General features: G+C 43.0%; 2 pseudogenes; both read right to left on the bottom strand.

Annotated features, from left to right (window-relative positions):
• Positions 1-24,659: 24,659 nt before the first annotated feature.
• Positions 24,660-51,035, bottom strand: LOC147197812 (uncharacterized; annotated as a pseudogene).
• A 15,270-nt stretch (positions 51,036-66,305) lies between these two features.
• Positions 66,306-72,089, bottom strand: part of LOC147197811 (uncharacterized) — a 6,509-nt pseudogene continuing 725 nt past the window's right edge.

The following is a 72,089-nucleotide window of genomic DNA, read 5'->3' as shown; positions in this document are numbered from 1 at the left end:
AGATGGTAATGGCGAACCAACCAGATATCGTGATCATAGATAAAGGGCAGAGGAAAGCCGTTGTAGTGGATGGAGCGGTCCCAAGTGATGGAAACATCAGAAAGAAGGAAAACGAGAACCTCGAGAAATACCAAGGGCTCAGAGAGGAGCTGGAGACAGCCTGGAAGGTAAAGGTGACAGTCGTGCCTGTGGTGGTCGGAGCACTCGGGGCAGTGACCCCCAAACTGGATGAGTGGTTGCAACAGATGCCCGAGACAACATCAGACATCTCAGTCCAGAAAAGTGCAGTGCTGGGAACACCATGGATACTGCCCAGAACCCTCAAGCATCCTGGCCTCTGGTAGAGGACCCAAGCTGAATGTGGGACAGAGTTACAATGTCTCTCACACACACCCACATTACGTGAAGAATGTGGCATGCAATAATCATCATGGTCCGTGGGCAGCCTTGGAGAATGGTAAGTTAGTGTATCCGGTGAGTGTATTGATTTTGTTTTTTACAGCCGTTTAACTGTGAAACACGATAGTATTCAGCCGTTTTAACACAACCACAGGCCACCTTATTGACAAGTGATGTTCATTTTTTTTTCTGTCAGAGGAGGAAGAGGTTTCACCACTGTTCTTCGTGTAGAAGAGCAATTCACAGTTGTTCCCACACAAACAAACTAAACAATATTTCATGTTCAGTCTGAACTTTGGATTGCATCTTCTCTGATTATTTCTTTCACTGTTTCTTTATTATCCTTTGCTCAGGAATGGGAGAGCAGTATGCCAGTATCCAAATTCTCGATACGCATTAGAGTGTACGATGTGTGTACTCTTGAGGACAGAGGCCCCATAATTTGTCACCCATCAAAGGCATGAGTAAGGGCACAGAGGAAGAGAAGAGCAATGAGGGATGGATAGTCATTAAACTAAGTCTTCATTTGTTATGAATGAGTTATAAGGCCCCCCTGAAGTAATTTTTTCAGTCTCTTTTTGAAATACAGGAAAGGTTAGACAATGACACAGAGAACCCAGAGAGTCGATTAAGAATTGTGGTGTCAAGATGAGGAAAACATGTCGAACATTGAATCCCCCTTAATTGCGGGAGACACATTCCAGATGTACCCGTTATATGTGAAAATAAGCAGTCTAGAAACACCATTATTAACTCATTCACTCCCAAAGACGTTTTTTCGACGTCTTTTCAGACTTGGTCTAGAATTGGCTGGTACTGAATGAGTTAAAATAAATAAATAAAGATCCTGCTTTACCCCAGCGGCATGGTGGATGACAGGTTAGCACAGTGGTCCTCAACTAGAAATGCTGTAGGTCCACTTTTTTTTTTTTTTTTTTTTTAATAAGACCAAGGTCCGATCCCATGCACGGCGGTCATGGGGAGCAGGGCTATATGCCCATTTAGTGTGGCAAAGCCAAGCTTATACAAATCAACACTCCTCACAACCAACCAATAATATGGGGTGCAGGAAAATAACAATTATTCACTTTGCCAGTACACAGCAAATAATGAGAGGTATTGTGTTGAAGCACATGAACTCTTTTATTTTGTTAAGTTGTGCCTGCTTAATAATAGAAATAGCCCTATTAGGGAAATAAGACCTTTTTACTTTAACTTTGTTAAGCAGTAGTTGTCTTTTTTTCCCTTAAATTAACAAAAACAAAACAAAATACTAATTTTACCAAAATAAATACTAAACATGAAAACAAAAATATCCTTTTCATTTGTACAATTCCTCTTTTCACATCCCCTCTGAAATCACTGAAAAATATATCAGAAGAGGAGTTAAGAACCATTTTAAATACTGACACAAGGGAGCACAGGAATGTGCAGTGCTGTTCTTCCACTAAAGGTGAATGCAATGTCTGAGGCATGCAAATATTATTTGAGGACACCATTTACCATGTTGTTCTGCTGTTAAACAGCTGCAAAGATCCCTGGGTCGGCGGGAGCAGAACTGCACACAATCGAAACCTCCCGCGATTCGTTTTGTCTAATTGTCTGTGTGCGGCTCTCCTGGGTTGAAGCTGTGAGCACACTGTGGCGTCGCGCATGCGTCTGTTTCCTGACACAATCATCCATTTTGAATGCGTGTGTATTGGGATAGACGCGTGCTGACGCTTATGTATGGGCGCACCTTAAGTTCAGAGGAGCCAATCAGCACATCGTATATGCTGACGCTTACAGTATGTATGGGCACACCTTCAGTTCAGAGGAGCCAATCAGCGTATCGTTATCGCCGACATGCCCTGCTCAGCCAGGGTCTCCAGTTCGTCAAACATTATACACACAAAGTCACGCTGCTGCGGTCCTCTGCATTACATCTGTTAGTGCACGCAAAGAATACAACGGATAATTTTAACAAGCGATCGCGGTAATGCGAAGATTATAGCCCAAAAATATAAAATGTATAACGTAAAAATCACTTTATAATTTATTATTTTATACAATTTGCCGAGGGTCCGGACAGAGGAGGTCGGCGGTCCGGTTGTGGATCGCGGTCCGCCAGTTGAGGAAGACTGGGTTAGCACATCCGGCCACTCAGTTCAGAGTTTGTGGGTTGAAATTGTACTGTACAGCGCATGATTGAGCTGTGTGAATTTTTAAATAAACCATTCAGCAACATCACAGGCGGGTTGGGCCATAATATCAGTTTTAATTGATTTATTCTTTATAGTCGTCATCTTACCTGATGATACAAAAGGTTCATTTAAAACCATGTTTGCATGTTTCAACTGCTGTGAGGCATGGCCGCCTAACATCTGTTGATTTAATCTCAACGTTGATTGGTCTACATTTATTTTTTTTTCCCCTCCTCCCATTGGATCAGGGCATTTCAAGTTAAGCTTAAAAATGTGGGCCTGCTCATTTCCCTCACTGACAACACGCAGCGATGGCGAGGCATTTTTCAACAGCGGACGCACGGCCACCTATTTTGGAGTCGGACTACCATGATTCCACAGACTATTCCTTTTTAACACCTCACTGTAAACCCAAATGCTCAAGTTAATTAAAAAAATTGACAACACAATAATCAAATTTTCACAAAAAGTAGTATTGACATAACTGTCAAGTTGGTTGAACTTGTTCCGTTTTATGAGTAATTTGCATTTATACTTTTTGACTGAATTGAACTGTACTAGTTTTGAGCTATGCTTTTCTGAATTAATTTTAACTTCATAAATTTGAGTTAACAATCCATCCATCCATTTTCCGATCTGCTTATCCATACAAGGGTCGTGGGGGGTGCTGGAGCCTATCCCAGCTGTCTTCAGGCAGTAGGCAGGGGACACCCTGAACCGGTTGCCAGCCAATCGCAGGGCACACAGAGACAAACAACCATCCACACTCACACCTAGGAACAATTTTGAGTGTTCAATCAGCCTGCCATGCATGTTTTTGAAATGTGGGAGGAAACCGGAGGCCCCGGAGAAAACCCACGCAAGTACGGGGAGAACATTCAAACTCCACACAGGAAGGCCGGAGCTGGAACCTCTGCACTGTGAAGTCAACGTGCTAACCACTTGACTACCGGCCACCCTGCTCAATCATCAATCCTAAAAATGATATTGCAATTTTTTTTCAATTCATTTTTTGTTTCGGTCAATGGAGATTTGAACAATGATCTGCTCGCATTTAACAAAAAACAAACAAACAAACAAAAACCTCAACAATGAATCCGATTTTGCACCCCCTCAATGCCAATGTGATGGGAATGATTGTTATTTTTATTGGAAAGGGAGAATTTGTTTGGTCATTTGTGATTGAATCATTTTATATTTTTTAGGTTTTATTTGACTTCATTTATACTGGCTTTTATTTTTGCCTTGTTTACTGTCTCAAGCCAGTTGACATTGTAAACTATAAAAGGTTCTCAATTTTCTTATGTGGTTAAATAAGGATTAGATAAGCTAATACAAATTACTTTCCTTTATGAAATAGCAGCTGCAAGGTGTTTTCCTAATGAAAAAGTAATCTCTGGGTCAGCCTCCAAAGCAAAAGGTGGTGGTGATGTGCATATCAGTTAGCGGATACTGCAATTTAAAGAAAAGAAATAACAGGAGAAATTTGACCTGCGGAGGTGGATGTTGAACTGACTGGAGACTTTTCAACGTTTCCTCGAAATGCGGCAGCTGTCAACCCTGACTTAATGTAAGTTGTCACGCCAATATTTGTTCACTTATACTGATTTCTGCTTTTGTTGACACATTTGTCTCAAGTGAGTGTAGGCCTTGGCTTTAGCTGCTAAAGGGTTTGCTTTGCGAGACAATAGAGCAGTGGTGGCCAACCCGCGGCTTGCAAGACACATGCGGCTCTTTGGCTGGTTCCATGCGGCTCCCGGACTTTCGCATGACAAGCATCGAGTGCAGCGCCACCGTTGAGGCGCTGCATTCAAACGGCGCTAAGTACAGCGGAACTTCCAATGTCAGCCTATCATCAATCCCGTTACTTGACTGACATAGAGGGCAACCACTCAGATGACTGCATCACCGCTCATGCGCAAACAACGGCGCTAAGCTAGTCAGTGAATTATCTCTGATTTTAAGGCAGGCGTGCCCAGTACGTCGATCGCGATCGACCGGGAGCCAGCAGACTGGCGACCGCGAGGGGTGGGAGGAGGAGATGGAGTGGAATTTATGTGTCTGTGTGTTTCGGTTTCGTTCCGGCTGTTGCTCATCGTGGCGTGCGTACATATGCGCGCGTGTGCATTGTTGGGCACCGCGCGGAAGAGTAGGTGTGGTCTCACCAGGCTACAGGGAGGCAGCTTCTCAGCACACCTTTTTGATTGACGTCAATTGCGCATGTGCCTTAGACATTTCATTGAGAAGTAAACAAATGTGTCTAACAAAAGCCTCAATTAGCAATATTTGCACGGTCTGTGTCAAATGATTGTGTGATCAAAGAAGAACTGCTTGATATTGTGCGATTAAAAGACAGAACCCGTGGCATAGATGTGAAAGAAGCCATGATGGCCAGATTTGTGAAAGCAAATCTGCCCATTCCGAAACTAACTGCAATAGCCACGGATGCAGCGCCAGCCATAATCGGATCTGTGAATGGGCTTGTGGGGCTGTGCAAAGCTGACCAAACATCTCCAGAGTTTTGGAATTTCCACTGCATCATACACAGGTCATGTCTAAATCGCTAAATTTAGACCTCATGAAGCCTGTGATGGAAATCGTCAACTACATCCGCACACATGCATTTAACCACAGGCAATTCAGGAATATCATCACTGAGCTGGAGCAAGACCTTCCAGATGACCTCCCGTTGCACTGCACTGTGAGGTGGCTGTCATAAGGCAAGGTACTCTCTCGCTTGTTTGAGCTTTTGGATGCCGTGAAACTGTTCATGGAAGAGCAGGACAAGGACTATCCCCAGCTCTCGGATCTCGAGTGGATTATGGATCTGGCCTTTTCAGTCGACATTCTGTGTCACTTGGACAGACTGAACCTGACCCTGCAGGGTAAATTAAAAATGCTGCCTGACCTGGTGCAAAGTGTTTTTGCATTTGTCAACAAACTGAAGCTTTTCAAGGCACATATTTCCCCAGTGTGGGACAAATAAAGGATATCTTATCTTATGTTATCTTATATTCAAAAGGGAACTTTAACGCGCTTTCCCACTTTGCTAAAAGCCATTTTGCTAAAAGCGAGCAAGTCACCAACGCCGCCCGGAATAAGAAAAGAGCAAGATATGAAACACTGGTTGAAAACCTGCACGGAAGTGACCCGGTTCCCTGATCTACAACTGAAAAGGCAACAGGTTACGTTCCTCGTTGACCCATTTAATGCGGAGACCGACTGTTTGAAAGCCCCGCGAGTCACAGATGAGGCTACAGCTAAGTTGGAAATGATTGATCTTTGTGAGGAGGACCGACTGAAATCTGCTCTAAGGGAAGGGACCATTGAGTTCTGGAAGAGTGCGCCAATGGAAAAATATCCCAATGTCAAAAAGGCTGTGCTTAAAATACTGTCATGTTTGGGTCAACATACATCTGGGAGTCCGTGTTTTCTACACTGAAACATGTGAAATCAAAGCATCGATCTGTTCTGACTGACACCCACAGGAAAGAATTGTTTCGAATGGCAACAACAGAATACAAGCCAGATTTGAAGAGGATTGTTAAAGAGAAGGAATGCTAGAAGTCCCACTAAGGCGCAAAGCAACATGCACAGTAAGTGAAAAACGTTCTTATAGTTTTGTTTGTGGACTTGGTTGAACTGGGAGTTTGTGTGGGTCAGTGCGCACAATATTCACTGTTGAAAATGACGGGCCTGTGGTCTTATCTGTGCCCATGTGCATGCTGTGGCTCTTTGCGGTGACGCAGTAAAAAAATTGGCTCTTCGTTTCTGACGGGTTGGCCACCCCTGCAATAGAGCAACGAGAAGGTGACATATCATGCCAGCAGAGAACGAACGTGTTTAATATGACCCCTTTTATTAAGAGGTTGGTGGGTGCTTTTGTTTTGTTTTTTGTTTTCGTTCACTTTTACGTATTTCTGCTTTTGTTGACGTGTTTGTCTCAAGTGAGTGTAGTCCCAATTAGCTTTAGCTGTTAATGCATTTATTTGCTTTGCGCTCTCTTGGCGCCCTTTCCCGCCTTTGCATAGAAATCGAAATAACGTCGAGCAAATGTGGAGCTAAAACTGCCTTCGACCATGCAGGTCTTCTGTTCCCTTCCGACGTTCATGACGTTGTCAGGGGTCCTCAAAACATGAACTGGGTATGTATCCTAAATGGTAATTTCTGATAACAGTTATATTTGGAGGGGAAAGCCTATCCTTCCGTTGGCTTGAGTGTGCACAATAGCGTTGATTATTTTAGTAGCTTGACACTTAAGGCATTGAATAAAAATAGAATTAAAAGGGAAAAATCATGATTGTGTTTTCAATTTGACGTCGAGTGTTTTTAATTGTTAATTTTCAGATCAGTCTCTGCGTTTGCCTCTGACGCAGTTAAAACAGGGAAAGAAACTGAAGCTGTGTTAGAGGAATCTATGAGCAAAATTGTATCATGTTTAAAGTTTCATTTAATTTGGGCACATCGAAGCGTTTGGGTGCGTATCCAGCACCCCCAAATGCCTGCACACAAAGGCGTCAGCCATCTGGCCGGGGGACTGTTGAAGTCCACAATTAGCACGTCAATACAGGTGGACAACCACAGGGGAGAAGGCGACACTCGGTCACAAAAGGGGAATGAATAATTCGGGAACAGCGGTTGAGCAACAAAAGACGAGTTGAGAACACCCGTCGCGCCCAGACGACATTGACCATCCGCAAAGTCTACAACATGCTAATTCGATGTAGACCAGCCAGAAAAGGCGCCAATGTACTGGTGGTTCAAGTTGGAAAAACAGGTAACCAATCACTACCGAGGAGCCGGACCGGGGTGCGGCATGCAAACATCGGGGGCAGTGTTTTTCTTGTATTTTGCATATGTTACAATAAAATGTCGAACTCGCGGTGGCGGGACTGAGAGTGTGATCGCGGAGCAACTAACCGTCGTTCGCTCTCAGAGATCCGCTCCCGCCGATATTGAAGACAATTTTCCTGTGTGCCGAGTCATTTCTTTAACTTTGTCCGAGAAAATCTCTGACAAGCTGCTACAAAAACCAGGTAATCTAATTACCGTATTTTCACGACCATTCGGCGCACTGGATTGTTGGGCGCAGTCTCAGTAACGAGTGCTATTTCTGTGTTTGACACATACACAAAACGCACTGTATTATTGGGCGCAGCCAGGCATGGTTAAACATACGACATGCATGCACGCACGCTAAAAACACGTTTTTAAAAAGGCAACGGAAGCAAAACTGAGTTCGGTTGTACTTTACTTAGCCATTTTACAATGTACTCACGTTTTTCTCTTCACCTCTTATACGCCCACCCTTCACTCATTGGCGACTGGTACCTGCTAGGGGCGTGCCTTTAGCGTCCTCTTACACGCCCACCCTTCACTCATTGGCGACTGGTACCTGCTAGGGATGTGCCTTTAGCGTCCTCTGACACGCCCACGCTTCACTCATTGGCGGACTTCCGCATGCCTGTCGTCACTCACTCTGCCTTTTCTCTATATAAACAGCGTGTCGGCCAGAAGCGCTCTCAGTCGTGCTTTGGAACTCGGCTCATACACTAGACGCTCCGCATTATAAGGCGTTCTGTCCATTTTGGAGAAAATGTAAGACTTTTATTGGCGCCTTATAGTCGTGAAAATACGGTCATGTGAATTCTGATAAACTATCTTTCTTTATATATATATGTGGATGAATCTCTCTCTCTCTCTCTCTCTCTCTCTCTCGCAATTGATATTTAACCCTTGTATTGGCCCAGATCATATTTTACTTATCTTTGTGTTTACTTCCAATAATGACGATGATTGGCCTTAAAATGATCAAAAAGTTAATTTGAAATTTGTCTTACATTTGTTAAAAAAAACACAACAACAAAAAAACATTTTACTCTTGTATGCTATTTTCCCACTAGAAATGTCCCAGAAAACATAGTTTTGAGGAATATAAAGATCATATTTTCGGTAAGCTAAAAGTGAATAATTTGTTTGTTGTCTTATATATACAAGCATTAGCATTTACAGTTTATGAAAATTTCAATAGAGGATTAAACTTGACTTTTTTTCCCAAACTTTCAGTTTGCTGGTTCCAGAATGACCTGGAATTTTAAGTTGTGTGCCGCTTGTTTCACGCCCAGAAGACACTTAAGAAAATGATGCTGCAAGTCTTGAGCAGTTAAGGGAGACAATTGTCGATGAAGTCAAGAAGACATGGACAAACTTGCCCTTCATTAGAAAGATGATGGAGGACACGTTCCCCACCGGTTAAAAATCTCAGGGACCTCTGGCCTGCTCTCAAAATAGATTCAGAGGTAATAGGAGTACCTCTCACTTAAGAACTTATCAAAATTGTGAATCTTGCTCATTTGGTGCTTTTGTAGTTCTCCTGCTATTATTTTAATGCAGTTGTATGCAGAGTTCGAGCGGATTACTAATGTTCACCTGCCCAACAAATTTTATGCTCATCTTGGCAGCCGTAGTACGCATTTGATGACCTTATTCAGATGGAAGGCATCAAGAACTGGAAAGATGGCCAATGCACTGGCAGCAGTTTTCAAAACTCACGATGAACAGGTGAAGAGATATGGCTTTGGGAAAACACGTTTTGCTGAGTTCAGTCTGGCGGCTGCTTATAACAAATTTTTCGGTGCGGAATCCAAATAGTTTTTCTCTGTGTCCAATTTTTAAGCAAGAGGATCCCTGTTATTTTTTTTTAACTCATTCAAACCCTTTGATGGCTAAAAGTGTCAATTAATGCATAGTCCCCGCCTCCCCATGACGTCTAAAGCCGTCAATCACGCTTTTTCATGGGGTAGGGTGCAAGAGAGTCTGCTGCAACGTCTCACTGAAGGAGCAGGCTTGACTGCGATGTTAAATAGTTAAAAAAAAAAAGGCCAGCAGGGGACAGTGGTGCAAAAGTCCACCAGGATCATGCCGCAGGAGTAGTAGAGGGGGCATGATCGTGGAGTAGTGGTGGATGTGAATAGTGGATTGGAATATTAGCAACTAGCAAGTTAGCAACGATGGAGAAAAGAAAACAACTAACACTTGAGGATTGTTTTTTCGGTACAAAAGCGCCCTGGAAACAAAACAACAAAGGAGATGGTGTTTGTGGGGAAGAGAAGATGACGCTTCGGTCACATAATCTAAAGCAGCAGCCGTCAAACGACAGTCCGCCTGCGACCTTGTACCAGCCAAACAAAGATATCTGCATAGATGAGGGTATGATGAAGTGGGGGGGGGCGACTTTTCATTCGGGTTTATGACCCACAAAAGCCAGTAAAATATGGCATAAAATCATACATATTGTGTGATTCTGAAACAGGATACAGTTTCAATTTGCAGCCGTACAAAGGGGAAGCTTGTACAGTGAACAATATTGTCTTCAGCCTTCTGGACCGCCTCGTTGGACAAGAGTATACCCTCTACATGGACAATTTTTAAAATTCTGTAACCTTGTGCACCCAGCTGCTCGAAGCAAAAACTCGTATGTGGAACACTCAGAAAGCACAGAGGAGAACCTCAAATGATACAGGAGGCCACAAAGAGCAGCTTGGAGGCAGGGGGAACACTTGCATGCCATAAGGGCAAGGTGATGGTGCTTGCATGGTAGGATAAAAGAACATTGAAAGTGGTGACCACCTGCCACAAGCACGCCATGCAGATGGTGGAAGTGTGGAAGAAAGGGGAGAGGAAAAAAATCAGCGTGATGAAGCCGGAGTGTGTTGTGGTCTACAATTCACACATGAATTGGGTGGACCGTTTAGATCAAAACACTGCCTATTACTCCTTCATGCGGAGGTCCCTGAACTGGCCCAGAAAGTTTACTGCTTATTTATTTCAGTTGAGTTTGTTCAATGCTTTTGTTATATTCGAAGCCAGACACCCAGGTAAGGCGATCTCTCTTTTGGACTTTTTGATGGCAGCTGCAGACACTTGGACCTCTCAGCCACCAGTTGATGAAGGCCAAGATTTTGATGTTGAGGCTGTGAGAAAAGGTCATCAAGCCCCCTACAAGATGGACCCACTGATTCGGCTTGGAAAATTACGAAAGCACAAGCTTGAATATTTGCCACCCACCGCCACAAAATTGAAGCCTCAGAGAAGGTGTTGGGTTTGCGTGCGCCAAGCAAAGCGCAGCGGGACAAACATATGTTGTGAGACTTGTGTGCCTTTGCATCAAGGAAAATGTTTCATTGTGTATCACACACACAAAAAATACATGTAATTTGTAGGGTGGAGGACACGCACGCACATACACATACTAACTGAACACTTACACTTTTGTTCATTGTTCATTTTGCACTTTTATTCATTCTTCAAATTGCACTTTCGTTCATAGTTCAATAGTTTTGTTATGTGCAAATAAATTATTTTCCTATAAAAACATTTTTTGTAATGTTTTGTAGGAGGAACACATTATTGAGGTATTTGAGCTGTCACAAAAGCAAAAAATTGTGTCAAACTTGAAATGAATGCTTTTACAAAAAGCTATTTTTTTTCTGGATTTCTGAAGAAAATCGGCCTTTTCCATGAAACAGCAATGTTCTAATGCTGATTGCCAACGAACAGAGAAAGATAGAAACAAACTTTTTTTTTCTGCTGAAAGAAGAGAGTCTCACCTTTCTTCTGACAGGTCACATGTTTGTATAGCCGTAGAACAGAAAATTCTGTTGGCCTTGCAAATCAGTCAAAATTCAGTAAAATGTGAGTGATTGAGGGGGTTGCTCCAGTGAAAAAGGGTGGTATTCAATGAGTTAAAGAAAAAAAAAACACAAACTAGAGGTTTCAAATTATTGCATTAATTATAGTCATATTTAGTGCATTTTTTTTAATCGCGTTAATCTAAATTGTAAATGCTAATTTTATTGTTACTGTAGGTGGGTTCCCTTTTTTACAATATCGCTTATTGTATGTTGGCTTCCTGTGTTCGAGTTGTTGAGGGCGTGGAACCAACTGTCAGTCACAGCCTGAAGCGGACATTGATTGGCTGTCATTATGTTTGAGCTTGTTTAGCAGAATATTCCACTACCAAACCTACAGTATGCCTCTGGTCTTCAAATGAAGAAGCTGCAGAAGCCCTGCTAAAGAAGTACCCCTGCCAAAGGGAGCCCAATACATCATTTTCTGTCAAGTCTGGGTGAACACAGCGACTCAAATACAAGATGGCCAACTACTGTTCCAAAATCAGAAGGTCTAATGCGCCTTGCCCAGAGCTGGAGATAAACTCTACAACAGGGGTCTCCAATGTGCTGCCCACGGGCACCAGGTAGCCCGTGAGGACCACACCAATAGCCCGCCGGTGCTAGGATTGTGATTTGCTAGTAGAAATTATGATTTAAAAATGCAAACACTGGCATTATTGTGAGACATCTTTAAGATGATCAAAGCCTGAAAATTAAAATCATTATGAAAAATAACACATTCTAATATTATTAAATGTAATTTGTACAAATGTTATTGCAGATGTGTATCAATTCGGTAGCCCTTCACACAATCAGTACACATGAAGTAGCTCTCACTCTCAACAAGGTTGGTGACCCCTGCTCTTCAAAGAGGAAATCACTGGGAGAGAAGTGTCCTGCGAAGAACTACGAGAAGCCAGAGAGCTCAGGTGAACTTCCTGCCTCCACATCCAAGTGGAGAAACTGCCGACAGTCCAGAGCAGACCTGGGGATTTTACGGCCCGCAGGCTGCATCGGCCCTTTGGTTCTATCTCACTGTCCCACCTAAAGTTAATTAGAAATTGCAAAATAAACATATTTTCAAATTTTACCGCATGCATGGACTGCTTGTGCACGGCTTTTTTTTTAAGTGTGTTTGAAGTGAACAAAAATGCACCACGCATGACAGAATCAATATTGCAAGCAGGTTACAATAAGACTTAAGCCCCCAAAATGTCCACAAAAAGAAGAAAGGTGTATGCCGAAACCAGGACTTCTAACAAAACATGGGCTGCTAAATATTCCCTCAAATCAAATATAAAGCCGTGTGTTTAGTTTGTGGAGAGCACATTGCCGTATTAAAAGACAAGAATTTGAGTCAGCAATACCAGATGATACACGCTGAGAAATAGCGAAATTTAAGGGATGCTGAAAGGGCACGGATATCGGAGGCTTTGCAAGCTAAGATGGAAAAGCAGCTAGCCTTTTTTATTTTTATTTTTTTAACCAAGATTCACACATCCAGCAACCAAGACCAGCTTTGTGCTCTCCCACAAAATCGCTAAAAACGGTAAGCCATTCTTGGAGGGGGATTTTGTGAAAGAGTGATTAGTGTAGTCTGCAGCGCCGATATGTCCAGATATGTTACACATACAGTACATTTGATAATAAAGTTCATCCAATCCAATGAAGCAGGATAACCGCAGTAATGCAGCTGACAAAACCCTCAAGGTCCCGGGGGTCCATGGGGCTGAGGGACAGGATCTTGTCGATGTCTCCATCCTCCTAAAAGGACAGGAGATACGACCTGTATGCTGCTGATGGGTGGGGCTGATCTGCGCCCTCAACCTGGCCTACTCCACTGCGCTACACTTTTGAGGCGTTTTAGAAACTTTTACTTGAACTGAATGCAGTCAAGCGCTCGTCAAAATTTCTGTCTGAAGGTGAAGTTGGTGTCATGAAGCCACCTGACACACAGGCACACACACTCAGACAGTGAGCCAACCCTTCGCCTATTTCTTTTTTTAACCTGTTGGCTGATGTTCCTTCATGTTTTCTAACTGTAGTTATCTTCCCAAGTCTTAACATAAGGTCCTTTGTACGGTTTCTGTCCAAAATATGACCATTTTGGACTGTTGGACAGGTCTACACCATGCCCAAACAGTGAAAAATAACCCCACGAAGCTGAGATTTCACATTGGATCTCAAAATGTTTCAAAGTTCAAAATGTCCCATGCTGGACATTTTTGAACATTACGGTTGGTAGATCTGACATCATTATTGGTTTTGTGGTTTCGTTTGAAAAAGTCCAAAATTTGTCACATTGACGCCCATTATAAATGCCAAATTTCAATAGACTGTAAACAATGTGTTTTATCGTGCATTTCTCGCAATTTCCGCAAAAATCACATCAATGATGACTCACAAAAATGATCAAAGAGAGAATTGTGGAACTCGAGGTTTTAACTCCCTTTTCCACCAGATGGCGCTATAGAGCCTAACATGATTCTCGTGCCAGCCATCGCGTCACTGGCAAAACATCCGGTCCGTCATTTTCAATCAAATAAACAGTCTAGTTTGTTGAGAGAGGACTATTTGCATCTGTGTGTATGGACGTGATCTAGAACAGTACCGGTCAAAGACATCAAAGCAGTACTTTTCTGCCATTTTGTGCACATTTGAATGTATGGTCGTACGTGTCTCTCCATAATTGTGAGCCAGACGGACTGAGCTTGTTGGTGTCACCACATTAGAAGTCCCACCTGCGTATATTGCACATAAACGCGACTGTGGCACGTGCACGCGCGCGCATGTGCAAACCAATGTAATGCAGTTTATAGAGCATTGCTGGCTGGGCAGTTTTTTGAAAATCGAGTTTTGAATTGGTCAAGCACTTATGCAATGAACGTGATGCACATGACTCGTGTGCATCCGCGATTTCACGTGACCGCGCTGAGCACAGGTAAAACAGTCACGTTTTACCAGTCTCCGTATGGCCATTTGAATGGATGGGCTCGTCAGTCTTTTCGAACCTGCGCGTAAGTGCAACGTGCACGCGCAATGTGCATTTGTACACACGCGTGTGCAACATGTTTCAGGATGCAGCACGTGCAGACGAATATAATGCATTGCAAAGAGCATTACTGGCTGAGCGTTTTTTGAAAATCAAGTGTTATTGTTTAAAAATCGAATTATAAATTGGTCGAAAGATCATCCCCTGCCTGAATGGGCACGCGATTCCGGTCAAGCAACAAACCTTGTGCGTTCACGTACAGAGCACATCAAATGTCACTTTCGGGGCAGGGCTGCTAATGCAAAAAGAGTCCTTTCTTGTTCACGCTGATTGGGCTGTCTGTGATTTTTTTCCCCTACCACTGGAGCTTCCACCCCGCTGATGAGCACCACTGAAATGGAGCAGCAGAAGCTGCCGTAAAACTGATAAAAACAGCCCTAACGAGTTTGAAAGGAGCAACAGACTATCTCACCTGGGGTGAGTTCCAAACTCTACTGTTTCAGGCTGCCAACCTGACGAACGAGCGCCTGATCGACGCTCAAACCCAGGAGCAAGAGGAGTCCATCGACTACATTACTCCCAATTCTCTCATCCTCGGACGATCCTCAGTGGGAGGAGACGGATGGACTTGATCTTGTCACTCACCCTTGGCGCAGGCTGAGGAACATTCACAATTTAGTGGACAGATGCAACTCCGTGACCCGGACTCCAGCTCCAGTCAAGACCCTTTTAAGTTATTATTTGGCTGGTTGATGCAGGCGGATCGCTGCCACCATGCCCACACAAAATGCACACAGTACATTCACGAAGATGAGCATCCACACCTCATAAAGCCACTGACCCGCCTGAGGGCCATGATTGACTCTGGGACTATGCGCTTCATCTATAAACAGAAGGCAACATTGGACAAAAGTTCGCCAAGGAAAAGTGTAAAGAAAAAAGGGAAAAAAAACTATTGTAATGTTTGTGAACTGTTCACAATTGTCACTGAATGGGGCCTTTTGATTATGTGTTGGTGTAAGTTCCCTGGATGGGTCGTCGGGAACTTAAGTGGGAGGTGTTGGATTCACCTGGTGCTTTAAGAGGGGCGGGGCTGACACTGACAGGTGACCCTTCGCGCGACGTATAAAAAAGCGGCATTTCAGTTAGTTTCGTTAATGAAAACACTCACTTCGTTATCAGCATGGCCCAATGGTTATTTGAAAACACTCACTTCGTCGTCAGCATGGCCCAATGGTTATGCCCTGCTTCTGCTTCTGCTGCAAAGTGCTCCAATAGATGATCAAAAAGTACATAACGAGTAATCCTTCCATGCTGACCGACGATCCCTTTTCAGAGGGCCGTGAAAAACGGAATTAACTGAACAGGACTGCTGCTGCTTCAAACAGTACATGCCCTCCAAACCAGCTAAGTATGGACTTAAGATTTGGGCACTTTGTGACGTCCAGGCCTCCTAAGCCTGGACGTCAATGTGGGGATGCCTCCAGGAGGAGAGCAGACCAAAAACGTGGGGAGGCAAACTGTCATGAGACTTTGTGAATCTTTGGAGGGATACACTGTGACAGTGGACTTCTTTTTTTTTTTTGGTTCTGTGCCACTGGCGGTGGAGTTGCTTAAAAAATAACAACAAAAAAACCTTCTAAATGGGACAATTCGAAAAAATAAGCCAGAGCTTCCTCCACAGCTCCTCTGCCTTCAGGACAGACAAATGAATTCCACATTATTTGCGTTCACAAAAAAGATGGCCCTCGTGTCATATGTTCCCAAAAAGGGAAAAAAATGTTCTGCTCCTCAGCACCAAACATAGGGAACCACAGGTGGAGGAGGGAGCAAAGAAAAGGCCACAAATCATTCTGGATTATCACAAGTGCAAGGGTGCAGTGGATAACCTGGACCGCGTAAGCATACGTTTTGTCTTCAGCATAACGTTCTATAAAGCTGTCTTGTCATCCGATGTTTTGTTTTGTTTTGCAGGTGTGCGTCAACTACACCACTCGCAGGCGAACCCAAAGGTGGCCCATGTGCCTTTTATATCATATGATTGATATTTCTTGTTTTAATGCTTTTATTTTGTTCACAACCATCAACCCAAGATGATATGGAAAAAAAAAAAAACCTCAACAAAAGGAGACTTTTTTTGAATGAGATGGGACTGGCCCTCACTGAGCCTGAATGTCTAAGGAGTGCAAGGGGGGCTACAGGTGGGGTTGAAGAGCGGGCTGTGGCAGCAGTAGCTGTACGCTCTGCCAAGCGGAAACAATGCGGCTACTGTGAGAAGCCGAAGAGGGCGTCCAACTTTTGTTGCAGATGTGGCAAGGCTATCTGCCAAAAAACACACCAAGCACGTTTGTTTTGATTGTAAAAAAAAAACAAATAAACGTGTGTTTGTTCTTGTTTTCAAGTTTGTACAGTCGTTGCTGGTTATTTTGTTTATTATAAATTATGTTCCTTCAAAATTTTTCAGTGTTTGGTTAAAAAAAAAAAAGTGTTGTGTTCGTTCTTGTTTTCAAGTTTGTACATTAGTTACTGGGTGTTTTGTTATAAATTATGTTCCTTCAAAAATGTTCATAGTTTTTGTGACGTTTTGACATTTTTAAGGTTCTAATTGTCATGTACAATTTTTTTTCACTCTGATATCTATATACACACAATACACAATATCGGATATATAGAGTTATAACACAATACTCGTTTTGTTATTCATACAGAAGAAAAAAAACATCAAAACTATATATGTATAGCTAGGTCTGATGCTACTGAACATTTTGAGGGGTTGAAAGTGAAAAACCCTTAAAAAATGACTTTATCACACCTCAAAAGCATAGCCATTATTTTAACAAATCCGAAGTTGGTCATTGTAGAAAAAAAAAGGGAATGAAAAAAGAAATGTGTTGCTTATTGGCATATCCAAGGCTCTATTTATGGCATATGCAATATTTGGATTGGATTTGTGAAACATTTATTTTGTGATTGCAAACACTTTGCTGTTTTTATTTCTTCTTTCTACCCACAATCTTGCTGCTGTAGACTGTAAATTTCCCCAGTGTGGGGAAGGTTATCTTATCTTATTTTCTTTTTACATATATGCAGTGTAGTTACTTTTGTTATTGTCATACTATTACTGCTGCTATGGCTCATAGAGGGTGCTATAAATAAATAAATAAATATATCAAGATGTATGGCTTGGTCTGATGGCACTGAACATTTTGAAAGTTGAAACTGAAAAAAATTCAAAAGTGAAATAAAGTTGTCACATTTCTAACAAGATAACATTTGCCACCTATTGTCCTAAAACAAGTAGTTCAATCAATCAACATTTAACTATTTTTTTGTACAATAGTTTCAGTATGCAAAATCAAAAGACAGACATCAGAAACATTCATCTCTCAAACATATTTAAATAGTCCTAGTATTAGTGATTCAATGCCATTTGATAAAATATCATGGTCACATTAAACATACACATCATACATAAAGTACAGATTAATATACAGTAAATTGTGACATGTCCATACAAATTCAGCATTCAATAAAATATTGTACAATCGTAGCGTTTAATTACCCCGATTACATTACAGGCCTTCTAACATAATGATGAGCTGCACTAAAAAAAGTAACCTCTTTATCTTCACCAATTCACAATTGAAATTATACACAAGTTCCCTCACAACAATTTCAGCATAAAGCAAAACATAAACAGCATTGCCCTTTCATTTAGCCTATAAAAATGGATTGAGTCTTGTTCACTGCTTCTTTTGTCCAGTTAACATTTTTGGCTTAGCAGGCTCTTCGCAATAGCTAATAGCGTTAGCAAAGCACATTGCTCATCGTTGCAGTGTGCTTCGAAGGGCTGGCACCGTCGAATGCTCTCCCCACGAGCAAAATAGAAAACGGGGCGGGAGAGGGGGGCGGACGTTCGCCTAGCTGACACTACTGTCCAACCAGCGTTTGTAATAACTTTCCAAAACGGTATCACGGTAACAATAATAGCAGGATGTTCTCTAGAACGATTCAATTTTCTGCTCGTTTCGATCTCTGCATCGCCTCTGCATAACTGCATTATGCAACTTAGCAAAAGAGGAAGTACAGTAATAGCACTAAAGCCCGCCTAAACTGACCTCCCAACCATAGGCTGAATGAGACCTACAGTGCTTCTGATCGATCGGGTAAACGATGCCTTCAACGCACTTGTGAAAAATTCATTTTTTTATTAAAACAATTGCAATCATAATTATCCGTGTCTATTCCCCCGCCCCATTTGTTTTAAATGTCGACTTTATTTCTCAACTACAGTAATCCCTCGTTCATCGCAGTTAATGGGGACCAAAACCACCCGCGATAAACGAAAATCCGCGAAGTAGCGACCTATTAACATATACATTAAAAAAAAATGCCCTTGAGCAGAGCGCACTAACACACACACAGGCCAGCGATCCCATGGCGTGCAGCAGACGTGTTTATGATTAGTCAATTCAGGATGATTAGACAATTAAGGATGGAAGAGACCTGCTTTTGTTCTTATAAGCCTCCTCTCTCTCAGCCACACACACACACACACACGCATGCACATACTAGCAGCATAGTAAACAACACTTAGACACTGATTAAAGATCAAAGAGTAACCCAGGTGATAAGACAGAAAGAAGATGCACAGCCAATCAACATGGCTTTACATCTTCTCAGCCCCCCCCCCCCCCCCCCCTCAATCCCACATGTACTGTGTACCCATGTTGCTCGATGTGATTCACTGTTGTTTTGCTGACTTTCACTGCTTCTCGCGGATCATTTGCGGACTTCAAAAAAAACATTGCAAAAAATCAGCGATGCACCGAAGCCACGATAAACGAACCGCAAAATAGTGAGGGATCACTGTAACACATATTTGAACGTGGGATACATCGTGTGTGCTTTTTGTGTCTGTAGTCACATAACCTGCACATGGATTTCCAATTACTGTAGTTCCCCGACATCTGAGTCACCACCTTTTACCTGTTCAGATCAGGTTCAATCTGATGTGAACGGTGTATGGGTGGAGCATTGGTGTCTGTTTCAAGGAATTTTCTTTCTGTCACAACTCACAAAGAAAGAGGAGATGAAGAAAGGGGGTGGTTGATTCAGCTCTATCCTTCACCCTCACATCTGGAATATTATAATTGCCACAGCCGTCCGTGCACACATGGTCAGAGTTAGAACTCAATATATTTGGCAGGGGACTCGATGTGGATGGTGCATACCGATGTGCCAGAAAAGATTACAATGAAGTGGCGAATGCAGCTAAGTTATAAGACTCCCTTTGCAATTGAATGGTCCAAATAGAGTAGGACTAGTTTGTGAATAAAGTTATTAAAGAGTATCTAAAATACAGATTGTAATGTGATACTGTGTTGTGAAGAGGTATCATACAATTGAATTGATATTCAGATTCATATCAATTCATAATACGAAACAAAATGTGTTCTGTAAATACAAAAACAGAGTATGTGTAACATTTGGATTACACACTCAGAATCAACATTCATCCAGTTTTCTTTCAGTTCCTGGCTCTTTGATATCTCTGTATGGCTTATGGTTCTCTTTGGCTCTTGTGGATATTGGCATTGTTGCATCCTCATACACACAAGGTAAGGATGAACACAGTCAGTGAGCATACCATTAATATTTTGATTTAGCTGTATCTTTTCGAACTCACAACATTACATATGTATGAGGATAGGGTTTTCCAATCACATCAGTGTGCATTTTAAATTACTTTGCTGTTATCGCTATGGATTACAACAGTGCTCTCGCTGTGGTGCAGAATGGATTAAATGCTCCCGTGCTCAAGGTATTACCTACCTATTGTAAAGGGAGATGTGAGCATGCCGGGGGGGTTCCACTGATATGTATGTCATGGGTTTTGAGCAAAGAAGCTTAAAGAAAGGCACAGCTTTATTTAAGTAAAGTCTACACACAACGCATAAAGGTAAGAGCTCGAGCAATTTCTGTATGTATGTATAGTGTAAGGAATTGACGATCATACACACCACCCCAAAATCATGTTCAATCACGAATCTAACCTGTTAAAAAAAATCGACTTTTGGAGCGACCAACCTCCCACGATCGACCCGATCGTGCACGTGCAGTGTTCACACGGCAGTTTCTGTGGCCGTGCAATACTAATAATGTGGAAATAAAACATGCACATGCGTAAAGTGTACTTGTTTGTGACATATATAAAAAACGTGGTTGATACCAGAGCTAGGCAAACTACGGCCCGTTGGTCTTTTTAATCCGGCCCGCCGAAGGTCGGTCTACAATTAAGGTTCGATGTGAATGATTGCATTCATTTCAATTGGACCTGTAATGGCAGGCATTTCACCGCCAGGTGGCGCATTGACTTGAAGTTGCAGAACACAGGGAGCGGGGGCGGGATCTTTTCGACCACCTAGGACCTCTGTATCGCTCTACTTCTACTGGTCTGATCACAACCCATCTGCAGAAATGCACAAGCTAAAATAGGTCATCAACAACACTGTCGTCATTTTAAAAAAGTATATTAACACAGTACGTTCATGCTTTTGTTCTGTTGATGTTTGATATGGACTGTCAACAAATGCAGTTTTTTTTTTTTTTTTTAATGTACCATAGCTCGTGCTGACCTGGCCCTTCTGTCAAATTTTAAAAGTCAATGCGGCCCCCGAGCCAAAAAGTTTGCCCACCCCTGGTTTATACTGTACTGTACTTCTCCGGACAAATCAATGCTGCGGTCTATCAGACACCCTAAAAGGATGTTGCAGCTCTGAAACAAAGAGAGCTGTCGTGTTGGGTCTTTTTAAAACATACACTTTATTCATTTGTTTAACTCAAGCAACTACAGGCACGTACTTCTCCTTCTTCGTGTCCGTGCCTTATGCACAAGAGGCGTTCAATGACCGCCCCCGAAAACGTAAACCAATGATGACTTCAATGACACTCAGAAAAGCAAACATAATGCGCCAAACAGAAATTCAAGACAGGAAATCACAAAATAAAGTCTAGGGAGGGGACACAATGATAGAGAAATCTACGAACAAAATTGTATCATGTTTAAAGTTCCGGATAATTTGGGCATGTCTAGACATACTCAGCGCAGAGGTGTCGGCCGTTTAGGCGGAGGGCCTTTCCTGAGTAATCACGTTAAAGCAAGGGGGGCGAAGGCTAAATTCAATTACAGAGTGGGAATAAACAAATTGGGAACAAAGAGTCGTTGAATACCAAAAGACAGTTTGGGAACAGCTGTCGCGCCCAGGTGGACATTAGTCATCAGCAAAGTCTGTGACTTGTGTATTCGGGTAAATCAGATCATTACCGGGGGGAGCGGGGTGCAAATCTCGGGGGCAGTGTCTTTCTTGTATTTTGCAATAAAAGTTCGAACCGGTGGCGGGACTGAGAGTGTGATCGCAGAGCAACTACCCGTCGTTCGCTCTCAGAGAACCGCTCCCGCCGATATTGAAGACAATTTTCCTGTGTGCCGAGTCATTTCTTTAACTTTGTCCGAGAAAATCTCTGACACACAACAAAGAAACAAACTACAGAAACAACTCCGAGACAGTCCAGTCTCCTACAAAAGGAAAGATGTCGGAAGTACAACAGAGCATGAAAGCATCACATTCAATACATGTATGTAATCACCTCTTCTCATGGCGTAGCAAGTCTACCCTTGTAGCTTTTACACATACCATTTTGTATCGGCGCTGCCTCTCAAACTAGCATTTACTTCGGAGTAAAATTTTAAACCACCTCCTGAGCAGGGTTAAATTTGCTCTGGTTTAAGCTGTTTTCAGGGACTACACCGGTATAACTTTATACGTGTGAACGCTCTACAGGGGTAGCCCCGGTGCTACCCTGGAGTAAAAGTTGCCGTGTGAACACCCCTATTGATTTACTACCAACACTAGATTACTTTCTCTTTTCCAGATGTCATGGTTTTCTTTCTCTTTGTTTTGTTCCTTGAGTGTTTCAGCACCAGCTGGAGTGTGAGGCGTCACCTTCCAGCGGTGCACCTGTGCTGGATCAAGGCAATCTGTGCTGCCTACTTAAAGACACCGACCACCTGTCTCCTTCATCGGACTATTGCTCTTGATCACCGCTTTGCCTATGTGCTTTGTTATGTCTCGTTCATGCTTCTAGTCGTCCTCCTCATCATAGTCATTCGGGTTTGTGAGTATTTGTTTAGTCTTGGTATCTTACTTGGTTTCGTTTATTGTACTATTGTTTTATTGTTTATTGTTTATTGAGCATATATAGTATACACAATAACAGGTTGACAAAAGTCAAACAAAAATTATGTAAGGAAAATTAGAAAGTAGATAAAAGAAGAAAACACACATCATCACGGTTGTATGCTCAAGGGAGTAGGAAGAAGTAAGTAACTTATCTAGTCCTACCCCTTATTTTGTAGCAATTTGATTTGATCATTTTTCAAAACAAAGAAGAAAAGAAAAATCTACATATCATCAAATGCTTTTACCCTTATGTATACTATAGTATTCTATTTATACACCTTTTGGTTTGTATATATATATAGTTATTCTTTCTCCTTTTGTATTTCAATTTTCTGATATTCATTATAATTTTCATTTCTTGAATACAATTGATAAGTTGATCAAAAACAAACGGTTGTCTTACTATATTTTATAAGTATATCAAATTTATCTTTTTAATTCCGATTCATGTAGTTTTTTTGTACTAATCTTTTGAATTGGTTTTTGAACTCCTCCAACGATTTGCTCATTTTCAGGTCCGTTTCAAGCTTGTTCCACAGGTTGACACCTATTACTGATACACACCTTTGTTTGATGTTTGTTCTTGTTCTGGATTTTTTGTATTGATTTGTACCCCTTAGATGATAACAGCTCTCTCTAATTTCAAAAAGCTGCTGGATATTTTGGCAGAGGTTATGTACTTTATACATTAATTGGGTAATCTTGAAGTCGTAGAATTTCATTGTGTTTAATTTGATGAATATTGGATTTGTGGGTTCTATATATTTAGACCTATTGATTATTCTGATTGCTTTTTTTTGTACTTTTAAAACGGGGAGTGTGTTTGTTTTACAAGCTTTTCCCCATATTTCTACACAGTAGGTCATATATGGGAGTAATAATGAGTAATATAATGTATACAAGGAGCTCTTACTCAACACATCCTTCGTTTTGTGGAGTATCCCGATAGTTTTGGATATTTTTTTTTATTATGTTATCTATGTGTGGCTTCCAGGATAGTTTTGTATCTATTACTAGTCCAAGAAACTTATTTTCATAGACTCGTTCTATTTCAATTGAATTTATCTTTATTTTAACTTGGTCTTTGATTGACAACTAACTTAGTTTTTGTTAAATTTAAAGATAGTTTATTTCTGCCGAACCAGTTTTTTAATTTTGTCAATTCATTTTCCACAATTTTCAGGAGTTGTTTCATATTTTTTCCAGAGCAGTAAAAGGTTGTGTCATCGGCGAATAGGACGGATTTGAGTTGATTTGATACCCTACAGATATCGTTTATATATAAAATGAATAGTTTTGGCCCAATCACTGACCCCTGAGGCACTCCATGGATAATCTTCAGTAGATTGGATTTTTGTTTTTGAACTGCACATACTGATATCTGTTTTCTAAATAACTTTCAATCCATTTATATGCTGTGCCTCTGATGCCATATCTCTAATTTATTCAATAATATAGTATGGTCTATAGTATCAAGAAAAATCCCGACCGTGTATTCTTTATCTATATTAGTAGCTATTGCTTCCACAAACTCCATTGCTGCCATTAAGGTGGTCCGTTTTTCTCTGAAGCCATATTGATTTTCACTTAATAGCATGTATTTACATATGAAGTTGTCAAGTCTGCGAGAAAATAATTTTTCTAATAATTTTGAAAATTGTGATAACAGTGATATTGGTCTATAATTTGTAAAGAATTGTCTTTCCCCACTTTTAAAAATTGGAATGACTTTGGCTGTTTTCATTTTTGATGGAAAAATACCGTCTTTAAATGACAGGTTGCATATATATGTAAAGGGTCACACTACAAATTCTATAATCTGTTTTACTATTGACATATCAATATTAAAACAGTCAGTTGACTTTTTACTTTGATATGTTTTTACAATATTTAATATTTCATTTTGAGTCACAGCAGTAAGAAACATTGTGGATGGATTTTTTTCTATGTATTTATCTATTTCAAAAGAATTTATTGGATCAGGAATTTGTTTTGCTAAGTTACTGCCGATATTAACAAAATTTGCTATTTCTGCAGTTTCCTCAATAATGCTATTTTTGTCTTTCATAAAATACTCAGGATAATCTACTTTATTAGAGTTATTTCTAATTACATGATTTAAGATTTTCCAAATTTCTTGAGTGTTGCTTTTGTTTTGTTCTAATAATGCGTGAAAATGGTCTCTCTTGCTAGTTCTTATAATGTTTACTAATTTGTTTTTATACGTCTTATATTTTGTTTCAGCTTCTTTAGTTCTGGATTTTAGAAACGATTTGTATAGATTGTTTGTTTTTCTTTTTACATGCATTTTCTATGCCTTTTATTATCCATGGCTTACTTTGTTCATTTGACTTTCTGGTGACTTTAATTACTGGGAAATGTTTTTCGTATAGGGAGGTTATGGTTGACTGAAATGCATCAAACGCAGTATTTGGGTCATCGTTTGTGTAGACCTCAGACCAATTTTGCTTGTCTAGGTCGAGCTTGAAAGCTGAGATGGAATGTTGGGTTCTGAGTCTTATTTCTGATGTGTGAGTAATTGGTATTGTTTTTCTATCGAAGTAATTGTATAGGACTGCAAAGACCGGTAGATGGTCACTTATATCAGTTATGAGGAGTCCACTTTCCTTTTTATGTTCAATCTTATTTATAAATATATTATCTATCAATGTGGCCGTATCAACTGTTATTCTGCTGGGTCTCAGAATGACTGGGAAAAGACCGTTGCTATACATTGTGTTTATGAATTCTGTTGTTTTTTTGTGTCCATTTGGGTTTAATAAGTTGATGTTAAAGTCGCCACATATTATTCGTGTTTTCTTGTCATTTGAACAACTCAGCATATCTGTCAGTTTTTTATTAAATGTGTTTAGACAAGATCCTGGTGTCCTATAAACACAGCTTATATTAACATTTGATGCATTTTTAATGTGTATTTCAAGAGTTAGACATTCCATTAGATTCTCGGTTGTGTTTGTCAGGCTCTCAAGTTTGGTGCATTTCAGTGTTTTGTCTACATATATTGCAACTCCCCCTCCTTTTTTGTCTTCCCTATGAGTTGCATACATTTCATATCCATCAATTTTCATTTCACTTGTTTTTTCATCATCAAGCCAAGTTTCTGTTATGGCAATTATTGTAAATTTAAATGTAGTCAAATATTCTTTGATTTTGGTGATTTTTTTTATAAAGACTTCTACTATTTATATGTATCACTGAAAATGTATTTTTCAGTACTACATTTGTGTTGAATTGCTTATCAGTGTAATAGTCTGAGTTTGTGATGCTGTGATTATGGTTGAAGAAATTATTGTCTGGGTCCAAGTTGTTCTCTGGGTCATGTTTGTGTTGTTTGTTTCCTATCTCTATTTAGTCAGAGTTTTTTTCTGGTGGTAATCAGCTCTCAGCCCGTTGAATTGGAGTACTGGTGCGGGGGTGGACGATGAGTTTGCCGTGCCTCAAGTAGGCAATTTCCCCTCTTTCACGTGCCGCTTTTAGTTTTGGAAGCAATTCTTTTCTTTTTTGACGTACCATATCTGTGTAATCTTCATTAATGTAGATTTTGGTACCTTTTAAGTATTTTGCTCTCTGTAGTATCATTGTTTTGTCCTTATATTTTTCAAACTTCACCACGACTGGCCTTGGTCGAGGTCTTCCCGATTCGTGTCTCCCCGTGCGGTGGGCTCTTTCCACCTCGATTGTCTCCTTTAATTGCAATTGCTCCTTAAAGATTTTCTGCACTTTTTGCTCCGTTTCGGTCCACGTTTCTCCTTGCATTTCTTCAATTCCATCGATTATCAAGTTATTTCTTTTAGATTGTCCCTCTAAGTAGTCCATCTTGTCCGTTAAAACCAGCATACTGTCACATACTTTATAGATTTCAGTTTGCATGGTTTTGCAATGGTCAGTTCCATTCGTTTGTTGTTTTTTAATGTCATCGACCTCCTTTTGGGTAAAATTAAGACTTGTTTTCAGTTCTTGTATTTCCCTGGAGAAATTGTCGAGTCGTGTGTTTGTTGACTCCAGAATCATCTTTACAAATACTTTGAAGTGATCCTGTTGTTGCTGAATGAGTGCTGTGAACAGTTATTTTTGTTGCGTGAGTAGTTCATTGACTTGCGTAAGGGTCATCAATTCTTCGTCCTGTTTATTATCTTGTCCCCGTTTGGGCGGCATTTTTCGGGTTTTGTTGCTAGCCGGCTGTCAGCTGGTTGATGAGGTGTGCTGTGGTCTTTCTGCCAACCCGGAAGTTGGTGACGTGGCAGTGGGCCTGTGGCCTCCCCTGACGGCACCGCCGCGATGTTCGAACTTTTCCGCCGCTGCTGCCGGATTAACCATTCAGCCGGCTGGCCTCAAGTGGTGGTAGCTCCAGCTGCCGGCGCCGCCGCCACTGGAGTCCCGAAGAATCCTCTCGCCCAACCACGCCAGCTGGCTATCGCTTGCTCGCGCTGCCTCGGTGGTCGAGCGTGCCGTGCATCCGCCGCCGCCGCCGTCGCCTGGCTCACCGACCGGTCGGTTGGTTTTCTGGGGTGGACCCCGCTGCCCACGTCCGACCGATGGGTCGACAGCCGCTGGCCCCCCAGGCGTGAACCCAGCCACCGGCGCGGAACCAATGTGTCAGCCGCCGCCGGAGCCCCAGACGACCACTGGCTATCGCTCACATCGATTCATCCCACCACGTCCAGATCCACGACCTATAAATTATAGAAACATAACCTCTATTTGTTTTATCATGTTCTCGAAAATCATTCTATCCTTTGTGTTCTTGTACGATTTCTCTGGCTCCCTGTTTTGCCAGCACCTTTTGTTGTATACTTTGTCTGTCCCTCACTTTTCCTTAACTCATTGAATACCACCCCTTTTCACTGGAGCAACCCCCTCAATCCCTCACATTTTACTGAATCTTGACTGATTTGCAAGGCCCACAGAATTTTCTGTTCTATGGCTATATATACATGCAACCTGTCAAAAGAAAGGTGAGACTCTCTTCTTTCAGCAGAAAAAAAAGTTTGTTTCTATCTTTCTCCGTTCGTTGGCAGTCAGCATTAGAAAACTGCTAAGTTTTATGGAAAAGGCCGATTTTCTGCAGAAATCCAGAGAAAATGAGCTTTTTGTAAAAGCATGCATTTCAAGCATCATTTCAAGTTTTACACTATTTTTTGCTTTTGTGGCAACTCAAATACCTCAATAATGTGTTCCTCCTACAAAAGAACATTCCAAATAATGTTGTATAGCAAAATAATTTATTTGCACACAACAAAACTATTGAACTATGAACAAAAGTGCAGCTGTGCAGAAGATGGTTTTTGGCTTCCATCCAGTTTGTCACCACATCGATTCATCCCACCACGTCCAGATCCACGACCTATAAATTATAGAAACATAAAAAGTTGCAAATATATCTTGCTGCAGAGTGAGGTACAATAATTTTATTTACCTTTCTTTCCGTCACCAAAGCGAGGAGTCATCATCTTTTGGCTTCTGGTTGGACAATCTGTAATTTATAGAATTATGTACAATTACCACACTTTTATTTTTCTATTTTTATTTTTGTTGCTTTCCACTTACATTTCAACATCTCTCACACACACACATACATGCTCGCACACTGCTATTTACACCATTCATTCCACGTTGCTCAGCATCCAATTTGAAATGAAATGGAATATGAATTTAACACTAGTGGTTTTATCAGAGCTGAGCGGACCAAATGTGTCCTGTTTTTTTAAAACCTATGGCGACATGCAAGTCAGCGCATATTTTCATCCACATCTACGAGACGATCAACCGTACATAAATGATTAGTGTTACTGGCAACTTCATAGTACAGCGGGGAATGTAGCGGTACATAAATGTGACTGAGGAGGCATAAGAAGTGATGAAGTTTTGAATGGGAACTTGCAAGCTAGTCAGCAGTTACCTCCTCGTTCCAGCGGCTCTGGCAAGGACTCTCAGCTGCTTTCCGTTATGTCCGAAGGCACATATTCGTCCGACATCGGGATCCAAATCGCTCTCCAATTCATCGTTTTCGCCGTCGTCATTACGAGACGATTCCAACGAATCGCTGACGTGTGCCCGGCGTCGGCCATGCGAAGCAATGCAGCCTCTTTGCCGTCATCGCTGGAAGTCGCCGGGGAGACGATTTGTGGGCAATGTGGGGCATCAGGAGGCACAAAATGCTCTGCCAAGCGATGATCGCTGACGTGGAGTAAGTTCATCTTCATCAGATGAACTCGAAACTCGGCGTGAGCTATGCGGGCTGCGTGTAGCACGCCATGTTTGTGCAGGCCGACGTTCGTTTGACGAGTGCCGCTTTCGATTACGTGACCGAAGCATCATTTTATCTTCCACACAAACACCATCTTCTTTGTTGTTTTGTTTCGAGGACGCTTTTATACCGAAAAAAAATCATTTTTAGTTAGTTATTTCCTTTTCTCCATCGTTGCTAATGTTCCAATCCACTATCCACATACGCCCCTCCTTCACTGTACGCCCTTTCTACTACTTCTGCCGCGTGATCCTGGTTGATTTTTGCACCACTGCCACCCGATGGCCATTTTTTTGCTATTTAACATTGCCGTCAAGATTAATCCTGTGGTGAGAAGTTGCATCGGACTCTCTTGCACCCTCCCCCATGAAAACACGTGATTGACGTATTAATACGTCATGGGGAGGGAACGGCTATGCGCTAATTCACGTATTTATACGTCAAAGGGTGTAAATGAGTTAATAAACCTTTTTGTCATCGCCATTTATCTGAGTCTGTGTTTGTGGAATCCACACTCCATTCCGTCTGCGATCAGACCTCAACCTGTCACCAAATCACTCCATCTCGTTCTCCATTCCGCAAAACACACAAATTATCATTATTGAAAATAACAGAGGATTTATAATACTGCCCTGTGGTGTTCCATTATCTGTACGATAAATACTACCATTGAACCATCCATTTTCCGATCCGCTTATCCTCACAAGCGTCGCGGGGGTGCTGGAGCCTATCCCAGCTGTCTTCGGGCAGTAGGCGCGGGACACCCTGAACCGGGTGCCAGCCAATCACAGAACACACAGAGATGAACAACCATCCATGCTCACACTCACACCTAGGGACAATTTGGAGTGTTCAATCAGCCTGCCATGCATGTTTTTGGAATGTGGGAGGAAACCGGACCACCGGGCCAGCCCCTGTAAACCCCAATTTACTTACCGTATTTTCACGACCATTCGGCGCACCGTATGGTTGGGCGCAGTCTCATTAATGGGTGCTATTTCTGTATTTGACACATAGACAAAACGCACTGTATTATTGGGCGCAGTTTTACAGTGGTAAAATATACGCCAGCTTAAACATACGGCATGCATGCGCGCAGGCTAAAAACACGTTAGCTTGTAGCATACGTTAGCATGCCAAGACATACAGATACAAGCTAAAAACACGTTTTTAAAAAGGCAACGGAAGCAAAACTGAATTTTGTTGTATTTTATTTAGCCATTGTACAATGTACTCACGTTTTTTGATCAATCATCACCCAGAAATCCATCAAAGTCCTCATCCTCTGTATCAGAATTGAACAATTGTGCAAGTACCGGTAATCCATCAAAAACGCCGTGTTCCCTCTCGTTGTCAGAGTCACTCTCATTGCCATGTGGCTCCACAGAAATGATGCCGGCTTTGCCAAAAACTCGAACAACAGTGCAAGCAGACACGTTCGTCCAAGCAGCCACAATCCATTCGCAAATTGTGGCGTAACTCGCCCAGCGCTGCCTCTCACTCTTTGTAAAGTTGTGTTTGCCATCGATCATCCATTGTTCCCATGCCGCTCGCAACTTTACTTTGAACGCCCGGTCGCAACTTTGCTTTGAACGCCCGATTGATGCCGATGTCCAGCGGTTGGAGTTCTTTAGTCAAGCCTCTGGGAATAACGGCAAGCTCAGAGTTCATTTGCTTGACTTGGTTTTTCACCGCTGCTGTGAGATGGGCACGCATGCCAAAAGCATAACCAATGGCTTGAAGTTTGAACTGTGCTTCATAGGCGTGTCTCTTTGTAGAATTTATTTTCGGGGGTTCTTAGAAACCAAAACTGAAGTTGTTTTGCAACAATGCACATAGCCACACTCTATACAGGTGTTGGTACCTGCTAGGGGCGTCCCTTTAGCGTCCACTTACACGCCCACCCTTCACTCATTGGCGGACTTCTTCGCCGCATGCCTGTCCTCACTCACGTCTGCCTTTTCTCTCTCTCTCTCTCTCTCTCCATATATGTATATATACACGCCCACCCTTCACTGATTGGCCGACTTCTTTGCCGCATGCCTGTCCACAGTCACTTCCGCCTTTTCTCTATATAAACAGCGTGTCAGCTGTCAGTCAGGTTTTGGAACTCAGCGCATACACAAGACACTCCGCATCATAAGGCGTCCTGTCCATTTTGGAGAAAATTTGAGACTTTTAATGGCGCCTTATAGTCGTGAAAATACGGTAATTTAAACCTCCGTGTGTCATTGTCATAAGCTTTCGCAATATCAAAAAAATATGGCGACTGCAGTCAATCTGTTCACTTGTGCCTTTCTTACTTCATACTCCAAGCATATGTTTGAATCCAAAATATTAATTCCTCATCAACCCATTCTTTTTATAAAAAAATACATCAGCCTATCCATTTATCATCCTTTCCATAACTTTGCATAAATTAGATGTCAAAGCTATTGGCTGTAATTCCCAGGTTTTGTCAGATCCTCTCCTGGTTTTCTAATTGGAATTATCACCGCCCCAATTTCCAATTTTCTGACATTTGTCCCCCCCCCCTCCACACTCTATTATCCATGAATTATCTGATCCGCTTATCCTCACAAGGGTCGCAGGCGTGTTGGAGCCTATCCCAACTGTCTTCGGGCATGAAGTGGTTGCCAGCCAATCGCAAGGCACACATAGACAACCAAACCATTCACACTCACACCTCAGCACAATTTACAGTGATCAATTAACTCATAGCGTGCATGTTCTTTGAATGTGGGAGGAAACCAGAGTCCTGGAGAAAACCCACGCAGACACAGGGAGAACATGGGCATGTTTTATTTCGTATTGCACGTCCACAGAAACTGCCATGTGAATGCAAGGGGGCTGCACCGGGGTTAACACGCTTCTCTTTAGTAAGCAGCTTTTTACGTGTGAACGCTCCACAAAATTTACACCGGTGTCAGATATATCGTAACAAAATATGTCGGTGCAGCACCGATGCAAATGTGTGCCGTGTGAACACCCCTTCAGCATAAATGCTAGTATTCCTTTTCATAAACTGTAAATCTTGATAACAATCCTCTCTCTTCACTCTTTTCATTCTTATAACCTGGCACATTTTATCCACATTAGTGTCCCTTCCCATTGGGTCACAAAAAGATGACCAATGCCCTCTCAGAATCCCTTCCAATTCTTCTCACAACTGCATTTATCCATTTACAGTATATTCAATCAAGTTCTGAGCTAAAAGCTATAATTTATCTTCAATTCTTTCAATGCATTATTCCCATTTTTAATCAACCTTTTACATTCCTTTGTCCACCAAGGAACTGTCTTTCTCCTGTCCCAACATCCCTTCTTCTGGATAGACACCCTTGCTGCTCTGAGAATTGTCCGACTAATGCCTTGAATCGAACATTCAACCTCTTCATTCATATTCATCACTGACAAGTATTTCTCACAGCTATCTCGGAATTTCCCCCAATCCGCATCTTTTAAACTCCACTTCTTACTGTTATTCCCACATTTTTCGAAATTCATGAATACTCAATAATGGTCACTTCCTATCGTTGTTCCACTTAGTACATCCCATTTGTCACGTTGCTTGGTGGTGGTGGACTCCAAAAACCAGGCAGGAGGGAGGAGCAGGGAGAACTTGACAAAATTGTATTAAAATATGAAGGAAACGAAATCCGAAACACACAAAGTCTGGAAAACAAAACGAATGCAAAGTGGCAAACAAAACCATGGCTGAAGCTCAAAAAACTAGAACAGACCCATGACAGGACAAGCAAACAATGAGTGGTCGGGCGGGAGTCCTTTTATACAACTTATGACATAACGACCAACAGGTGTGCAGCTGCAGGGGGGAGCCCTACAGTGCCACCTGTTGGTCACAAACAGAATCATGACACCATTCACACAAATTAGCCAACACATCTGAAACCATTGTGCGATCTATTGTTTATGGAACCCTTTAATAATAATAATAATAATAATAAATTTAAAAAAACAACTGTGCACACTCTGTAACTATTACGTACGCACAAGGAACTACTTTGTGGGCACCAACTACTAGGTGTGCATGGAATACTATATTGTGAGCACAAAATAGCTATGTGCGCACAAAAAAGTAGCCGTGGCACCTTGCGGGTCATGAGAATGAGAATGCACCTTCTTTCAAAGTTGAAAGGTCGAAGGAAAGCTAAATAATGGACAAGGACAGCATGATGAAATTTTATTTTAGGGCTCGGGATGACTTACAAGGACATCATGAAAAGCTTGGTATTTCAAGGAATCATTATCACCGAGAGACATTTGAAGAGGCTGTTGGGAGCCAGCTTGCTTTACCGGTGGAGGTACGACTTGGACGCCGGGATCGATTTTATTGTTCAGCAACTGCAATGCTCTGGAAAGGATCATGGCTACCAGTGGATGTATGAATGAAAACCTTTTGTCACAATATCACTACTTAATGTTGGCATGAAATAAAAACGGCAGATGCAATAATTTGTGTGTTTTCCAAGGCACTGATTACGTCAATTAGAAGCGAGTCAGTGAAGGTGCGCTTAATTTGTTTACCCTCTAGTCCAATAAGGCATCAGCTCTAGTTCATGTGCATGCAGTAACTATTCCATGCGCACAAAGTAATAGTTCATGCACACAAAGTAGTAATTGGTGTGCACACATTAGTAATTAGTGTGCTTAAATAAGTAGTTTATGTGCGTAATTTTTTTTTCTTTCGAATGTCATGTCTGGGGCTCCGTAATTGCTGACACTAACCGGTATGCACATTTATCATTGATTCTCTCCCATATTCACACACACACACCAGGTTTTTCATTACCAATTTCTTCCACTATTACTCCATTGTCATCATTAAAAATATCCCACAAAGTACAGTCCTGTGTGCATTAAGATCTCTGCACCAGTGAAATAATAAATAATAAAAGACATTTTTGATATGATTAAGTGGAATGGGTTGGATAATAACACAAGACAAGCGCTACCTACCTTACGCTACCTTTACATGCATAATGATCAGTTAGGTCATTGGTCCCCAAACTACGGCCCGGGGCCGAATGTGGCCCACCTCTGCATTTTCCTAGGCCCCCTGAACAATACCAAAGATGTGTTTTTTATGTTTTTTTTTTGGTCTGACCAGGTGATCGAGACTTGTAGATGCATAGGACATAACATTCTATTCCACCCTTCTGCAGTTGGTGCCCTATTCGGAACTCCTCTCTCCCAAAAATAAATAAATGAATAAATAAAAATCTGCGATGCACTCCTGTCAAAAAAAAAAAATGGACTAATGGCGAAAAGATTAAGTAAAAGAAAAAAAAAGATTGGTTTTTATTGATTTCATGAATTGTGCCTGTGAGGATCCCGGAAAAAGGTTAATACCTGGTTATGTGCGGCTTTTTGGAAAACAATAAATTTTGATGTCTCGACACCTCCTGCGATCGTCACACTTTTTGTTCCAAACCGAACTTGGCCCCTGTCAGAGAAGGGAAAAGTTATTTGGCCCTCACAGGAAAAAGTTTGGGGATCCCTGAGTTAGGTGAACATTTCATTTCCTTTCCTGATACAGTATTTTATATTCAATGTTTTTTTTTGTTTTTTTTAGCTTTGTTCTACTAAAATTCAAAGGAGGCTTGAAACCTCCTTACCTCGGCCTAACGAACCTGTGATCGACTAGTGACCAGTATTAGGAAAGTTCACTTTGGAAGCAAACTCGTTTAAAGTTCACAATTTCTTTTTAATGAATTTGTTCAATTCATAGTTCATGTAAAATAAATAAATAAATAAAATCATAACGAGTTCATAGTTATTTGTTTAACGATAAGATAGATTTCCCAGTGTTGCCACCCACTCAGTCCTCACAAGGAAATACTTGTTGCTTGAATGTTCATTTTTAAAATGAGAAATTAAGGACTGTAGTCTTCAATGTGCAAATACAAATACACAAAGGTAGGAAGAAAGATGAAGTTTCAAAGTGAACTTTGAAGTCAAGATGGCGCCCGAGTAGGCAGCCGTCGGCAAGTGCTCTCATGAGCCTTGCTTTTTTTGTTGTTTTTGTGTTTGTTTTGTCACTTTGTGTTTGTTGTTACGTCGTGTGGACCTGATGTGGACTTTTTTCAGCATTTTTTTTGGCCATGACATTCATCAAGGAGGAGACTCTGTGCTTGGTGGTTGCGCCTTCTCGGCAGCATGGGTATACCAGCACTGTTTTTGACTGGGAGGAATGTCGGCGCCATTTGACTGTCGTTGCTGGACAGTGCCGGGGCGCTTGTGTCTTGCGCCTGTAATGGCCAGCATTTTTCACAGCCCCGCTTTGTTCAGCGGAGAGATCGGTGCTGTTGAACGGTCTGCGGCTGGATGGATGTAAGTCTTGAGGAGCCGATGATGAGAAGAAAGGAGCGTTAGCGCGGAGCGCCGATGCGGATTTGCAACTGGGAGTCGCGGCTTGGAGTTTGAAGCGGATTACGTGGGACAGGAGAAGTGAACTCATCCCTTTTCGTCAATGGACGCTACAGCTTCGAGTTTGCTTTCAAAACTTAGCTTGTAGCAGACGTGTGCACATTTTCAGCATGACGTCTGATCCACTGGTGAAAGGACACTTTGATCCTCTCCTCTTTCATCTAGAACTGCTTCAGACAACAAAGTGTATGCAGAAAAGTGGTGAAGATTGCACGACTGTCTGTGCCCTATGTGTTGTGTTGTGTTATTTTTGTTATTTTGACTTCAAAATGGCGCCGCGAGAGTGGCTGCCTTTCCAGCAGCTCCTGTATTTTGTTGTTCTACTTCTTCCTTTCATAACTTTGCTGCTGTGAATCGGGAATTTCTCCATTGCGAGACTAATAAAGGTTTTCTTATCTTAAAAATACAAATGCATTTATTTAAAAGTTGGCCAAGGTCAAAATATAAGAGCTTGTGTTATTTAAAGTCTTGTGTTATCTCATTTAGACAAGTCCTTGGAGTTTTGTCAAATATAAAGAAATTTCAGATAGCTCAGAATAAGGCTGTTTATTCCTTAATTCTCATCCTCATCCCTATTTGCAGGCTACTTTTCTATTTGTCACAATTTTATGTTAAATGTTCTGAAAAGTGCTTTGTTACCACTGCAGCTGTTGTGAAAGCGTAATATAAATAAATATGTACCGTTTTGTATTGTTGTTACGTTGGCCATACGCAAATGTTAATACAATGCATGATTGTCTCAGTTGAGCGAAGGTAGAAAACAGGTTTTCTGCCTCATTGCTTAGTTTCAAATGGAAAATATCAATGACTCAATTGCCCAGGGTGCTACATGAACATCTGTCTACCTGTTCTGATGAAACATCATGTTTGGTGAATTGTACTTTGTTTCTCATTTTATTGTCATAACTTTTTAAAAATTATTTATTGCTGCTGCCTGTCTTGGCCAGGTCTTTTGAAAAAGTGGTTCTTCACCTCAGTTGAACCATCCTGGTTAAATAAAAAAAATAAAAAACATATATAATAATAAAATAAAAAGGCACACAACACAAGACATGCAAAGGATGGTAGATATGCTTTACCTCAGGTGAAAACAAATAAGCTTAAAAGTACAATAATGTGTAGAGCGGTCAGTATCATTGAATCCTCTGCCTACACATCCCATTCAGGAAAATAAACATTGATTTAAGATACTATCAAAAGATGATCTTATATCATGCCAGTCTGTCTGCGCATGGTTGATTCTGGTCCTGTACTATTTGTGTTTGTTGTGATTGTGGTTGTTGAAAGGTACTTCAATTGTTGTTGCGTGTCTTTTTGTAATTGTGTATTGCATTGTAAAGATAATGGTGGAAGTCAACTCCAGCGTGTTGTCGTTTGGCAAAGCTAATGCAGAGCCAAATAAATGAAATGAAAACATTTAAGGTCTTGGATTTCACATGGGAAGGCCAGACTCAAGATCCCAAGTGAAGATATGTGTAAACACTTTTGTTTATGTCTTCAAAAACACAACCCGTGCCAGACACATCACTGACACTGAATCGACCACACAAGGTAAAGGACACTAAAACCACTAAGATGCTACTACACTCGAAGTAGTACTGTAGTAGTGTTAGGGTATTCAGTTAATTATTAGAGTTACGATTCACTTCACAAATCTCACTTTTGTATGTGGCAGCATTTTCAGGAGAGACCTCAAATTCTTCCAAATAGGAAATACCGTACAAATAGTCAGATGAGTAAACAAAAGAATATTAAACCCATCGTGCAGGAATTGCTTCAGCAGTCAAATAACTATCTGTTTTTGTTCATGCAGATCTGATTTAGAGCAATGCATGTTCCCTGCTTCTCACTGAAAATGTAATTTAGGTAATGCAAAACATCTTAAATTGATTAAATTACACAGATAATATTCATGCCCTGCCAACTCCTCTTCTCTCAACAAAGTTTCATTTTTAAACCCAAAATGCCTTTGAAACCTGAAGGAGAGACGTTTCCCATTTGTCTTTGTTATTGAATTCTTCGAATTTTGGCGCCACATCTAATTCATCAATTTTATGCGAGCCAAATTGAAATAATAGAAAAGAGGTTATAACTCTTGAAGCCCTTTATCAGTGCTAGTGTTGCTTTTAGCTTTAACGTTATGATTTTTTTTTACATTCCAGGTTGGGGCGCCCTTACTCCTGAGGTCAGCTGTGTTAGGCTCCAGCTCACTGCAATCCTGGACAGAGTAAAGTATAGACCAAGGGTGGCCAACCAGTCAGAGAAGAACAGCCAATTTTTTACTGAGTTACTGCAAAGAGCCACATCATACCCTTCCCCGCGCACGCGCGTATACACACACACACACACACTTTTTTGGCCAAAGAGGACTTTTGAAGTGACCAACTTCTCTCGAACGACCCGAGCGCGCACGTGCAAGGACACACACACACACACACACTTTTTTGGCCAAAGAGGACTTTTGAAGTGACCAACTTTTCTCGAACGACCCGAGCGCGCACGTGCAAGCACACACACACGCACACACGCAAGCACTCACGCCGGTGCCCACCAGTGCACTCGCGCAAATTTGCACGCACACCACGATGAGCAACAGTCAGAACGGGCCAAAAATGAATGAAAGCTCAAGATACAAACAAGCAAATCTTTTTTTTCTTTCCCCCCACCCATTTCCTCCTCCCACCCATTGCGGTCGACTTGGGACCAGGTCGCTGGCTCCCGGTCGATTTTGATCGACATATTGGGCACCGCTGCCTTAAAATAAAATCAGAGTTAATTCGCTAACTAGCTTAGCACTTAGCGCCGTTGTTTGCGCATGAGCGGTGATGCAGTCATCTGATTGGTTGCTCTCTATGTCTATCAAGTAATGGGATTGATGATAGGGTGACGGAGTACGTTCTGTGAAGTTGGCGCCTTGTTTGAATGGCATCGCCGCTGCCGAAGCGTTTTCGACGCTTGTCGTGTGAGAGCCCGGGAGCCGCATTAAACCAGCCAAAGAGGTGCATGCGGCTCACGAGCCGCAGGTTGGCCACCCCTGGTATAGACGATGCATGGTTGGATATCCTTGGTGGGATGTCCACACACAGACGAATAAGCATCCGTGCTCACACTCGCACCAAGGGAAAATTTAAAGTGTTCCATTAACCTGCCATGCTTGTTTTTAGAATGTGGGAGGAAACCAGAACTCTCGGAGAAAACCCACGCATGCACAGGAAGATCATGCAAACACCAACCAGGAAGACCGGAGCCTGCACCTCTGCACTGTGAGGCCAACACGCTAACCAGTCGACCACCGGGCCGCCCGGAGAATAATCTTTATGTTTGATGAATCAGCATTTCAAAAAGGTTGTGTGACACTGATCTTTTCGTAATGGATTTTTCTGATTTTGGGGCCTCAGTACAGGTGTCAGTAAGAGTTGGATTACTTTTTATTAATTAATGTTGTTGTTTTAGTAATAATAAGAATAATAATAATTATTTTCCCCCAAACAATTTTAGACCTACCTACTCGTGAAGGTCTGATGTGTTACTTCATAAGCTTTTGAAATGAGTTTAGCAGCCAGGGAAGTTGATGTAAATTATTCAGTTTAAAAAAAAAAGTAATATGCATATTCATTCCTCATCATTGAGCAGCTCATTCCAACCTTCTGTCTGAAAGGTTTGAGACCTCGGGCCCTGTTTTGGGAGACTGGCACCTGTATGCTCGGCCGGAAAACGAGCGTAACTTCATCAGACTGATGGAGAGATAGTTGTTACAATTGTATTATTGTCCATGTTTGATGTCATGTATTTGTTTGTGTTCTTTTTGTTATTTTATGTTAGATGTTCTGAAAATAGCTTTGTTCCAGCTGCAACTGTTATGAAAGTGTTCTAGAAATAAATATGTATTGAATTGCGTTGTCTTGTGGAAAAAAACAAACATGTTTTTTGCCTTGTCAGGGCGAACTCCACTATTGCTCACCCATGTTATTCACAAGTTCATGTTATAGACGTTTCATGAGCTTTTCATGCATGTCAAACTGGCTAATTTAATACACATCACCGCCAAGAGAGACTATCATTCCATTGCTCACTTCAAAATGTAACAAAGTACAATATCTGCAATGACTTACTCTGTTGCCAGGCTTCTATGTTCTACGAGTATACACTGACCCCTCAATTTGTGTGCGCCGTGAAATTTATTGCCAAGACTGTTACATAAATATTTTTTGGATATTATCGATTCATTGTTGCAGCCCTAAACCAGTCACATTCAAACTCATGTTAAATTGGAGTCAGGACACTGATGTTATTTAAAGTGCTGTTGCTTCACCCCAAATAATCTGTTTTGTAGGCTTTTTGTGTCATGTTGCGTGATGGTCGTGGACCTAAAAAGCAGGGTGGCAGGAGGAGCGGGGTGGACTCAACTAAATGTATTGACGAAAAACACTTGCAGGAGGGGTACACACTACACAGGAAAAAAAATAAATCCAAACCACAAAGTCCTGAAAAACTCAAATAAACCAAAATGACAAGCAAACAGAAACCCATGACAGTTAAACAAAACAACGTGACAGCAACAAAAACAAAAACCCATGCACGATCTGACAAAGACTGACAGAACCATCCATCCATCCATCTTCTACCGCTTATCCGGGGCCGGGTCGCGGGGGCAACAGCTTTAGCAGGGAAGCCCAGACTTCCCTCTCCCTAGCTACTTCTTCCAGCTCTCCCCGGGGGATCCCGAGGCGTTCCCAGGCCAGCTGGGTGACATAGTCACTCCAGCGTGTCCTGGGTCTTCCTCGGGGTCTCCTCCCGGTGGGACATGCCCGGAACACCTCACCAGGGAGGCGTTCAGGAGGCATCCGAATCAGATGCCCAAGCCACCTCATCTGGCTCCTCTCGATGTGGAGGAGAAGCGGCTCGACTCTGAGCCCCTCCCGGATGACCGAGCTTCTCACCTTATCTCTAAGGGAGAGCCCGGACACCCTGCGGAGAAAACTCATTTCGGCCGCTTGTATCCGGGATCTCGTTCTTTCGGTCACGACCCATAGCTCGTGACCATAGATGAGGGTTGGAACGTAGATCGACCGGTAAATTGAGAGCTTCGCCCTTTGGCTCAGCTCCTTCTTCACCACGACAGACCGATACAACGTCCGCAACTGACAGAACCCAGGAAACTAAATACAAGCAAACTGATGAGACAACGAGGAACACCTGGACAAGACAAGACACAAAGGTTTTGAACGATCTGATTGGTTGACACAAGGGACCCGGATGACAACAGCTGGACACAAAATGAGGAAGACAAAAGCACATGAGGAAACAAAACCAAAACGTCATCTAAACAAACAAAACCATTTCATGTAATTTTTGTAGTCATATCTTCCACAGTAAATTGAGTTATATCATCGTTTCAGAATGGCAAAGGGTACAAAACAATTTCCAAAGCAATACATATACCATGGAATAGAGTGAAGGCAGTCGTCATCAAGTGGAGAAACTAAAGCACAACAGGACAATAACCTACATTAGCAAGAATTGGACATTCCTCCAAAATGTATTACAATAAATAAATAAATGACAACCAAACTGGTCAGGGAGGCTGTTAAGAGGCCGACAGCATTACTGAAGCAGCGAAAGCAGAATTAGACAAGTATTGGCTGTTTACTACATGTGACAACGAGCTCTCATCTTAACCATTTCAGGTACAATGGTTACTACAGTGGACAGTTTATCATTTTATTTGGTTACAGGGTGCATGAAAGTTAATCATATGAAGGACGAAGAAAAACATTCAGGCCCCAAACTCAACAACATCCCAACAAGGAATAGAGGTTGGCAGCATGATGCTTTGGAGTCTTAATAATCTGAAACTTTAGCCTGGTTCGAAGGTGGAAGGAATTATGAAAAGTTCCATCAAACATCTTGAAGGTTATCTGAAGAGGGCTGTGAACAAGCGATATCCTTGTAAGCTGATACATGTGGAGCACTTTTGCAAAGAGTGGAACAATTTAAGGAGGAAATGAGGAAACATTGCTCAAAAATTAAATGCAAATCACTTTGATGGATCGAGTTGGCTTATGCTAGCGCTAAACACAATTTGCTCATGCTCAGATAGGAACCGCCCAGTGCAATGAATAAAGGGTATGAAAACACGAGTGTTGAAAGCCACCTGTGGATAGGCTGCTTACTGAATGCATTTAATCCAAAGGTGCTGCAACAAAATATTAGTTTGAGAGTATGCGGATTTTTGGAAGCAGGTTAATGTATATTTTTGTTTGTTATTTCCCCCCCTTAAAAATATATCCAGTAATTATTTTGAATCTTAGGTGATTGGGGGCGGCCCGGTGGGCCTGTGGTCCGCGCATCGACCTCGCAGTGCAGAGGTACGGGGTTTGATTCCAGCTCTGGCCTTCCTGTGTGGGGCATGTTCTCCCTCGTGCCTGCGTGGGTTTTTTCCGGGTACTCCGGTTTCCTCCCACATTCCAAAAACATGCATGGCAGGTTGATTGAACACTCTAAATTGCCCCTAGATGTGAGTGTGAGCGTGGATGGTCGTTCGTCTCGATGTGCCCTGCGATTGGCTGGCAACCAGTTCAGGGTGTCCCCCGCCTACTGCCCTAAGACAGCTGGCATAGGCTCCGGCATCCTCTGCGACCCTTGTGAGAATAAAGCGGATCAGAAGATCGATGGAGGGTTATTGGTCAAATCAATAATGGAAAATATTTTGAAAATATTTATCTGATCTAATTTTTCTTCATACAAAAAAAAACATTTGAAGAGGAGAATAGCCTCTCTCTCTGATGCACTTTATTGTTATTACAACAGTGATGAACAGTTTCGAGCGTCACATATATGGTTTAAGAAACACACTCTCTCCCTCTCTCTCGCACCCCCCTCCAAACACACACACACACTGTGATGTTTTGTTCATGTTTTTCAATTGATGCTTATTTAATGCAATAAATTAGATATGAATAGAAAATATGTAGGCAAAGCGAGCGAAAAGGTAAGAATTTGTGGGATGGAAGCAATTATGAACTTTAGTTTAGTATGATACGTTTAACCTGTCCAAATGCTCCTGAAACCACCCTATTTTTAACTTCATCTGTAAATAAACCAATAACTCAACAGATGAGGAGAGAGGTTTCATTTGGTCTCAGGTCCTGTTTCTTTTCTTTCTCTCCGTCTTCCCACCCAGGAGACAGGGTCAATGATGTGAGCATTGGCTACCTGGAAATTTATCACATCACCTAAAGTGTTTGCCTGTGCCCTTACTACATTTGGAAAGAGAGAAACCTCACGGCAGATTTCAACATAAGCCAGAATTTATGTGATGAAAGCAACAACCTGGGCAATTCAGTGAGAGACAAAAAGTCTTTTGGGATATTTTTTTTGAAAAGTCATCTTAAATGAAGAAACTACTTTAGGTCAGATTGCTCGTTTGCTTGCAGAGTCAAAAATTGTGCTGAACAATTTTCTTTGTAACAGAAAGATGTGCATTTGTTCAAGGGATATTCAGTATGTTGTCATGTGGATTTCAGAATAAGATAAAGACTGCCTCAAAAGTCAGCAGGAGCAAAATATGCTCATCAGCTTCTCCTCTTGTATGTATTGTTTTTCCAGACATAATTCAAATAATTCAATTGATATTCATCAAAATAAAATCATCAAATACCGAAACCGCAAATTTGAAAAATATGGAGAAACGAAACAACCAAATCACTTTCTTAATAGGATAAGCCATAACACACCCAAATGAGGTTTCTTTGAGAATCACATCAATTCCAACTCAACTGTTTTTGTCATTACACTTGAAAACAGAACCACACCGTTGTTCATATGGAGAGATTTTAAACCACAGCCAAGAACCTGAAAGTACTGTGCAGCCAAACCACATTCCGTCATCGTATCCCAAACTGCTGGAGCTAACTGACGTTTGCGAGCACTGCTGTCAGACAAAAAAATAAATAAACTAAAATCACACACAGACAGCTGTGGCACTGTTGCTCTGGAGGTTAAATGTAACAGTATGTACAGGATTGGAGTCATTCTCATGTCGGCAATGTAATTCATTCAAGGTAGGGTAATGTTGCATTTAAAAAAAAGATTTATTACATAAAATACATTATTACTTCAAATCAAATAAGCACAAAATACCACTGTGTTAAACGGCCAACAATGCAGGAAGTGAATATGTACAGTAATCCTTCGTTTAGCGCGGTAAATGGGGACCGAAACCACCCGCGATAGACGAAAATCCGCGAAGTATAGGTATATGTACATGTGTATGAATATAAATAATATTTATAAATTTAATGGTATAGATGCATGTTTGTAATAATTAACATTACTTAATGCTATATACTAATATATTTAAACATGTATAAGTTAGGTTAGTTGGCGGCCCGGTAGTCCAGTGGTTAGCGCGTCGGCTTCACAGTGCGGAGGTACCGGGTTCGATTCCAGCTCACATTCCTCCCTGTGTGGAGTTTGCATGTTCTCCCGGGGCCTGCGTGGGTTTTCTCCGGGTACTCCGGTTTCCTCCCACATTCCAAAAACATGCATGGCAGGCTGATTGGACGCTCTAAATTGTCCCTTGGTGTGAGTGTGGGGCGTGGATGGTCGTTCGTCTCTGTGTGCCCTGCGATTGGCTGGCAACTGATTCAAGGTGTCCCCCGCCTACTGCCCAAAGACGGCTGGGATAGGCTCCCGCACCCCCTGCGACCCTAGTGAGGATCAAGCGGTTCGGAAAATGGATGGATGGATGGATGGAAGTTAGCTTAGGTGAGTGTATGAATAACGAAATACAGTAAAGACATGTATGTAGTCAGGTATATGTTGCTCAATGTGACTTGCTGTTGTTTTGCTGACTTTCACTGCCATTCACGGACCTTTTGCGGACTTTTTGCGTCATTTTAGCTTTTTTTTTTCTGAATATGTTTGAAAAAATCCGCGATGCACTGAGGCCACGATAAACAAACTGCGAAATAGCGAGGGATCACGCATATATATATATATATATATATATATATTAGCGCATTATTATCGGCATTAATTTAAATGAATTTTAACGTGATTATTTTTTTTCTCGTGAGATTAATGCGGCACACGTCACAGCGGATTTTAGGTTGCTCTATAAATAAACCGGAAACAAAACAACAAGCACGCTGCAGAAGTCCACGCCCATGTCTGGTTTGCCAGCCACGGAAGCGCAAGACATCGAAAACGGATACTTAAAGAGTTTATGAATGGAAAGTTTACTTTTAAAAAGTTGCCAGATTGTTCCACTGACAAGACCAAAGTTACCTGTATGTTTTGCAGTCGTAAACTGAGCTATCATCATAGCACGTCAAGTCTGAAATACCACTTAATGGCCAAGCATTCAGTTGATGTGAGTAGTCCGCACCCTCCTCTCCTCTAAGACAGACAGCTATGGATCATTTCAAAGCAAAGAAAATGGATAACACAACGAAGAACACATTTGCTGAAGCCATAGCTAAATGTATGGCTACTGCATGCAAGCCTGTCAACATTGCCCACAGCTCGACTCAAGCTGAAATCATTCGCACTGAATCTAACAACTCCACTATGGATTGCCAGCGAGAGCCTCCATGACAAGCTGTGTACAGAAATTGTACGTAACGGAGAAGGCTAAGGTACACCAAGCGGGAGAATACACTGTTTCGGGAGAGAAATAAGAGACTAGCTTGATGAGTACGATGTATCCCACTGACGCGATTATGAACTTGTTTGGAACTATTTTGTGTGTCAGGTTACCATGTTCCGTGTCCATACAAATAAAGGGAGTGGAGTCGAGAGTTCAGCGGTGCCTCGAACCCAGTGTCGTCATCCGAAGTGTAGTCATCCGAAATAATGTCGACACAGAACCACAGAGAGACTTCCATGCAAGAAGGACGAACAGAATCAACATAGCCTGACTGCTGTGTTCAAAGCAAACTTGAGAAAAAGAAAATATGCAACCATGGCTTAAATCCACTGTAGGCTGACTACTAGTTTACCTTAGATGTGCACTTTATAATATGTTATTGCTCTGTTTTGATTCCCTAAAAAGAGCTGTTAAAGGAGCTGTTGTGTGGCAAAATGTTTTTTTCACTGTTGTTGATAAGACAATAATATTGTGTGACAGATTATGTGTGAATAACTGCTCCAAATGAAAAATGTTCATGTAAAATTGAAAATCGAAATTGTTGTTTCAGTATATATTTGCATTTTGCACATTGAAAACTGATCCATGATTCCATGTTGATGAGCGCATTAAAATGGGGAAAAATAGGACAAAAAAAATACAAAAGGTTAATTCAGAAAAATAAATAAAAAATGTGTGAGTAAACATGATTTTGAGTTAATTCTGACAGTTGTGTTTTTAATTCGATTAAATATTTTAATCGTTTGACAGCTCTAACACAGTGTATATACTGTATATATATAGTATATACAGGTATATATATATATATATATATATATAGATATAGACAACGAGCGGCTGGATAGCTCAGTTGGTAAGGCATCGGTTTGGTGTACGGGAAACGGTGGTTCGAATCCCGCTTGGGGCAAAAAAATAAAAAATGAGCACATAACACCATCCAGTGTGGGTCCTTGGGCAAGACCCTTCACGCTCATGCCTACCTCATACAATGATGAGAGACAATAAAACGAATGACATGCCGGCTCAGACGTCGCCCGGCCAAACTAGGTCTGCGTCAGGTGCTGGGGAACCTTGATGAAAAATGGGCTACTGGAACAAAGCGAAGATGGGCGAGATGTGACAACATGGCTCTGTTGGAATGCTACTACTCAAGCAACCCTAGTCAGAGGGGTTACATGCAGAGAATGTGGGCTAAATGGTTACTTCGAAACCCACAGTCACGGTTGACCACGAAACAACTCGTTTCAGTGTTCCAACATCCACAAACGGCAACTTCTGTCACAACTTGAGATTGATGAGGTCCAACGCAGGTTCCATGGTGAAGGGCCCCAGGCTGCCAGATCAGAGGAGGAGGTCATACCAGCCCCAATGAATGCAGATGATGAGATTGTAAGGCCTGCCCCAAGGAATGAAATACTGAGCAAGGCAGCAACTGACCTGAAAGCTAAGATCATGGTGAGAATGAAAGCTGGGCAACCTAGAAACCGGTTACAACGGCTATTTGAAGTACCACCTGAAAGTCTCATGGAAACTGTGAATGCAGCACTGAGGGCGATCCCTACCGTAATGATCACGGAAACCAATGAGCTGATATACGCTTCAGCATCAGTGATCCTCGAGATGCTTGGCTATAGGAGCAACCATGGGTGCCATGAGATACGTTACCCACCATACAAAAGACGGTTGGAGGCTAAGATCAAGGCGGCTCGGAAAGATGTGAATCAATTGACGGAGGCCCAGAGAGGTGTGATGAAAAGGCCGATACCCAAGAGGTACATCCAGATGACCATACCTGAAGCACTCGAAACTGCCAAACAAAGGCTCCAAGCCTTGTCCAGCCGCCTAAAGCGGTACACAAAAGAGAATGAGGCCAGACGAATAAACAGGCTGTTCGCAACACAACCTGCAAAAGTGTACGCTCAGTGGCAGGGTCCTAACAACAGAGCTGACCCACCAAGACTGGAAACTGAAAGGTACTGGAAAGGCATATGGGAGAAGGAGGTTGCACATAACAGCAGTGCACAATGGCTGGTGACCCTGAGAGAGGAGCACAGCGACCTCCCTGAACAGAACCCAGTTACCATAACAGTGGCAGACATACAGGAAAGAGTCTCAGATATGAAGAACTGGACAGCACCAGGCCCGGACATGGTCCACACCTACTGGCTAAAGAAACTCACAGCACTCCATGAGCGCCTAGCAGCACAAAGGAACCAGCTGCTGAGGGATGGGACTCACCCAGGATGGCTAACCGAAGGGCGAACGATCCTGATCATGAAGGATCAGGTGCCGTCCCATCCAACTATCGGCCAATAACCTGTCTCTCCACAACATGGAAGCTCATGTCAGGCATCATTGCGGCTAAGATAAGTGGACACATGGATCAATACATGAGCGAAGCACAGAAGGGCATTGGTTGAGATACCAGAGGAGCCAAACTTCAGCTCCTGGTTGACAGAACAGTCGCACAAGACTGCAGGTCCCGACATACCAACCTGTGCACAGCCTGGATTGATTACAAGAAAGCCTATGACTCTATGCCACATGCATGGATCACTGAATGCTTGGAGTTGTATAAGGTAAACAGGACCCTAAGAGTTGCGAACTCGATGAGGATGTGGAAAACCACACTTGAAGCCAATGGCAAGCCACTTACCCAAGTGTCCATCAAATGTGGCATATACCAAGGTGATGCACTCTCCCCACTGCTGTTCTGCATCGGACTGAACCCCCTAAGGCAAGTAATCACCAAGACAGGCTATGGATACCGCCTCAGAAATGGAGCTACGATCAGTCACCTCCTCTACATGGATGACATTAAGCTGTATGCTAAGAGCGAAAGGGACTCCCTGATCCACACAACCAGGATCTACAGCAGCGACATTGGGATGTCATTCGGGCTTGAGAAATGTAGTCGGATGGTGACGAAGAGAGGAAAGGTAGTCAGCACTGAAGGGGTCTCACTCCCTGAAGGAACAATAGCAGACATTGAGGACAGCTACAAGTACCTCGGTATACCACAAGCCAATGGCAACCTCGAACTGGCAACAAGGAAAGCAGCTACGGCCAAATACCTCCAGCAAGTGAGGCAAGTCCTAAGAAGCCAGATCAATGGCAAGAATAAGACCCAGGCAATGCCAGTGATCAGATACCCTGCAGGAATAATAAGGTGGCCAAAGGAAGAGACAACCATCCCAAATCCAGCACCCTGAGACTGTACACAAGCCGAAAGGAAGGAGGTCGGGGACTAGTGAGTGTGAGAGCCACTGTCCAGGATGAAACATCCAAGCTCCATGAATACATCAAAGAGAAGGCTCCAACGGATGACGTACTCAGAGAATGTCTCAGACAATGGGGAACAGAAGATGAGGCGCTGGAAGAGGGACCATCATGGGAGGAAAAGCCCCTACACGGGATGTACCACCGGACCATAACTGAAGTGGCCGATCTCAAGAAGTCCTATCAGTGGCTAGAGAGGGCTGGCCTGAAGGACAGCACAGAGGCACTCATCCTGGCTGCTCAGGAGCAGGCCCTGAGCACCAGAGCCATTGAGGCCCAGGTATACCACACCAGACAAGACCCAAGGTGTAGGTTGTGCAAAGAGGCACCTGAGACGATCCAACACATAAATGCAGTGTGTAAGATGCTGGCAGGGAAAGCCTACATGGAACGCCATAACCAGGTGGCTGGCATAGTCTACCGAAACATCTGTGCGAAGTATGGACTGGAAACCCCAAGGTCAAAATGGGAAACACCTCAGAAGGTGGTGGAGAATGACAGAGCGAAGATCCTGTGGGACTTCCAGATCCAGACTGACAAGATGGTAATGGCGAACCAACCAGATATCGTGATCATAGATAAAGGGCAGAGGAAAGCCGTTGTAGTGGATGTAGCGGTCCCAAGTGATGGAAACATCAGAAAGAAGGAACACGAGAAACTCGAGAAATACCAAGGGCTCAGAGAGGAGCTGGAGAGAGCCTGGAAGGTAAAGGTGACAGTCGTGCCTGTGGTGGTCGGAGCACTCAGTCGGGGCAGTGACCCCCAAACTAGATGAGTGGCTGCAACAGATCCCGGGAACAACATCGGACATCTCAGTCCAGAAATGTGCAGTGCTGGGAACAGCAAGGATACTGCGCAGAACCCTCAAGCTTCCTGGCCTCTGGTAGAGGACCCGAGCTGAATGAGGGACGGACACCACCCGAGGGGTGAGACGAGGATTTAAAAAAAAAAAAAATTATACAGTGATAATTTTAGTTTACCCCCAGCGAGTCCCAGGGACTCGCTGATCAGAAAAGTGTGAGTCCCAATATGCGTTCCGAGAGTCCCAAATTTCGAATTCTGAAATGGTCTACTAATTCAATTGCATATGGCAAGAACACAAACAACAACATATACATACAATTATAAACAAATGCTGCAAAAATGTAAATAATTCAGTAGCAGGCCTGAGGATTTCGGAAATTCACGGTAATCGTTTTTCGGTTCCGTCGGATTACCCAATGGGAAACCACGGTAACTAAATTTGGGTTCCGAAAACGTTCATCATGGGAACCCATTTTTGTATTTTGATTTTCATAATCAAGAATTCTGAAACTCTAAATCATACTGTTTCAAGGGTAAATGTTTGAAAACTATTATATGAACAATGAACATTACATCAGCAGCTGTGTACTCCAGGTTTATTCCAAAAAAGAAATGGATTAAAATGTGGTGTACTCATTTGGCATCATGAATACAGCAAACCACAAAATCAGAGTATTTTTTCCAATCCCACACTGCAAAGATTAATGGACCGGTAATCATTAATACAGGTAAGTATTGATGTGGCTTGACATCCTCTTCCCAAGACCACGCATGTGTAATCTACTATCAATTTGACGAAATAATCTAACACACGTCATCATTAGTTCTACCAACAGTTAACATTAGCATTACTACACCTCGTGACAAATTTTTTATTCATAAAGTTACCATGCTACAACCAGTAAATTATAGAATAACCAATACTGTTTCATCATATTTTTCATAGCGATTAGCCAATTGATTTAATGACCAACTTGCCTCGGAATCATGCCTCCCGTCGTATCTCGCTCTCGTGTTCTGTGCGTACGTCACAGGTGAGTTGAGTGATAAGCCCTTCAGACGATTCATACGAAAAATCAGACGGGCATTCCCATTTCTTAAATGTCGTAATTAGTATACCGTTGTGTGTTTTTTTCCCGCTGCCATCTCAAACTCTCATCAGCGTGATTTCTCAGTTTGCGGACTAAAATAGCAACTCGCACATAACGTTATCTGTTCCGCCCACCCCAACACTGAAAACAAACGAAAGTAAATTAGAAGAAACACACTCACACACCACACCACAAACACACTTACAGGCACAGTGAAACTGCGTTGATCACACAGGAGAGATTCGATTGCGTACAGTCAACTCGTGTGCGGTGACTTTTATGGGAAACAAATTTTCGGTACCGTCAAAATGACGCCACGGAAACGACACTCTACCGGTAACGATCGTTACCGTGAAATCCTCAGGTCTGCCGTAGGTTTTATTTTTTTTGTTTTGACTGAGAAATTTCTTCGCGTCCCAAAAATGCACATTATTTGGAACTGTGCGTCCCACTGGAAAATTGCGCGTCTAGGACGCAGAGGTAACGAGATGGCTGTATATAATATATATATAGCCAACCACTACACCAAGCGTCACCAACATGGTCGCCACAGGCACCAAGTAGCCCACCCTAAGAACCCCATGAGTAGCCCGCAGGCTCGTTCTAAAAACAATTCAGCAGTAACGTGGTAATTTGAAAATTTGCGACTTATGGACGTAAAGTGTTGCATTGAGGTTTCCTATTCTCCTGCCATGTTAAATCTTCACACATATAAATGCACACATATGAATGATTAACATGTACTTTAAGGCAATTTTAGCAAATTTGTTATTTTGTGTGTGTGAAAACGGTAGCCCTTTGCATTAATCAATCCCCATGCAAGAAGTGGTGTAGCGGGGTTGTGAAAATATGCGGCCCCTTTGAATGTTTTTGTCATGTTCCGGTTTCGGCAGCAGGTGGCGGGCTGAACATTCTTGCTGGCTGCACACCTGGTATATTAGGACCGACCTTCTGGCTCTTCTTTGCCGGATAATTGTATGCCGTGCCACTGCTCTTGCCCATGTGTCATTTATTCTTGCTCTCGTTATTGTGATTATTGCTCTTGTTCTAGACGTCGGTTCTCTTTTGCGTCGTACAGTTTTTGTTTTGATAGTATCGCGTTTATTTTCATCCTTGCCTTTCGTGCAAGCGCTTTTTGTTATCGGGTTTGTTGTGTATTTTCCTGGTCCTCACTTTTGACCAGCGATTTCTGTTTTCTATTTCTTAGGGTGCAATTTTTGTAATAAACATTCTTTTTTTGTATGGAGTTCTTGTTGGGGTCTGCTATTTTGGGGATCCAAAAAAAATCTCATTAGCTGCGAACGAAGCGTGACCTTCTCGCTTCGCTCGCAACGTGGCAGAATTCTCCAGCCACCTAGGATCCCGTAGACGCCAACAAGATTTTTTCCGCCCTGGCCAGCCATGAACAACTGGTGAGTCAGCAGGGCCAGGTGCTTTCGGAACTCCGTGACGCGCTCTCCATGCTAGCTCACCGGTTTTAGGGTCGCGAGTGGAGCGTTTAGATAACCGGAGAACGCCAACCCCTAAAATCCAAAGAGCTACCACGGGGGTACCCGTCCGTTCCCCGACGGTTAGTCGGGAACCAATGCTGCCACACCCTCCACGCTATGGTGGTGAACATGGCCTGTGTGGGCAATTCCTCCATCAGTGCTCGCTCGTGTTTGATCAGCAACCATCCGCTTAAGTCAGTGACGACTCTAAGGTGGCGTTTATCATAAGCTTGTTGACGTCATGGGCACTGGCAGTGAGCGACGCACAACCGGCCCTCCGGTCTTCCTTCCCCGACTTCAATGCCGCTTTTCGTCGATTGTTCCACCACCCGTTTCGGGGAAGAGAGGCCGAAGGCCGGTTGCTAGATCTCCATCAAGGAACACAATCTGTTGCAGACTATTCAATCACTTTTCGTATTTTGGCTGCCCAAAGTGGTTACGGCGACTGAGCATTGTGTGGACTGTTTCGCCGCGGGTTGAACTTGCTCCTCAAAGATGAACTGGCCACCTGTGACGACTGTTCTAATTTGGAGGAGCTCATAGACATCGCCTTAATACTGAACAACCGCATGAGGGAGAGGAACCAGGAGCGCGGAGGTGGATGGATTTCGTCCCAGCATGCCATGTTCCGAGAGGCTTCCCACGAGACGACCCGGACAGCTCGATCCGAAGACCACTCCAGGGCACGGAATACGGCCGCCAGGGACGAGCTGATGCAGCTGGGAAGTGGACAGTTGGGACTGGAGGAGAGACGGCGCCAGATCCACTACCGGGCATGTTTCTACTGCGGCCAACGAGCATCGGGTCGCCAATTCCCTGATGACATCTCAACCACCTACCCCCCTCGGAGACTGTAAATTAAGACCCCGTACATCGAGAGCCGAGGAGAGTTGAGTCTCGTTCAGGACTCTTCAAGAGACTGGAACTGGAGGGAAAGATTTATAGGTCGTCGCAGGTTCTGCCAATCAGGGCTCTGGTAGATTTGCGGGCCGATGATTGCTTTATCGATACCGGCATAGCCTCGGATATAGGTTGTCCCATAGAGGAGTTGGACAAAGTAAAACAGGTTCACGATCTCGATGGGCGACTTCTGGCGGTGGTGAAACAAATTACGGGTCCTGTAAAGCTCAAGTTATCAGGCAATCATGTCGAGCATAGGAGGTTTGATTTGATACAGTCCTGAGCCGTCCCAGTGATTCTCGTTTTTCCTTGGCTTAAGACCCATAATCCAGTAATTTTGTGGGATCGTCCTGCGATTGAGAATTGGAGTCAGTTAAACTACGCGCATTGTTTGCGGTCGGCCGTGGGGGGTGCGCGGGCGTAATGAGCCCCTTGAAGCCATTTGCCTAAACGGAGTACCTAGTTGTTATCATGATTTGCGACAGTTTTTTAGCAAAGACTGCGCCCAGGCCTTGCCACCGCAACGTCCTTACAACTGTGCCATCGACCTGCAGGCGGATGGCCCGCTGCCGAGCTCCCGGCTATATCAGGTTTCTCATCCTGAACAAGAGGCGTTGCGGAAGTACATCAATGGCTTGCTCGCTGCAGGTCTTATCACACCATCCCGATCACCGTTGGGTGCTGGATTTTTCTTTATTGAGAAGAAGGACAAGTTGTTGCGGCCATGTGGTGACTATCACCATTACAAATAAGTATCCACTTCCACTGTTAGATTTTGCATTTGCTCCCCTTCAATCGGCCACCATCTTCTCAAAATTAGATTATGCAGTGCTTATCATCTGGTTCGCGTTTGGGAAGGGGACGAATGGAAGACAGCTTTTACGACTCCCTTTGGCCACTTTGAATATCTGATCATGCCCTTCAGATTGACTAATGCCCCCGCGGTTTTTCAGAGTCTTATCAACGATGTGTTGAGGGATCTATTCAATGTGTTTTGTCTTGTTTATCTCGATGACATTTTGATTTTCTCGCGGACACTTCAGGAACACAAACAGAACGTCAGGCTCTTCTTGCAACGGCTGTTAGAAAATAGGCTTTTTGTCAAGGTCAAGAAGTGTGAATTTCATGTTGAGCCTATATTGTTTCTTGGATTTATCATCGAGAGGGGTCAACTGAGAGTCGATCCCGCAAAGATTAAGGCGGTGGTGGAATGGCCGACACCCACCAACCGTAAACAGCTGCAACGTTTTTTGGGTTTCGCTAACTTTAACAGACGTTTCATTCGAAATTACAGCTAGAAAGGTCTTCCGTTAACCCGGTTGACCTCAATCAAGGTTCCGTTTAAGTGGGAGTCTAACGCCGACTCGGCTTTTACGAACCCACCTGCACTGCAACATCCTAACATTGACTGTTCTTTTGTCATAGAGGTCCACAGCAAACATGCTGTGGACCAGGCTTTGGTTGACATGGTTGTGAAGGATTCCCAGCCTTTCACCCTGGTGGAAAATCAGGGATTTAGGAGCCTCCTGCATCTCCTCGAGCCTACCTTATAATATTCCAACTAGACAGGTGAGTATTGTATATCCATGTGCTGTTTGGTCTATTGTAAAATGACAGGTGCCGTAGTAGTGGGCTATAATGCAGGGCAGCAGTAGCTCAGGTGGTTGAGCAGGTTGTCCAATGACCGCAGTATTTGCACTGAGGATTCAGAGGAAGAAATTTCATCTGTGCTGCATGTCATACATTAAGCATATTTGACAATAAAGATGACCTTGACCCCTTGGCAATATCATTCCCATACATGCATTCATATTGTATGATTCAATGTGTTTCAATAATGTGAAAATCATGTGAATGAGGATGCTTGTGGGCTTTGTCTTCACAAATTTGTATTTAGAAAAATAAGATGCTCCAGTGTTTTAAATTTCAGTCTGTTGCGTTTCTTGCATGCTATTTCCCCTGCTGTGGAGAACACACACACAATGGAATAAGACATGTCAAAAATCCGAGAGGCACTTGCTGAGACAAGGAGATTTTAATAAATACCTTATCCAAAAGGAGATCAAAATGGCTCTCCACGGCGGACAATTTGCATTTGTCCGGAAGCTGCCCCATAATATGCATGTGCTGGAGCAACGTCACTCGAGTGAAGCGCGTCTCAGCAGTCGATAGTCTGCTGCCCTATGCTGTGCGCGCGTGAGCGCGAGTACGAGCACGTATTCACGGCGCCGACGCAACCCACGCCACATATTAAAGACGCTTTGTACTACAACAACAGCTAAGCTAGCCTAGCCGATGTAATGATGGTCAGCAGACAAGGTTTACGTTTTATGTGACTTTTAATAACAACGTGGCAGAGTCGTCAAACATGCGGTGTGCTCACTCGCAGTCACTTCCTGGAACTCCCCCTTATAGGCGGGACCTCTCAATCAACTGGAGTATGACGTACAGTACAAACGTTCATAAAGCACTTCTCATATAATAATAGCCTATTATATGACAGCCGACACGACGCTCGAAGTCAGATGGACACGTTTTTCTGATAATCTGTGTTTTCCGTTTTGCCCAAATATATATTTTTATTCAAGCGAGGGTGAGGTCTGACTTGTTTCGGCAGGCGGCATCGTGTCGCCAGACGCACTTCCTTATAAACACTGTGTGGCGGGCTTTTGCTGCGTCGACGCCCCCTGGACTGAGTCGACTCCGCCTGGACTGTGCCACGCAGCCTGGACTTGGGTCAACGCAGTCCAGGCTGCGCCGACGCAGTTCACGTGTTGATCACATGATCTCATGAAGCAGCACACTTACCGACACGTGGATTGCTCTGTGAGCCCGACGCATGCGTCAACGCATTGGTGTCGCTGGACCCATCACTAGATTTTATTCCTTAACAAAAATCAATAAAATACACCATTCCCTCTATCCAATGTGTGTCACAGTTACACAAGCACATCAAGTAACTGAACATACAATTGACAAATATTCGGACAATATTTAATGGACAAAACTTCCATTAATTTGTGCACAGATTTACTGGTTTGTTGCCTGTTAACCACATAACATCTGTGTTACATCAAATGACCAGCAGATGTCAGCACTACTAAATGAGCTATTAAATGAGGCCTCGACTGATCAGCCTTTTGGCGAAGCAATTGACCCAAAAGACTCGATACATTCTCGGGCTTCATCCCGCCATCACTACAATGAGGCTCAAGATGGGATCCAAGTCCCGGCTGGATGTCCCGCAGGGAAGCTGTTTGTGCCCCCGCCTCTGCGTTCGGAGGTATTGCAGTGGGGGCACACGGTGTGTGTGCTTGCCATCCAGGGGTGAACCGGACTTTGCATCTCGTCTCTCAGCGGTTTTGGTGGCCGGAGCTTCGGAGGGATATCGCAGAGTTCATCAAGGCCTGCTCCGCCTGCGCCTGTGGTAAGGTCTCGCACCGGCCTCCGGCGGGGTTGCTTCAACCCCTACCCGTTCCCCCTCGACCCTGGTCCCACATCTCCATTGATTTTGTCACTAGCCTCCATCCTTCCCGTGGAAAGACTGTCATTCTCACCATTGTGGACCATTTTTCTAAATCTGCTCATTTCATTCCTCGTCAGCCATGTCTTCCGTCTCCATGGGATTCCAGTCAGCATTGTGTCCGACCGAGGGCCCTAGTTCATTTCCAGGGTGTGGAAGCGGTTCTGTCGGGCTCTGGGGGCCACGGCGAGTCTATCATCGGGTTACCACCCGCAGTCCAACGGGCAGTAGGAGCGCATGAAACAAGACCTGGAGGCGGCTCTACGTTGTGTGTGTCTCCACCGTCCCTCATCTTGGGCCGTCCACTTGCCTTGGGTGGAGTACGCGCACAACACCCTCGTCTCGTCAGCCTCCCTTCATGTTGGCTTACGGATATCAGCCACCGCTGTTCCCGTCTCAGGAAGGGCAGGTGGAGGTTCTGTCGGTGCATCGCCATCTGAAACGAGCCCATCGCGTATGGAGGGAGACCACGGCCACGTTGTCTCGCACTGTGTCCAGGAACCGGCGGATTGCGGACCGTCGTCGTCGCCCGGCGCCAACCTATGAGGTGGGGCAGGAGATGTGGCTGGCTACAAGGGACCTGTGTCTGGCCGGCATTTCGGCCAAGTTGGGGCCGCGCTTCACAGGCCCGTTCATGGTGGAGTCCGTCAGCCCCGACACCGTCAAGCTTCGGTTGCCGGCCACCATGAAGGTTCACCCCGTGTTCCAAGTTTCCCTGCTCAAGCCGGTGGCGACCAGTCCCATGGCTCCTTCTCCCACCCCGCCTCCTCCTCCGCGGATCGTTGATGGCGACCCGGTGTACACGGTGCGAGAGATCTTGGACTCTCGGGGCAGGAGTAAGGGGTTCCAGTAACTGGTTGACTGGGAGGGCTACGGTCCGGAGGATCGGCAATGAGTCCCCCGTTCCTGGATCTTGGATCCGTCCCTTCTACGTGCCATCCACTCTTCTCACCCATCCAAACCGGGTGGGCCGCCAGGAGGCGTCCGTTGGGGTGGGGGATTACTGTCATGCTCCGGTTTCGGCAGCAGGTGGCGGGTGAGCATTCTTGCTGGCTGCACAACTGTTGCCAATCTGTCATTATGCACCTGGTATATTAGGACCATCCTTCTGGCTCTTCTTTGCCAGAGAATTGTATGCCGTGCCACTGCTCTTGCCCGTGTGTCATTTACTCTCACTCTCGTTATCATGATCATTGCTCTTGTACTAGATGTCGGTTCTCTTTTGTGTAGTACAGTTTTCGTTTTGTAGTATCGAGTTTATTTTCATCCTTGCCTTTCGTGCAAGCGCTTTATGTTATCGGGTTTTTTGTGTATTTTCCTGGTCCTCACTTTTGACCAGCGATTTCTGTTTTCTATTTCTTACGGTGCAATTTTTGTAATAAACATTATTTTTTTGTCCGGAATTCTTGTTGGGGTCTGTTATTTTGGGGATCCAAAAAAATCTCATTTACTGCGAACGAAGCGTGACCTTCTCGCTTCGCTCACAACGTGGCAGTTTTAATGGTTTACCACGTTTCAGGTTTCAAACATGAAGAAAGAAAATGTGATTTTAAATTATTTTTTTGTGTGAAGAATCAAAACCAAGAAGACACAATCGTGAAGTAGACCGAAATGTGTATGATATTTAACTTTTTTTTGCAAATAAACTGAAGTGGGGAGTTCAAAAATGTTCACCCTCCCAAGTTAATGCCCCCATGAACCACCTTTTGCTGCGATGACAGCTGCAAGTCTGTTGGGGTTTGTCTCGATAAATTTTGTTCATCAACAGACATTTTTGCGCGTTCTTTGTTGCAAAACGGCTCAAGGTCAGTGAGATTAGAAAGAGAGAAATTTGGAACTGTTTTCAGATCTTTCCATACATTCTCAATTGGATTCAAGTCTAGACTCCGATTTGGCCATTTTAACATCTAGATATGTTTAATTTTGAACCATTCCATCATAGATGTTGCTTTATGTTTTAGATCGTTGTCTTGTTGGAAGGAAGAACTCCATACACATCTGTTTTGTTTTAAATTCCAGCAGGTTTTCTTCTAAAATTGACCTCTGTTTGGCGCTATCACTGTACCCATCAACTCCAGCTTCTTACACTGTCCCTGCTAAAGAAATGCAGCACCAGATGACAAGCCAAACCTAGTTTCTATCAGCATGAAAGAAATGGGTCTGCACACCCTGCTCTCAACAGCGGCTCGAACAGATTCAAACCAAACTATGCAATCAAATGTGTTTATTTCCTGTGACATATTTTTCGGGAGCAGCGTCACTCTTCGGAACTCCATCTTCATGACATTCAAAGTGGTGTGCAGGAGAATTGAAAGTGTATTTCGTTCGGCATTAAACCATTTTAAATGACCAGAAACACATAGTAATTCAGGCCACAGCAGCCGACGGCACTGGAAAAATGAACCCTTTCATGCCTCCTGTAACCTGATAACATGATAAGCTGTCCTCTGCAGTAACCGCTGTCCCTGAAAGAGTCAATTTCATAAAACCTTTTTTTTCTTTTTTCCCCACGTCAAATCAGCTCTTTGCTAAATGTGGTTCGTTCCACTGTCTGTTGCCTCACCTCAGGACTGTGCTTGATGCAACTGTGACTAGGTCATGCCACCACCATGTTTGACGGTGATGTGCAAGTGGTAGTTTTATGACAAACATGACAATAAGTTACATGTTCATGTTTGTTGTGTCTCCCAGGTGGGTTGGTGAACCGCATACAGGACATGTTACGGTTGTTTTTAATAAATGGCTTTCTTCTTTCCATTCTTCCATAAAGGCCTGATTTGTGCAGTGTGCCACTAATAGTTTGTCCTATGGGCAGATTCCGTGACCTTGTGGATCTCTGCAGGTCATCCAGAGTGATTATGGGCATCTTGGCTACATTTCTTATCAGCGCTCTCCTTGTTGTGTTGAAAGTTTAGAGGTTTGCAGTGGTTTTAAACTCTCTGCATTTCAACATGATTGATCGAACAATGCTCGACCAGATGTTTAAAGCTTGTGAAATCTTTTCAAAGCCTGAACTTCTCCACAACTTTATCTCAGACTTGCCTGCTGTTTTCATGATGCTATTTGCTCACCAGTATTCTTTTAAGAGACCTTGAGACCATCGCAGGGCAGGTGTATTTACGCTCAGACGACAAAGTAGATTACACACAGTTGGACTCTATGTATCTTCATCGGTCATTTAGGTCAACATTGGATCATTCAGAAATCATCAGGGAATCTCTTCGGTCAGATAGCCACACTGACTGTAACGGGGCCGAATATCACATGTCTTATTTTTCTGTTCTTATTAAAAAAAAAAAGTTGAAAATATAGTTTGAATTTCATTCCATTTCACGAGTGTGTCCCTTTTGGGGTTGATTCTTCACAAAGTTCCAGTTTCATATGTTTCAAGCCTGAAATCTGGCAGAAGGTTGAAACGTCCAAGGGTGCAGGGTGAACACTTTCACAAGTATGTGAGTCAAGCAGAAATATATAGCTGAGTGCATTCCTTTCTTTAAAGTCCCCTTTGATAATTACAACAGCACCAAATTTACAACAGCACCAAATTTACACAAGGTATGCTGCTTTCTTGCGGTCTCAATAGTGTCTGTTTACATATCTCCCATTTTCAGAATGGAAGCCTTGGGATCAAAGAAAGGAGCGGACAGGTTTGAACAACATGGAATGGAAATTGAGAGTGGGACAGTGATATAATTACATCCTCATTCGTAGCCTTTCTTTGTTCATATTTAAATCTGGGCGAGTCTACTTTGCAACCTCCTGCTGTTTGCTGTTGCAGAAAGTTGTCATGAGCATATCTGAGTGACAATGAATGTTTGATCAGTTGTCAGCAGTCACATATAACAAGATAATTGGCCTTATGTATTCAGTAATGGATGCACATTCAATGAATTGATGCATATACGACACCCTGTTTGTTATTCATGCTATGATATTTATTTATTTTTGTCTTGGGTTTTCACTGTCAACACAGATTTTTTTTTGTTGTTGCTTGCATCACAGTTTTAATCCAACTATCTGCAATCATGCAAGCACTGCAATTCAATGTATCGAGAACTTCTAATGTGCAGCTCTCAGTATGACATGAAAATGCAAACTGAAAGAAATTAAAATCTGCCTGCCACCCGAAACCTTGTGAGGTCAACAAGCTAATCACATGCTCGACCATTTAGTTCCTGCCTTAATTTGGAAAAAGTAGACCTTGTGATGTTTGTGGAGGATAGCCAATAAAGAAGCAATTGGCACCTTTTTTTTTAAATCGATTTGTTTAACCACAAAACATTAGCCTAAACCACTTTGGTCTCATATCAAACTCCTCTTATAAGATTCATCCATCCACTTTGTGAACCGAGTATCCTCACTAGGGTCGCGGGAGTGCTGGAGCCTGTCCCAGCGGTCTTCCAGCAGCAGGCAGGGTACACCCTGAGCTGGTTGTCGGCCAATCACAGCATTTGACAATATTACCCAGCAAATAAATGGCTTACAAGTCGTTTGATTAAAAAAAAAAACACACATTTCAAAGAAGATGGCTTATATGGCATCCCTTCACTGGCTCCCTATTCATTTTAGAGTTCTTTTTAAGATCTGATTATTTGTTTTCAAATCTTTAAATGGCCTCGCTCCACCTTACCTCTCTGAGCTCCTCCTGCCTGGTGACTCAGGTCTGCGGCCCAGACATTATTAGAAGTACCAAGAACTAAGCACAGGCTAAGAGGGGATCGAGCATTTTCCATTGCTGGTCCCTCTCTTTGGAATGGCGTCCAACTGAAAATTCGGCAAGCCTCCTCGCTGCCCATCTTCAAAACTCGTCTCAAAACTCATTTGTATTCTTTGGAATTTGACTCGGCACTCAGACTTGATCTTAGTTTTACTGTTTTATGCGTTCTACTGTCTCCGTTATATACATTTATATATATATATATATATATATATTAGAGCTGTCAAACGATTAAAATATTTAATCTAATTAAAAATGCAACTGTCATAATTAACTCAAATGGACTAAAAAATTAATCGTGATTACTCACACATTTTTTATCGTTTCTGAATTTGCTTTTACATTTTTATGTCCTATTTTTCACCATTTTAATGCTCTCATCAACATGGAATCATGAATCAGTTTTCTATGTGCCAAATGCAAATATTTACTGAAATAACAATTTCGATTTTCAATTTTACATGAACATTTTTCACTTGGAGCAGTTATTCACACATAATCTCTCACACAATATTACTGTCCATCAACAACAGTGAAAAAAATATTTTGTCACACAACAGCTGCTTTAACAGCTTTTTTTATGAAATCAAAACAGAGCAATATAACATTATAAAGTGCACATCTAAGGTAAACTAGTACTCAGCCTATAGTGGATTTAAACCATGGTTGCATACTTCGTTTTTCTCAAGTTTGCTTTGAACACAGCAGTCTGTTTCTGTATGTTTGTTGAAGAATAACGAGTCACCGGACACCAGTGTTCGTTATGTGCGCTGTATTCAAAACTGCCGGCCGTACAAACAAGCGCACGCACTTCCCCGTGCTGCTGGGGCAAACCATTCTGAAAGAGGGGTTTTCACTCTCCCTAACACAGTCAGGCTATGTTGATTGTGTTGGTCCTTCTTGCGCGGAAGTCTCTCTACGGTTTTGTGTAGACCTCATTTCGGATGACTACACTTGGTTCGATGACAACACTGGAGACGTTTTATTTTCGCTAGGTCGCTACCACTGCAGCGCACTGTCACTGGCAGACGAACACAGAGAAGCTCCACCCGCTCTATTTATATGGACACAGAACACTGTAACCTTCCACACAAAATAGTTCCAAACAAGTAACAATTGCGTCAGTGGCATACATCGTGTACCTGTATGATACAGAGAGAGAGAAGAACATGTAACTTTGGTCTTGTCAGTGGAGCAATCTGGCAACTTTTTAAAAGTAAACTTTCCATTCATAAACTCTTTAAGTATCCGTTTTCGGTGTCTCGCGCTGCCGTGGCTGGTAAAACAGACATGGGCGTGGACTTCTGCAGCGCGCTTGTTGTTTTGTATCTGGTGTATTTATAGAGCAACGTAACATCCGCTTGTGAGTGTGCCGTGTTAATCTCGCGAGAAAATTTTTAATCCCGTTAAAATTCATTTAAATTAATGCCAATAAAAACGCGCTAAACTGACAGCTCTAATATATATATATATATTTTCTTTTATTGTTGTATACATCATATGATATTTGCTCCATGTACAGCACTTTGTATACAGCAATGGTTGTTTTAAAGTGCTCTATAAATACAGTTGAGTTGAGTTGAGAGTTACACTGTATGTCCCATCAAACCTATACGAATTGCAATAATCAAGCAACGAGATGTCTATTATTTGCCATCTTAACTTTTAACATATTTCCTTGTCACCAATTATTAGCCAGGCCTTGTGACATCTTATAGGGCATTACTGAAAGAGAGTGTAGTGCTAAAACTGCGAATAAGAGAGCTTTCCAGCTAATAGCTGAGGATAGGTTGCACAGGGGAAAAAAGGTGCGTTTGTGATGAGTAAACCACAAATAGGCAGGGGTTCACTGTATTCCTTATTGTCATGATCCTGTCTTGTTTGTGTTTCAGTCTCCGGCGGGATTGGAGGGCGTTCCCTCAAGCGCTGCATCCGTCTCCAATCGCCGTCATTAGCCAGCTGCCTTTAAAAGCTCAGCCACGCCGATATCTGGCTGTCGGATTATTCATCCTTGCTCACGATTCGTTTTCAAATGTCTGTATTTTCTAGACATTCATGACCTTTGCCCTGTAGTTCTCTCGTGATGTTTTTCTTGAATTTTGAGTTGTTTGTGTATTTAATATTATTCTCGGTATGTATTTTACATGTATTGGATTTCCTTGTCCTTTTGTCACAAGCAGTTTATGTTTATACTTGTCTTTGCCTTTTGCAAGCGTTTTTGGTTTGTCTCGTTTTATTGTGGTTCTTTGTTACCACCGTCTTTCCTTGTACTTTGTCGGTTTTGCATTTTTGTAAATAAACATTTTGTCACTCTTATCGGTGTCCATGCTTTTGGCATCCGATTCTGTTCAGGATTACTCCGGAACTGACACTATCAATTCCTTCTATTTTACACTTCCTAAATGAGAAAATACAAAATGGCAATTGTAACCCAATTTTAACTTTTATGCCCAACTCTTTATTTCCAGTAATAATAATAATAATAATAATAAATTATTTAATAAGTAATTGTACATTCTACTTCCTGACACTTATACTGCATATTCCAAATTACTCTGTACTCTGTATATTCCCCAAATCGTTCTTTCCCCTCAAGTTTATATCTATATCCTCCCCGAGCTCTTCTCACATTCCATATTGGTGGTTGTTTCAAATCTATTGCTGCATCTGCCTCAGCCATTATCCTCTCATCCTAATCCCACAATGGCTCGATCCCACTTGATCCCCCTCTCCATTCTATCTGCCAAGAATGTCTGTCGATCTTCCTTTGGATCATTGTCTCGTTTCATTCTCTTCTTCTTCATCTCCACTATCTGTCAGTTTCTCTTTTTTTTCTCCTCTAAAATCCAGCGTATTGCTCAGTCTACTGTACCTCTTTGTCTGTCCTTTTTGTCTGCCTGCCCCTGAGCCTGCTCAAACCAGAGGCTGCAGTGGCTTAACTTTAATTGATGCATTGGATAAAGCAAGGGATAAGGAACGAACTAAGGGATGCCTCTGAGCTGACAAGGTTAATTCTGTTTTTCCTTGCTCCTTGTCACCTGGCGGCAATTAAACTCTTGGCATCCCTCCCCAGGGAAAGATACTCTGCTCAAAAGAAAGAGAGCGAGTGGGCAAAATAATCCATAAGGGTGGGTGGTTTAATGAAGGGGACGGGTTTGGGGCTATTGGCAATGACAATAAGTGCACATTCTTACCTTTGTTTCAAATTCTATTTGGTTTTAAATCTTTTCATGGTCTTGCCATGACATATGTCAACAGACATTCCAAACCCATATTGTGTCTCAATGTTTTTGTTTCTCCTGAAGGCCAACCCCAGGCTAAGTGGCTCCTTCTCAGTTTGGACTCTGAGACTTTGGGACTTGTATTTTTCTTGTTTGTTTGTTTTTTATCTATTTATTTCAATTGAAAAAAGACAGATTCATTGTGATTATGGATTGCAGTGGTACATTTTCTCTTAAATCACCACTCCCGACTCCCTAAAAAGGCTGGTGAATCAACAATTAATGGAGTTGGTTCAACTAAACATTCTGGTTCATGGTCATGTTCCTAACCTGCAAAGACAAACACCAAATATCAGCCCGTTTCCCTTTCCTTCTCCCTCACAAGATGCAATCATTGCTCATGGGTGGAACTCTGAATCGTTTTTAAGGAACAAATCCATGGAAGTGGAATAACGACAGACAGATAATTGTCAAAATTCCTGCCGGAGATAAATGCAATAGAAAAATGTGATTTTGCACCCAATTGCCTTGGGACTGGTGGCAAATCATAAGAGGTAATCCAAATCCTAATTTGATTTAAATTGGGGCACAATATAAAGCAAAGAAAAAAAAAGAGTACAATGATTTGTAAATCCTTAGCGACCTGTATTCAACTGAACCCACAACAAAGATTCAATGTTCAAAAGGATTAATGTTATTTTATTTAAAAATATTATCATTTTGAATGTGATGAATGACTGCAACACATTCCGAAAAAGGGAGCACAGGGGCGAAAGACTGGGAAAGGAATGAAAAAAAAGAAAAAGATAATAATAAATTAACTAACTAAATAAATATGTACTGTAAATCCTTGTTTGAAACATTCAACAGGTGAACAGTTTAATTGGAAACAAGTGAATATGACATTCACTTGTTTGATAAAGGAGCATTCCCGAAAGGCTCAGTTGTGCACTTAGGAAGAGGAGGAGATGTCAAGGTTTGGACGTGATGGGAGAGGACCCCAAAAAGCAGGGCGGGAGGAAGAGCAGGGTGGACTGAACGAAATACATGAAAAAAAATACTTGCAGGGGTGCACTGGAAAAACTACATCAAAAAACACAAATAAAGTCCTGAAAACCACAAGAAACCAAATAAAAAAAAACACATAAACAAACACCAAACAAAAAAAAGAAGCCTATGACCTGAGCACGCAAGCACATGACAGAAGCAAACAGACACACACAAAGACTGACAGAACCCAGGGAACTAAATACAAGCAAAGTGACAAGACAACGAGAAACACCTGGACACAAAGGGTTTAGGGATCCGATTGGTTCAACACAAGGGACCCGGATGACGAGAACAGGTGGAGACAAAAAGGGCACATGAGAGAACAAAACCAAATGTAATCTCAATCTCAACAAAATCATAACATGAGATGTTCACCAGTTTGTGAAGAACAATGTTCTGGATGATTTGAAGATTGTTTTTGAACAGAGGATACAATCAGAAGGAAATTAAGGGGATATCTCCATTTTCTGAACCGCGCTATCCTCACAAGGGTCACAGGGGGCTGCTGGAGCCTATCCCAGCTGTCTTTGGGCAGTAGGCGGGGGTCACCCTGAACTGGTTGCCAGCCAATCGCAGGGCACATCAAGATGAACAACCATCCGCGCTCACACTCACATCTAGGGACAATTTAGAGTGTTCAATCAGCCTGCCATGCAGGTTTTTGGAATATGGGAGGAAACCGGAGCACCTGGAGAAAACCCACGCAGGCACAGAGAGAACATGCAAAGTCCACACAGGAAGGCTGGAGCTGGACTCGTCATCTACCTCTGCACTGTGAGGTCGATGCGTTAACCACTGGACCAATGGGCCGCCTATATATATATATATATATATATATATATATATATACAGTAATCCCTCATTTATCGCGGGGGTTACGTTCCAAAAAGAATCAGTGATAGGTGAAATCTGTAAAGTAGTGAGCTTTATTTTTTAGTTATTAAACAATACTGAACTATGTACACAATGAAACCAAAGACCAAAACTCATTTTCAGGCCCAGGCACAAAAAAACCAAACATTTCCAAAAAATAACTATAACAGTTTTGGAAATACTGTACTGTAAAATAATATTGCTTGAGCGCGTCGGTGCAGAACGTTTCGTCAACATTGTGGGGTATGTATGTACAAAGACGAGTTGCGGAGACTGTTCACGTCGGTCAGTGCCTTAGCCAATCAGGATGCATAACGCAATTCACTGTTTAAAAGCATTTAAAAAACTGCACAAAAAATCTGTGAAGCCGTGGAAGGTGAATCGCGTTAGAGCGAGGGATCACTGTGTGTACAGTGAAACTCCTCTAGAACGATTCAGACGAGGAGGGACGTTGCATTGCTAAAATGGCTACAAAACTGACCTTTTGATGTCAAGAGGTTAAGACAAGAAGAGCTCTGATGCTGGAAGAGAGGGTAAAAGTGATCAAAATGAAAGACGGAGCAAGCAAAATAAAAGACATTATCCAAGAAATTGATGTAAGTGAAAGTGAATGCTGATCATAAATTTCGCAATTTCTTTCCCTTTTTTTCTTTCTACACCCACAATATGGTGTGTTAAATAAGTGTGTGCTCATACTTATGCACTATTGGAATAAAGATAGAGTACACATACGTGTTTGTGTGTGTGTGGGTGTGTGTGTGCTTACATCTGAGATCAAATTTGCTACAGTGAAACCCCCCCTGTTGCGAAACATTTCTTGCTGCAAACATGATTTCGTTGTAGAGGAGTTTCACTGTATATATACAGTATATATATATTTATATATGCCCAAAGACAGCTGGGATAGGCTCCAGCACACCCTGCAACACTACAACAGAAAATGGATGGATAGAGAAATATTATGTACTGTGTTTTGTGACCAACCACAGAGTCTGGGACTTTTTTTGTTTTCCGCTGTTGATCATCTCACGCTGTGCACCCTTGATTGGAATTCTTTACAGAGTGTCATTGCTGTCTCACTCACAACACCCACACAACTTCAATTTTATGAAGTTCCACACATTTCACTGTCAACACACACTTATCAATGGCTGGGATTTTGGTCCCTGGACCAAACAATGTGAAGCCATCACAAATTGAACACCTACACACACATACCTTTGATCATGCAGCCACCCACACATGATGTTTTCAAAATATCAAGCAGCATGTACACACCTGCTCGCAGGTCTCTCTATCTAAAAGAGGATCCTAACTGCTCACACACCACCACTCCCTTACACACTCCAATACACACACACTACACACATTTGTACCAACTTCCTCATTCTCTGGCTGAGGGGCCTGTCAATAGGCTGGGTCTCTAATAAATATGATGTTGGATAAATTCAGGGGCTGAAACCATTTGGATTGATCCCAAATCTGACATTCTGCCAAATTTGCCTGAGTGACCACTCAAAACTAAAGCCATCGAAGGCATCAGCCCTGTTTTAGATTCTTTGCTGAAAGCAGAAGTCATTGTTCCATGACCTCATTCTATGGTGAGGACACCCAGGTTTCCAATAAAAAAAGAGTCGTGCTGCGCCCGCCCCGACAAATGGCGGTTCATTCGAGATCTCCGTATTGTTAATGCTACCGTTCACGCTAGTGCACCTACAGTGCCTAACCCGTAGACAGTTTTGTCTCAAGTTCTATCCGATGCTACGTGGTTTTGTGTGATTGACCTGTCCAATGCCTTTTTCAGTGTCCCTGTGCACATTGACAGCCAATTCTGGTTCGCCTTCACCTTTAACAGGGAAACCATTCACATTTGTTTTAAAGCTATTGTGAGTTCCCAACCATTTCAACTCAAACTCTGTGTTCTAGCTCGGCACATCTGCAGTTCTCTCCAGATACTGCACTCATACATGATGTGGATGGCTTGCTAAAAAAAAAAAAAAAAAAACAGTGTGGAAGTGGCACCATGGCTCTCCTTGCTGAGGAAGGTCACAACGCTAGTCCATCCAAACGCTAGTTTATTTAAGAGACAGTCACATTTTTTTGGGACATGTTATTTCTGGTCATGGAAAGGCGCTTTCTCCTGAACGTCTCCAGTACATTGTGTCATTGCCTAATAAAGCAAATGATGTCCTTTTTGGGCATTTGTTTATATTGCCGCTGTTTTGTTCCAAATTATTCCCAAATCATTGTTCGTGCAATCACATGTCTTTGGACCCACACCCTCATCCCATTTCACGTTGATAACATAGGCTAAGCGGGCATTCACAGAAAACAGCCTTGCAGTCAGCTCCTACACCAGGTCTTCCTGACTCCTCTCAACCATTTACTCAGACCATCGATGAGCGTAGGGGTTGCATGATGTCAGTCCTACTGCGGAAATATGGCAGAAAGCTTTGCAAAGTCTTCCAAAATGCCTACATGCAGTCGTGGCCGCCGAAAAGTCAGTGATGTTTAGCTAAGGACCATTTGCACAGATTCAAGTCATGCAATTAGGGTGGTGCACAATTTCGAGGCTTTGTGAAAATGTAGAAATTTCCTGATGTCCAATGGGAAGCTGGTCCTCAACCACTCTCTGATTGCTGAGCACCTGGAGGCCATCTTGTTGCCATCCTCTATTGCGGTTTGTAAATGTTCCACCCACACCAATTTTTCCGAAGCCCGTGTCATTGGCAAGCGTTGCTCCTAGTGTAGCTGCCAAAGCTGCAGGATATAAACCACTCAACCACACACAAGCATACACACACCTTTTTGCCCGCATCCACTGACACATCTGTTTTGATTGTGTCACTGCATGAAATGCAACAGTTTTCCACATCCAGCAAGAGGGATCTGTAGAAATCTTCAGTGACCTGCTTTGACGTAACCAAAAAAAAAAAAAAAGGCTCAGCCCAAATGACAATCCTTGCCTGCCAAAGCATTTTTCGCTTTATTTGCAAAATTGACACATGGGTTGGACCATGTGTCAAAAGGGGTCTGTTATCTGCTATTAACACACACTGGTTCGTGAAGGGTTTCACCACAGTAGCACAAGAACACTGTGAGGCCTGTTTGATTTGTGCCACACAAAATGCAGGTTGGGGGGGGGGGGGGGGGAACTACCACAGTTAGCTGCGCATCCACCACATACACGGCCATTTGAACACCTCATGATGGATTTCATTTGACTCTTATCATCGGAGGGGAAAAGACAGTGTCTGTTAATGGTTGATATGTGGTCTATTTCTATCTTCTCGTAACAGTGCCCCTCGTTTTGTATACAAAGTCGCCAAACAGGTTGGACATTATCCCAGATGTCTATGGGCAGTAGGTGGGGGACTCCTTGAAATAGCTGCCAGCCAATCGCAAGGCAGAACTGGTTGCCAGCCAATTGCAGGGCACACATAGACAAACAACCATCCGTGCTCACAGTCACACCCAGGGACAATTTGGAGAGTCCAATCAACTTTCCATGCATGTTTTTGAAATGTGGGAGGAACCCACACAGACACGGGGAGAACATGCAAACTTCACACAGGAAGGCTGGAGCCTAACTCCCACAACCTGCACTGTGAGGTAGACGTGCGAATTAGTCGACCACCGTGCCGCACACACACACCCACACACACACTCGTATATATGCTTGTGTTCTATATATAGAACTCACTCGTCTCACCCCTCGGGTGGTGTCCGTCCCTCATTCAGCTCGGGTCCTCTACCAGAGGCCAGGAAGCTTGAGGGTTCTGCGCAGTATCCTTGCTGTTCCCAGCACTGCACATTTCTGGACTGAGATGTCCGATGTTGTTCCCGGGATCTGTTGCAACCACTCGACTAGTTTGGGGGTCACTGCCCCGAGTGCTCCGACCACCACAGGCACGACTGTCACCTTTACCTTCCAGGCTCTCTCCAGCTCCTCTCTGAGCCCTTGGTATTTCTCGAGTTTCTCGTGTTCCTTCTTTCTGATGTTTCCATCACTTGGGACCGCTACATCCACTACAACAGCTTTCCTCTGCCCTTTATCTATGATCACGATATCTGGTTGGTTCGCCATTACCATCTTGTCAGTCTGGATCTGGAAGTCCCACAGGATCTTCGCTCTGTCATTCTCCACCACCTTCGGAGATGTTTCCCATTTTGACCTTGGGGTTTCCAGTCCATACTTCGCACAGATGTTTCGGTAGACTATGCCAGCCACCTGGTTATGGCGTTCCATGTAGGCTTTCCCTGCCAGCATCTTACACCCTGCATTTATGTGTTGGATCGTCTCAGGTGCCTCTTTGCACAACCTACACCTTGGGTCTTGTCTGGTGTGGTATACCTGGGCCTCAATGGCTCTGGTGCTCAGGGCCTGCTCCTGAGCAGCCAGGATGAGTGCCTCTGTGCTGTCCTTCAGGCCAGCCCTCTCTAGCCACTGATAGGACTTCTTGAGATCAGCCACTTCAGTTATGGTCCGGTGGTACATCCCGTGTAGGGGCTTGTCCTCCCATGATGGTCCCTCTTCCAGCGCCTCATCTTCTGTTTCCCATTGTCTGAGACATTCTCTGAGTACGTCATCCGTTGGAGCCTTCTCTTTGGTGTATTCATGGAGCTTGGATGTTTCATCCTGGACAGTGGCTCTCACACTCACTAGTCCCCGGCCTCTTTCCTTTCGGCTTGCGTACAGTCTCAGGGTGCTGGATTTGGGATGGAACCCTCCATGCATGGTTAGGAGCTTTCGGGTCTTAACGTCCGTGGTGTGAATCTCTTCCTTTGGCCACCTGATTATTCCTGCAGGGTATCTGATCACTGGCAGGGCATAGCTGTTTATTGCCCGGGTCTTATTCTTGCCATTGATCTGGCTTCTTAGGACTTGCCTCACTCGCTGGAGGTATTTGGCCATAGCCGCTTTCCTTGTTGCCAGTTCGAGGTTGCCATTGGCTTGTGGTATACCGAGGTACTTGTAGCTGTCCTCAATGTCTGCTATCGTTCCTTCAGGGAGTGAGACACCTTCAGTGCGGACTATCTTTCCTCTCTTAGTCACCATCCGACTACATTTCTCAAGCCCGAATGACATCCCGATGTCGCTGCTGTAGATCCTGGTTGTGTGGATCAGGGAGTCGATGTCCCTTTCGCTCTTAGCATACAGCTTTATGTCATCCATGTAGAGGAGGTGACTGATCGTAGCTCCATTTCTGAGGCGGTATCCATAGCCTGTCTTGGTGATTACTTGGCTTAGGGGGTTCAGTCCTAAGCAGAACAGCAGTGGGGAGACTGCATCACCTTGGTATATGCCACATTTGATGGACACTTGGGTAAGTGGCTTGCCATTGGCTACAAGTGTGGTTTTCCACATCCTCATTGAGTTCGCAACGAAGGCTCTTAGGGTCCTGTTCACCTTATACAACTCCAAGCATTGAGTGATCCATGTATAGAGTCATAGGCTTTCTTGTAATCAATCCAGGCTGTGCACAGGTTGGTATGTCGGGACCTGCAGTCTTGTGCGACTGTTCTATCAACCAGGAGCTGATGTTTGGCTCCTCTGGTATCTCTACCAATGCCCTCCTGTGCTTCGCTCATGTATTGATCCATGTGTCCACTTATCTTAGCTGCAATGATGCCTGACATGAGCTTCCATGTTGTGGAGAGACAGGTTATTGGCCGATAGTTGGATGGGACTGCACCCTTTGATGGATCCTTCATGATCAGGATCGTTCGCCCTTCGGTTAGCCATCCTGGGTGAGTCCCATCCCTCAGCAGCTGGTTCATTTGTGCTGCTACGCGCTCACGGAGTGCTGTGAGTTTCTTTAGCCAGTAGGTGTGGACCATGTCCGGGCCTGGTGCTGTCCAGTTCTTCATATCTGATACTCTTTCCTGTATGTCTGCCACTGTTATGGTACCTGGGTTCTGTTCAGGGAGGTCGCTGTGCTCCTCTCACCAGCCATTGTGCACTGCTGTTATGTGCAACCTCCTTCTCCCATATGCCTTTCTAGTACCTTTCAGTTTCCAGTCTTGGTGGGTCAGCTCTGTTGTTAGGACCCTGCCACTGAGCGTATACTTTTGCAGGTTGTGTTGCGAACAGCCTGTTTATTCGTCTGGCCTCATTCTCTTTCGTGTACCGCTTTAGGCGGCTGGACAAGGAGCCTTTGTTTGGCAGTTTCGAGTGCTTCAGGTATGGTCATCTGGATGTACCTCTTGGGCATCGGCCTTTTCATCACATCTCTCTGGGCCTCCGTCAATTGACTCACATCTTTCCGAGCCGCCTTGATC

The sequence above is a fragment of the Hippocampus guttulatus genome, chromosome 11 (genome assembly GCF_054856545.1).
Source record: "Hippocampus guttulatus isolate MCC_2025c chromosome 11, RoL_Hgut_1.0, whole genome shotgun sequence".
Classification (NCBI taxonomy): domain Eukaryota; kingdom Metazoa; phylum Chordata; class Actinopteri; order Syngnathiformes; family Syngnathidae; genus Hippocampus; species Hippocampus guttulatus.
The sequence above is the reverse complement of the archived record's forward strand: the minus strand, read 5'-3'. Positions and strand labels throughout refer to the sequence as shown.